Raw genomic sequence first — 72,089 nt, 5'->3', positions numbered from 1 at the left:
CTCCAGTCCCCCAACATCAAACACAATGCTGATGCGTCCCTCAATGAAATCAAGTTTGACACCCGTTTTAGAGGATTGCAAGTGACTCAGAACTCAACCCCAGATGTGTAGCCAACCTTTAGATCTGTTTGAGATCTTCAACAAGGAAGAGCCATTAAGTCTAAGTAATTCCAACTTTTTTTTTTCCACCACAGGAAAATTTTTGTGGTTGAATGGCTACATGAGGAGACTCCTCATTGTTATAGGCCCCCATCCCACATTATGTATAAGCAGCAAGTTGATTTTATAATTAAAAAGATGTTGACACACTCTAGAAAGAATGCAACAAAAATGATTGGGTAATGGAGGCTAAAACATGAAGAACGGTTGCAGGAATTAGGTATGTCTAGTTAAATGGAAAAAAAAGAAAAGAAATTGGAGTCCTATGATTACAATGTTATAATATCTAAGTGGCTGCCACAAAGAAGAATGAATCAGCATATTCTCCAAAGAAACTGAAGGCAGGACAAGAAGCAATGGATGGAACTTATCAAGGAAATAACCAATCTAAAACTAAGGAGAAATTTCCTGACAGTTAGAACAATTAATCGTTGGAATAACTTGTCTCCAGAACTTATGGGTGTTCCAACACAGTTTTTTTTTAAAAAAAAATAGAGCAACCATTAATCTAAAATAGTATGAAGTTTCGAGTTTGAGCAGGGAGTTAGCTTATAAGACCACCCAAGGTCTCCTCCAACTCTGTTATTCTATTATTTCTAATCTAGTTATATAATTATACTTGACTTATTTTTGGAACTGGGAGTTAAATTCATAATCAGCCTACATTTATAAAGACAGTCAAAGTTAAATCAGTCAGAGTCATAATTTTCAACATATTTTAATGCAAAGCACCTAGACTACTTTTCTAAGATATTCTTAATTATTGTAATTGCATATTCTGAGAATATGCTAAGCCCATGACCACGTCCAGTATAGTGAAAGGGGGGAAAGTCCCGATACATCCCATGAAGCTGACATGATGATGTGAGTTTGACACCCCTGTTTTAGATACTATCTTACAGACCAAATGCAGTGATAGACAATTCAGGGTGGAGAAAATAAATGCCCTAATTAATGTCACTTTGTATTATTTTGTTACAATGGGGGGGGGAAGGCTGCACTGAATCAAGAGAAAATTGAACTTCATATTCAGGGTTATTTTTTTCTTAACTGTTCCTTTGTATTCAAATCAGGTCTCATAATAATGATATAGCATTTGGGGGAAAAGATGCAGCCCAGTAATCCAGCTGCTGAAGCTAAAATAGAGAAGATCTCCACAGCCACCATGTATTTCCCCTTGGTACTCAAATAGGTTGGAACAAATGATATCCAGACACTACAAAAGACCAACATGCTGAAAGTGATAAATTTGGCTTCATTAAAGCTATCTGGTAACTTCCTAGCTAGGAAGGCTACTGTGAAACTGACAGAGGTCAAGAGGCCCAGAAAACTAAGGACAATATAAAACATTGTGGTTGAACCTTCATTACATTCTAGGACAATTTCTTCAGCTACAGAGTGCATGTCAGAATCTGGGAAAGGGGGAGAAATTGTCAGCCACATTGTGCAAATGGTAAATTGTGCCAGGGAGCAAAATAGCACAATAGAAAAAGCCAGCCTATTCCCCACCCATTTCCTCATTTTGGAACCTGGCCTGGTGGCCATGAAAGCAAGAACAACAATGATTGTTTTCCCTAATATGCAAGAAAGGGCTACAGAAAATATAATGCCAAAAGCAGCTTGTCGCATGAAACATTTTCCTTGGTCAGGTTTCCCAATGAAGAGCAAACTGCATAGGAATGAGAGCAGGAGAACAATGAGAAGAATGTAGGTGAGGCTCCTGTTGTTGGCTTTGACAATGGGAGTGTCCCGTTGTTTAATGAAGATCCCCAGCACCAAAGCTGTTATGAAAGAAAGGAATAGACTAACACTGGCCAAGATGATTCCCAGTGGCTCATTGTAAGACAGGAAGGTTGTTGTTTTTAAAATACAAAGATTTTGAGCCTTGTTTGGATATTGGTCTTCTGAACATTGAAAGCAGTCAGCTGCATCTAGAAAAACAAAGCATCATGGTCAATTTCTAGAAAATGCTCAGGTAGCAGGAGTGATAGTTAATTATTGGGTTTATTTTTTCCCTAATTAAGTAATGCCTATTTTAGTGGGTAAAATGCTGAGCTTGTCGATCAGAAAGCTCGGCAGTTCAGCAGTTTGAATCCCTAGCACTGTGTAACAGAGTGAGCTGCCATTATTTGTCCCAGCTTCTGCCAACCTACCAGTTCAAAATCATGTAAAAATGTAAGTAGAAAAATAGGGACCACCTTTGGTGGGAAGGTTAACAGCCTTCTGTGTGCCTTTGGAATTTAGGCATGCCAGCCACATGACCACAGAGAAGACTTCAGACAGTGCTGTGTCTTCGGCTTTGAAACAGAGATGAGCACCACCCTCTGGAGGCAGAAATGACTACCACATATGTCCAAGCAGAACCTTTACCTTTTATTTATATTTTGTGTGATTCTATAAATATGCAGATCTTCTGATACTTAGATATTGTTTGTGGTAGCTCTTCCTTTTTTAGTATTTATAAAGCTATTGTCAACCCGGAAGCCATTTTGGAGCATCTTCAGAGCTGCCACAGTGAGGCTGGTTGAAGCTGTGGGAATGGGGCAGTGGTGGGTTCCTGCCGGTTCGCACTGGTTCGGGTGAACCTGTTGGTCAATGAACCCGGAAGTAAGTTCCTGCCCCGCCCCTATCACTCACTCGCTCGCCCCTGCCCGTCCAGAAGCCACTCCATTGCTCGCTCCCCTGCTTTCCTCCTCTCAGCGATCTTTTGGGAAGGGAAAGAGCTGAGAGGGGGGAAAACCTCCCATTGAAAACAGCGCTGAGTGGGGTGGTTCCTCCCGTTCCTCCTCTCAGCCATCTTTTGGGAAGGGAAAGAGCTGAGAGGGGGGGAAAGCCTTCCATTAAAAACAGTGCTGAGTGGGGTGGGGAATCCTCCCGTTCCTCCTCTCAGTGATCTTTTGGGAAGGGAAAGAGCTGAGAGGGGGAAAAGCCTCCCATTGAAAACAGCGCTGAGTGGCGTGGGGAATCCTCCCCTTCCTCCTCTCAGCGATCTTTTGCTAAGGGAGGCTTCTCAAAATGGGATGTCCCCATCTCTTTGCACCCTTCAATCCGTCTCTCTCTCTCCCTCTGACCTCCCCCAATGGCTCAGCGTGAAAAACTGGGGGGAACTTCAGAGGAAAAGGAGGAGGAAGGAAAGGGGAGAGAGAAATTGGGGGGGGGGAAGAAAGAGAGAGAAAGAGTGACACTCACAGGGGGGAAGTTGGGAGACCTCCCTCTAAATACTGACACCCTCTGCTTTTGGGGGGAAAGGAGAGGAGGGTCCTCGGTGAACCTCTACCCCCTATTCCCCCTATCCCAATTAAGCCAGCTGGGTTTGGGACCCAGCCTTTCTAACTTCATTTGGGATCTTCTAACATCCCACTCCCACCGGGTCACATGGCCAGCAAGCCACTCCCACCTGGTCACATTGCTGGCAAGCCACTCCCACCCAGTCACATGGCTGGCAAGCCACTCCTACCCGGTCACATGGCCGGCAAGCCACTCCCACAAAGCAGGCCACACCCACAGAGTAGGTTCCAAAAAATTTTGAAACCCACCACTGGAATGCGGGGGGTAGAGATAGCTGGGGACTTGTAGCTAAAATAAAATTCTTTCTCCTAGGAATCAAGGATGCTCCTTGATGGACTGAGGTGCTGGGGAGGCATTGACTGAAACCAACAGGAGTTGGGATGTGACCTGGTTGGACCATGTGATGGACATATGGACTCAGAGAAGTCAGGTTTTCACCAGATGTGCCAATACAACATGCCTAATAAATTTGGACTTTGAGAAGCACCTTGACCTCAGAGTTTTGATTGCGCCGGGTCTATTGTTTGGAACCCTGACAGCTATATCATTGGTTCAATCACCACATTAGAAGTCAGTTGTAGAAGGTTTGGAAATAGGCATTTTTAATCACAGTTAAGAAGACTGAATAGTTTTGCACAACACAGCTCTTACCCATCTGGTTTGAAATTTTCCCTTTTGCACATGGAAGGCAATCATAACAGCAAAATGGCTTCCCTTCTATTTTCATCTTCCGGGACCCAGAATAGCAATTGTCATTGCATAAAGAAAGAGGTAGAACCTATCAAGAAGTGAAACCAGGATTTATTAAAACTCAAAAGTTTCAGAACATTCTATTTGAATGTCTTTCAGGAGTTGATTTATTTATTTATTTATTTATTTATTTATTTATTTATTTATTTATTTATTATTCATATTTATAGACCGCCCCCTCTCCCGAAAGGGACTCGGGGCGGTGTACAGTCACTAAAATGCGTTATAAAATGATGGGAAAACTAACAAAGAACAACAATTTCACCATTCTTTCTGTCTTTTTGGACATAAAGAGAGAATTGGCAGAATCCCCATCCATTATCCTCCTCCTCTTCCTCCTCCTTCTCCTTCTCCTTCTCCTCCTCCTCCTCCTCCTCCTCCTCCTCCTCCTCCTCATCATCATCATCATCATCATCATCATGCATATGTGAAGCCGCTGGGCGAGATCATCCGTGGTTTTGGGGTTGAATACCATCTGTACGCTGATGATACTCAGCTGTACATTTCAACCCCAAACCACCCCAACGAGGCTGTCGCAGTGATGTCCCGGTGTTTGGAAGCCGTTGGGGTCTGGATGGGGGACAACAGACTCAAACTCAACCCCTCCAAGACTGAGTGGCTGTGGCTTCCAGCACCTCGGTTCAGCCAGCTGACCCCATCGCTGGCCATAGGGGATGAGCTACTGCCCCCTGTGGAATGGGAGTGCAATTTGGACGTCCTCCTAGATGCCCGGCTGTCAATGGATGACCATGTGGCAGCCGTGGCAAGGGGGGCGTTCCACCAGGTTCGCCTGGTGCGCCAATTGCGCCCCCTACTGGACCGGGATGCCCTACGCACAGTCACTCATGCGCTGGTGACGTCTCGCCTAGACTACTGTAATGCTTTCTACATGGGGCTTCCCTTGGGACGCGCCCGGAGACTGCAGCTAGTCCAGAACGCGGCCGCGCGGGTTATCATGGGGAGGTCTAGATTCTCCCACGTAACACAGCTCCTGCGCGAGCTGCACTGGCTACCTGTGGTTTTTCGGGTGCGTTTCAAGGTCTTGATTACTATCTTTAAAGCGCTCCATGGCTCAGGACCTAGTTACTTGCGGGATCGCATCCTCCCACATACATCCCTGCGGCCAATCCGCTCTCACAGGGAGGGCCTCCTCCAGGTGCCATCCACTAGGCAATGCCAGCGGGTGGCGCCGAGGAGTAGAGCCTTCTCTGTGATGGGCCCAACCCTCTGGAATGACCTCCCCCCCGACATTAGAACCACCTTGGACTTCCGCTCCTTCCGACAAAAATTGAAGACTCACCTGTTCCGATTAGCTGGCCTGGCATAATTATAAATGTTACAACTATGAACTCCTGGTAGTATACTCTCATCTGGTTATTTTAAGGGTAATGTTTTAATTTTTAATCGTTTTTAGGGCTTTTAGACCCATATTTATTCTTCTGTACAGTACTCTTAATTTTAACCTCCTCCACATATATATATATATATATATATATATATATATATATATATATATATATATGTATGTATGTATGTATGTATGTATGTATGTATGTATATGTATATGTATATGTATATGTATATGTATATGTATATGTATATTTATATTTATATTTATATTTATATTTGTATTTTATCTGTTATTTGTTGTGTGGACTGTACACCGCCCAGAGTCCCTTTTTGGGAGAGGGGGCGATTTAGAAATGCGAAGAATAAATAAAAATAAAAAAATCATCAGAGTTGGAAGGGATCTTAAAAGCACAAGGTGTAAAAGTACATCTTGTGTACTTTTATGGGTAGAGGAAGAAAATGTGTTTTAAACATTATTCGAGAGCAAACATAATAACAGTGTTGAAAGGGACTTTGGAGGTCTTCTAGTCCAACCCATGCTTAAACAGCAGACCATTCAGAGAAATGGATGTCCAGTCTCTTCTTAAAAGCCTCCAGTGAGGAAGCACATAAGCCCTGAAGAGGCTTGATGATTGTTCTCATTCAGAAAATTTCTCCTTGGTTCTACATTGCTTCAGTCCTTGGTTAGTTTCCAGCCATTGTTTCCAGTTATTGTTTCTTGTCCTACCTTCTGATATTTTGGGGAATAGTTTGACTCCCTCTTCTTTGTGGCAGCCCCTCAAATATTGGAACAGTGTTATCCTGTCATTCCTTGTCCTTCTTTTCTAAATCCATACACTATCTGCAATATTTATTTCTGTTTCCTGCATTTCACTGCTGATTATTTTTTAAAACATTTCACCACTCCACTACTGAATGCCACCCAAATAAATAAGAAAAACAACAACAATCATCATCATCCAGGCAGCCTAGATCAGGCATGTCCAAAGTGCGGCCCGGGGGCCAAATGTGGCCCTTTTTCAAATTTCAAGCGGCCCGCAGCCTCTTCTCCCCACTGGAGTTATTTGTTTAGTCTTTCATAAAATACTGTATTTTTCAAAGTATAAAGATGCATCTTTTTCCCCTCAAATCTGGGTGCATCTTATACACTCAATACAGCATTTTTTGCCTCCCAAAACTCTGCCCCCTTCACCAAAATGGCTGTGCATAGCCTTTAGGAGGTTTTCAGAGTGCTCCTGAGGGCTGTGGAGGGCATAAATGAGCAAAAAACGGGCCATTTTTTGCTCAACTTTGCCCCCCCCCCCCAGCCCCCAGGAGCACTCTAGAAGCCTCTTAAAGGCTATTCATGCCCTTTAAAAGATAGGCCCATTTTCGTGGGAGAGTGCAAAAACTTTTTTTTTAATTTGCCTCTTCAAAATCTTGGTGCGTCTTATACTCCGAAAAATACGGTAGTTAATTCGCATTTAATGTTAAGGGTTCAAAGAATGTCAGGCTGAATGATCGGCCCCACACATTTTCACCTCACCAAATCTGGCCCTCCTCGCAAAAAGTTTGGACACCCCTGGCCTAGATGAAGGACAATTGAAGAGCAGAGTTTGAGGATGGTATTATTTTCAGTGTACCCAAAATGATAATTGACCCTTCCTGTTGCTGAAGGAAAGAAAAATAATGGTTCTTGCCTTTCCTGGGAAACAGATGTGGTTCCATGGAGCTTAGGGGGTCCTTGATTGCTTGCGACTTTGCAATGATTCAAAGCTAATTCCCTACTTGTTTCCTTCTTTCTCCCTGGCTGTACATTTTCAAGTCAGGATAATCAATCACTTGATCAAATAGAGGCTGACTGCTCCACAGATACAATATTTAGTAAATAGAAACTTGAAAATCTGGAAAAGCCATTTAAGAAAAGAGAAGACTAAGGGGAAAATGCTATTTTTTGTGGGGAAAATCAACTTTCAGATTAAAGGGACTGTTTAATAAGACAAAGTGAAATATTTCTTAGGTCTTCTTATTAATTTGTGAATTATATGATAAATAGCTTTAATTTAATTTAATTCACTGAAGCAGTCGGTGTGAGCTTAAATGGACTCCGGAGAATGGTAGAGGACAGGAAGGGCTGGAGGAACAATGTTCAAGGGATAGCGATGGGTTAGACATGTCTCCACAACTAACAAGCTTTAATTACTTTAAAAACTTTCAAATATATACTGTATTTAAACTAGACAAGGTTAAAATGCCAGCAGGAATAGATAGCTGCTATTGGATTCTGCTAAAACCATTAAGGTTTAATAAAGATATATCAGTAAATTATTTTGCTATACAGAGATTTAAGGCTTTTTTATTTCAAAATCTCTGGTCGTTATTTCTTCATCTTTGCAGTTTTTGGCCTGACAACTTTAAGGGTAAGATCCATTCGAATCAATAATTCTGGAAACAAGAAAGGAAGGGGAAGGATACATAGTTTGACATCTGAGCAGAAATACCTGGTTAAACATGGTGGGCCAGATGATGTCTTGTGCTGAAATGGTGAATAGCTTATCTGGAGAAGCTGCTGGGTCGATCTTTCCAACTTTGACTTTAACAAAGGTCCCATTTGGGAATGTGACCCAGTTGATAATGTCAAATCCAGTGGCTAAATCCCCATTTTCATTAAAGGAAATTTTATCTCCCGCAGTGTTATTAAATGAGATGGCTCTCAAATAGTGATGGAACTAAAATGAAACAAAGGTTGGTAATTAAAAACAAGGGTCGGGAAGGGGAGGAAGGGAGAAGATAGAAGGAAGGGAAAGAGAGAGGGAGATCCATTTCAATGGTATTAAGTGATGGATATTGATTTACTACAACTGAGTTCATTAATAGAATTAGTTCTTCAACCCCTCATCCATGTTTATCTCTGTCACAGGTTTTGAAACTGTTCCAAACAGGTAGATTTTGCTGCATCTTAATCATTTCCTCCACATTGTTGTATCATTGTTGTAGCCTTGTTACCTATTCACAGTTACAAAGGTTTCTCTAGGTCCCAAAAAGGATATGGAAAATGGAGTAACAGAAGACTTAAAATCAACATTCCAGTGTATCCATAATAGTAGGACAGAGCACTACATTAGAGACAAGAGCAATGGGAAATGTTCATTCAATCGCTTATTACCTGCCATGCTTTTTGAATCAAAAACATTTCTCCCCCAACTTTTGCTCTTGTTCTGTGTTTGGGGAAAAACATGGCTTGTAAAGCGTGTGCCACAGCATAGACTGCATTGTAGATGCTGTAACTCTGGCCAGTCATGGTGGTGTCAAACACAGACATAGGTAGATTGTCCAACTTCTCTTCTCCAGTGCACAGCATTCCAGCGTTTTCATCTAACTTATCGTTAGGAAAAGAACAATCAAAAGCCTGTTCCCAGAACAATCTCATTAAATGGTCTTCCACTACTGACATTGGGTTTCTCATCTGAAGGAATTTATCAAATCCAGAAATCTCCTTGGAAGAAACCTCAAAAGTTAAAACACCATGGAAAATGTCCATGCCCCTAATTTTTTGAAAGGAAAGGGATGTAAACTCCATTTGCGCGGGCATTATCCAAATTTTATCTTTTCTCTCGATGGGTATCTCTTCAAATTCTGTAAAGTAGGGCAACATTCTAAAAATGACAGTGACTTGGTTTTCACAATATAGGATAATGACATTGGTAGTGCTCTTCATGATAAGAATGTACATTTTACTAAAATCTTTAAATGCTCCTGCAATATCATTAGAAAATGTTTCCTTGGCCATTTCTCCCATGAACTCAAAGCAGATACCTTTTTGGGAAAACAACGGGACAGCATTTTGAATGAATCTGTCTCCACTCTCATTACGTTGGAGAATCAGTCCAATCCATGTCCAACTAAACTGCAACAGCAACTGGAGAATACCCAGAATCTGTTGGTCACCATCTGGGAAAAAACGATGGAAGAAAGCAGCTTGTATCTTGTCATCTATCATAGGAGAAGATCCATATATCAGCTAAATGTAGAAAAAAAGGTGGGGACATGATTTTCCAAAATTAAGTATTTACTGTTTTTGAAAAATCAGTTCCAAATTCATGGTCTTTGTTGTAAACATTGGTGTAAACATTAATAGAAATCTAATCTTGTTCATAAAAACCTGATGTTTAAAAGTAGTATAATTGCAAAGTTAAAGACAGAAATGCATTAATTTGTGACCAAGAGAGCATCTGAATTTACACTTAAAATGCGGGGGGGGGGGGTGAGACTTAGATGTTAGGTTTGATGATTTGATTGACTTTGTTTTTATAGAAATGGTTTGAATTAACGGCAAGGAAGTAACAGGCAACAGAGAGAAAGCAGAGCTGCTTAACTCATCACTTGAGACTTTCAAAAAGAGTTTGGACTGCCATTTGTCAGAAATGATGTAGGGTCTTGAGCAGAGGGTTGGACTAGATGACCTATAAGGTCCCTTCCAACTCTGTTGATCTGTTAACTGGAAATGTAAACAAAGGGTTGAGATTATAGCTTTTTTGTACATCCTACTACAATTTAAAAAGTCAAAAATCAATGGGTTCTATTTTTCTTTCTGTGCCTTCTTTTCTTTATCTTTCTTGATTTTTGTTTCTATTCGTATTTTATCATATAATAAACTTTAATAAAAAATTAAAAGAATGTTTTAACCATCTCATTCAGGAAATGTTATAACCATCTCAGAAATGACTCTCCCTAGTTCCTTGCAGTGTAAAAACAGCTGAGGGGAGAAGCACTTTTTTGCAAATCTGAAAGCATTTCCTCCTTCTCTGTGTCATCTGCAAAGTTATATTTAAAAAAAACACCAATCATCAACATGATGAATAATCTACTGGTGATGTGACATAGATATGACATAGATATATTTAGATAGATATGTTTACCAGATTTACTACTAAATCTGAATCCAAACTAATTAATATACTATGATTCCTTAACTTATAAATACACTTAATAGGAATGTTAATATGTTTTCATCAATACATTTTCTCACCATTATTATAATAACAACATTAAATATTCATGGATTTGATTAAGCAATTTAATGTATTAGTATTTGGGAATAATTATCTTGATCTTTATATTACATCATGACCCTTCCTTCCTTCCTTCCTTCCTTCCTTCCTTCCTCCCTTCCTTCCTTCCTTCCTTCCCTCCTTCCTTCCCTCCTTCCTTCCTGGAGTCAATTCTGAGATGCTTTCTCAAATTGGTTTGGGCTCAGATTTTTTTTTTTTTTACCAGATCATTGTCTAGGCTACAGTTCTTCCTCCTGTCTCTCAAAGTTTTTGTCACATCTCACGATAGGTATTTCAAGAGCAAATCTTACCTGGGTCATCTTGTAGATATTCAAAATGTTTGCCATGAAGGGACAGATGTGAGAGTTAGATCCTGCAATAACAGATACTGCCCAGTCCTTGGCATCACACTTATAATTGGGGATAAATCTGCTCCGTGTTGAGAGAAGCTCCATTGAAGCCAAGTAAGTCCATCTCGCCATGAAATAACTGTTAGAGAGGTGCACACCCAGAGTCATGTTGAATAAAATGTGATGGTATTCATTGATCTCCTTTACAGCAAAAACTAAGGCCAGGATATGTTGGTAGTTCTGTAGAAAAAATCTGCACAGATACATTACAAATCATATTTCTCCTCTTAAAGAATGTAGCATTACATGTATTTCATTTACGATTCTACTAAATTCTATACAGAAAAAAAAACAGATTGCATAGTACCATGCAAGAAGAAATCATGTAAATTCATTAGCACTTTAAAAATTTTCTCATTCCCACAGATGGATTGAATTGTAGGTAGAGTCAGAGAAAGACAGTCAGACAGACAGAGATTTGTGAGATTTTTCAATGAAAGGTAAAATGGTCTCAGACAAAACATTAATTCTTTAAGCAAGCTGCTGTGATTCCTAAAAATTATTTACTAGGAAACTGATGGATTGCTTGAAGCAACACTAATAATAACATTGTGATCTACCTATAACTTTCAGACCTACTTTTAAATCTTGTATCTTTAGCTCTTCAATCGTTACCTTGGGTACTTTTATGGGTAGAGGAAGAAAATGTGTTTTGAACCTTTCTTGAGAGCAAACAGAATAACAGAATTGAAAGGGACTTTGGGGGTCTTCTAGTCCAATCCTCTGCTCAAGCAGGAAACCCTTTCTCAAAATTTCACCTTAGTTCTAGGTTGGTTCTCTCCTTGATTAATTTCCATCCATTGCTTCTTGTCTTACTTTTGGGTGCTTTGGAGAATAGGCTGATCAAACATTGCAATCATGTCACCCCTAGTCCTTCTTTTCATTAAACTAGATATACCCAATTCCTGCAACAGTTTTTCATGTGTTCCATACAAATGATGCATGGAATTCTTTTTTTCTGAAATCCCTTATCCTAGTAAAAAAAAAAATGCAACTTTTTCATTGGGGCAGCTCTACCTTTGTACCCCATACATGTTAAACAAAGAAATTAAAAGTACTACATAATGCCATTGTTCCCTAATATTCAGAAGAAAATTTAAACTGTTAAAGGTTGACACTCAATTAGCTACAAATAGTGTTCCAATAGCTGAGCACTGAAGATTAATTCCACAGAATTCCAAGAAAATGAGAAAAGCCCAATATAGAATTTGAACAAAAGCACAGGGGTGAGATCTGCCTTAAACTTGTTCCTATGTATGTGTATTTCTTATTTATTTACCAGGTAAGAAATGTCAGTGGGAATCCATTTCTATTAGCTTAAGAATGAAGGAACTAACCAGCAAGAAACCAGGAGAAATAATTTGTGATGCAAGCAATACCATTAACTAACTCAGTCCAGACATCTTCTTAGAGAAAGATATCTGGTTTGAGACGTGCTACAGCTAAAAAGAGAAAGTCTTTACATGATCTCATCAACCAGTTCTTCAGATGGATGTCTTGTGAAACCCACTGGATCAGATATCATGTAGAACTGAGAGAGTATCCCAGCTATCGTGAAATCTCCTGGCAGAAAATACTTGTGCTTAATAAATTGAGGTTTCCCCACATTGCATGCTTTAGTACGAGAAATAAGGCATGTAACCCCTGGCAATAGGACTGCTATTACTGCCATGAAAAATACCATCTTTTTCAAGAAGACTTTCATTACCAAATATGAACCAGTTCCATCTGCGACAATGAAACATTTAAAAAAATGAGTAGTTCTCATTATTTAGAAAAGTCGGCATACATATATTCTTTCTCAGATTGTGGCATTTCTAGCCCTTTGGTTCCACAAATAATAGCACCTTTCAGTCTTTACCTGAAGACTTCCCTTGGATATCCCTAAGGATTTGAGAAGAAGTTGCATTACCAAGACTCTGCTGTTAATTATAAGAGAAATTGATGGATGTTCATTGAAGCTCCTTAGAGACTTTGAGTAAGAAATAGCATGATGATAACCAAAGGGCCCATAACTGATATTATATTGGAGCTAGAAGGGGGGGAAAACAATTCCAATAAAAAAATATCATTTAAAAATATTTTTCTAATTCTGTTGCTATAAAGATAACATTATCTGGAATAATAAAATTATTATCCAACGTATACTCCCATTCTGGTGGATTCTTGGGTGTGTATTAAAAGATGACTGATCCAAAAAGCCAAAGACAAGTGGATCCATCCTATGGTAGACCTCTACCCGCCATTTATTCTATCGGGGGGGGGTCTTTAAATATATGCCATTTGGTTTAACTGTCCTAATGGAAGTAGGTCTGTACGCTTCTGCAAGATCCTTGAGATTGGAGCAGTGTGTAATGCTTCATAACTAAGCAAATAACAAAGAAATATCGTTGGAGATAAGTTGTTTATTGGGCTACATTTACAAGGTGAATAAATTTCAGTTTATTCAGTTTAAAGTTCTAAAATTTCAAAGAGCCACATTTTTAACATAGTCGCAAAATAAATAAATAAACTGCTTGGATCTTTTAAGCCAAGTTTCAATGTCATTCAGAAGATTATAGAATCTGCTTTATTTTATCATGCACTTTCTCTAAATCAAATGTATTATTTTGTTAAGTCATAATTTCTAGCAATTGTTCAGAATTAATAAAATGAATGGTAGCTACCAAATCAGTCATATAAGCCATATCATTTAACCATATTTGGGGCAAATATATTTTTACATTTGCAAAGTTTTAAGGTAAGGAAGAGAAAAAGAGAACACTTAAAATATAGAGCAGAAAAGTTTAAAGGAAGAAAAGCATTTTCATAGTTCCACATCTCTGTAGGGATTTGGAAACATATTTTTTATCAGATATAATTCGTCTTCTTCCATCTTTCCACCCCAAAAGTATTTAGAAGCATAGAATGGTTTCTGCCAATTTTGTGTGTGACAGTTTTGCGGTAAACAACAGCGACTTGAATACACACATATTCCTAATAAATCTAATCTAAAAAATGAATGAAATAATGTGTAGTGGGGGGGGTGCCTTGAGCCCTGGAGCTTCAGGTGAGGGCGAAAGAGGTGGAGAAAGGAGAGAAGAGGATTCTGTCAGGTTTTGGCGGGAAGACTTTTGAGGGGAGAGTTGGCTGCAATCCAGAAACTTGAAGGGAGACATTTTATCTCAGGCAAGGTTAGAAATTGAGAAGTTAAACTTTTTCAGTTTAATCCTGAAGCTTCAGCTGAGAGAGGAAGAGGGAAAAGAGAGAAGAGGGTTCTGTCAGGTTTTGGCGGGAAGACTTTTGAGGGGAGAGTTGGCTGCAATCCAGAAACTTGAAGGGAGACATTTTATCTCAGGCAAGGTTAGAAATTGAGAAGTTAAACTTTTTCAGTTTAATCCTGAAGCTTCAGCTAAGGGAGGAAGAGGGAAAGGAGAGAAGAAGGTTCTGTCAGGTTTTGGCAGGAAGACTTTTGGGGGAGATAATTGGCTGAAATCCTGTGAAGTGAGGGGGGGGGCATTTTATATCAGGCAAGGTTAGAAATTGAGAAGTTAAATTTTTTAGTTTAATCCTGAAGGTTTGGCCGAGTGAGGAAAAGACAGGGAAAGAGGGCAAAATGCCCTCTCGGTGACCCTGTAGTAAATCTGGTTAGGAACCCACCACTGGTGACAAATATATGAAATATATATACCCAATAAATGTATTCCTAGTAAATCAAATCTAATAATTAGATCTAAGGTTAATTTATGACCTGTGTATTCCTAATAAATATAAAAAATACTATACTATACTATACTATACTATACTATACTATACTATACTATACTATACTATACTATACTATACAGTGGTGGGTTGCATGCGGTATGCCCTGTACGGGCATACCAGAGCCTTCCCGGAGCACCGGGTACCATTCCAGTATGGTGTTCCGGAGGACCACTTGCCCGGCCGTGCTCCTCACCTGTCTTTAAACCCTTTGGCGCTTCCGCGCATGTGCATGGTGCATACAGCGCCTGTGTGATGCTCCGCCGAGAAGCTGGAGCATCGCGGAGGCATCCCCGGAAGTAACACACATGCACGCACTGTGTGCATGTGCACGTGCACCACGGGCATTCATGTGGAGGATGCCGGGCCCTGTTGCAACCGTATTGGTTGCAACGAGATCCAGAACCCACCACTGATACTATACTGTACTATACTATACTATACTATACTATACTATACTATACTATACTATACTATACTATTATGTATATGTATATTATATTCCTAATGAATCTAATCTGTAGCCCTCCTTTTGTTCAGGAGCTCTAGTACTTTCTACAAAACAATCATTATTAGATACAAAGCAGTGATGGAGGAGGAGGAAGGGGGGTTACCTCTGAGAATTTTGCTGACTTCAGTGTTTTGGAAAAAGTGACTGCATACCTTATGATTATCTAAGGTGATTATCATTATTCTCAAAGCGGGGGAAAATATTTTTCCACTCTAATTGCATACAGGTATATAACTCCTGAACTGATCAAAGGGAGGGTTAGTTTGTATGTATGTATGTATGTATGTATGTATGTATGTATGTATGTATGTATGTATCCTTCTGTCCATCTATGGATTCAGCAGACCAGTGTGCATGCAATTAGTGGTAGGATCCACAATCAGAATGACCATGGCATCCTAAAACAGCTGGAGGATGACAATCAAAGTAGAAGTAGATCTTAAATTAAGGGACAACCATTTTGCCTGCTGCATGAGAGGGTACCTCTTGTCTCTGAGGCTTCTTGTGTGTTTGCTGCTGATGCCACCAACAGATTGTGTGATATCTTCTGCAGTGTGTACTATTCGTGAGTCTCTGAAAGTGCAATACCAATATTTTCAGCCAGGTGATGTGATAATTGGTGGGATAATTTCACAGCTTTTCTCCTTTTCTGAAGGAGCAGACTTCAAGTCACACCCTACACCCAAGTGTGATGTTGAACCTGTGTAAGGAAAACCTCATTGATTTCTGTAATACTTGGCTATTTCCTAGCAGCACCACTCATATGCTTTTAGCAACTCTGCATAGATTCTAATAGTCAAATATTTTTATTCCTACATCCATTTATTCTGCTCTTTTGGTAATAGAAAGTAGGAGGTTGATATGGTGGCCAGATCCAAAATACACATGTTGTTTTTCACCGCAGCAACTGCTATCTTATTGCTCTTGAGTTTAACCCAACCATTTGGCTTAAAATAAAGTTCCAGCACTGAGCAAGCAGTTGAATATTATGGCTTAAACTTCTCTTTTGGCTCTATGGTTCTATGTCTTGGTTCAATCTCCTGTTGCTTAAAGTTCTTGTCATTATGCATAGCATTACTTATTCCCTTAGACATCCTACTGAAAATATCATTGGGGAAAAATCTCTCCAAGAAGGTCCATATTTCTCTGATCCATCATTGGAAAGTTTTATTACATACTTTAATGAAGTGATATTTAGCTTTTTCTGCAGTGTAAAATATTTATTTATTTTTAGTTTGCCGAACATGTACAAGATAACAGGTATAAGTAGAAACATGGACATGAACAAGGAAATGAGTACAAATAAATGGGGGCAGTATGACGGTGATGGTAGGCACGCTGGTGTGCTTATGCACACCCTCTTTATGGACCTCTTAGGAATGGGGTGAGATCCACAGTAGAAAATTTAAGATTGAAGCTATGGGGGTTAGAGAATGTAGCAATAAAGACAGGTAGAGCATTCCAGGCATTGACCACTCTGTTGCTGAAGTCGTATTTTCTGCAATCAAGTTTGGAGTGGTTGAGTTTGTACCTATTGTTTGCTGGTGTATTATTGTGGTTGATGCTGAAATAGTCGTTGACAGGTAGGACATTGTAGCAGATAATTTTGGGTACTATGGTTAGGTCAGATCATAGGTGGCGTAGTTCCAGGTTGTCCAAGCCTAAGATTTCAAGCCTGGTGGGGTAAGGGATTCTATTGTGGGCAGAGGAGTAGAGTAGTCTCTTGTATTTATTTCTGAGCATATTTTTTCTGAAAATAGACTTCTCCCTTAGAGGGATTAGAGAAGGTTAGATCCATTACAAGCAAATCAAGCTATTCTTCTAGTTAAGTTTCTCGTTGTCCAAAGTTCTCCACCACAAAATATAGGATATTCTAAGCCAGAGTGACTCTTTGCAGGAATGGTATAGGAACGTTCACAATATTGAACTTCATGGCTTACTCAAGATGTGTCTTTTACTTTAGAGTAATGCTGAAAAAATATCAGCACACCCTAGCCTTGGTGTTTGCGGTGAATGAAATCAATGGAAACAGCATGATCTTACCCAATAGGACGCTGGGATTTCATATCTATGATAGCCACTTTGATGCCCAGATAACTTATCAGAATACGCTGAACTTGCTCTTTAATCAAAAGCCAACTCTTCCCAACTACAACTGCAGCAAGAAGATACCAGCAGCTGTCATTGGGGGTACTGACTCAGAAACTTCCCTTCACATAGCTACTATCTTAGGGATCTACAAGATTCCACAGGTAAGGTGGATCATACATCTATTATAATAGAGCATATTATCTATTAATAGATAATGGAACATATTATCTATTACAGTCTCATTCTTGAAAATTTTAAAATGAATGGACTTCGATTTCCAGAAGTTGATATATTATTTAAAAAATTACTAAGAAAAGTAATATCTGCATTTATTAAGGAAGTCTTTGCATTGATTAAGAAACTTAATACAATACAATAGCAGAGTTAGAAGGGACCTTGGAGGTCTTCTAGTCCAACCTCCTGCCTAAGCAGGAAACCCTATACTATTTCAGACAAATGGCTATCCAACATCTTCTTAAAGACTTCCGGTGTTGGGGCATTCACAACTTCTGGAGGCAACTTCTGTTCCACTGATTAATTGTTCTAACTGTCAGGAAATTTCTCCTCAGTTCTAAGTTGCTTCTCTTCTTGATTAGTTTCCACCCATTGCTTCTTGCTCGACCCTCAGGTGCTTTTGACTCCCTCTTCTTTGTGGCAACCTTTGAGATATTGGAACACTGCTATCAAGTCTCCCCTAGTCCTTCTTTTTATTAAACTAGACATACTCGGTTCCTGCAACCATTTTAGTCTCCAGTCCCCTAATCATCTTTGTTGCTCTTCTTTGCACTCTTTCTAGAGTCTCCACATCTTTTCTACATTGTGGCAACCAAAACTGAATGCAGTATTCCAAGTGTGGCCTTACCAAAGCATTATAAAGTGATATTAACACTTCACGTGATTAAAACTTATTATCTTCATCTTATTATTTACATTTTCTATATAGTGGTGTAGTTTTATTTGAACGAGAATAACATGACTTCTTCTAAATTTAATTTCAGAATACAAAGAGATTTAAAATCACATTGCCAGCACCACAAAATATGTGTGTATCTCACTTTTTTTCCTTCTGGTAGTGCAATATTTAATTTGTCTTCTCTGGTAATATGATATTTTAGGCAGGAAGAGAGTTATTGCATTAGTTCTCTCATTTGGGATGAGGTAAATGCGTTTATAAGAGTGAATAGCTTAAAACTTGGTTTTAACTATACCAGTTATGGTTAGATGATATGGATATAAGTGGTTGGAAGGACAAATCTTTCTCAACAGGATTTATGATTTAGTTCTCACAATGCCAACCTTTCTCTTTAATATGGTGATTATCTTCTTGCCCATTTGTCTATTTATCCTTGCCTTAACTATTCTCTATTTTTTCTTTTCTTTCTCTCCGTTCCTTTTTCCCTTTACATTCGTTGCTTTCAATGTCATTAAATCACACAAGGGGATCAAAAGAAATCTGGGTGGTATACATGATAAACCACTCATGCATTTTAAAAGTCTTTTTTTTTTAAGTCTAAACTTAAAAGAGTTTTTATTTATCTTAAACTAAGATTTAAAAGATAAACATGAACATGTTTATAGGAACATGAACATAGGAAGGCTTCATATTAATTATGATGTAGGCAGCCAGCATTTATTTGACACTGGCTGATCTTAGATTGTAAGCAGGGAAAATAACAGGAATAATTGTGAATTAAGTATAACTAGTGAAAAATAAGAGCAAGTATAGAAATGTTTATACTCCATGGATTGTTAACTAGAGATGGGGAAATGGATGGAAAAAGAAGGTGTGTAAATGCAGATTAAAGATGTCATGGTAATATGCAATCTGTTGTGAGGAATACATAGTGTATTTTGTGGGGGAGAAGTGGAGCAGTTTGATTTAACCCATGGTTAACCCATCTTCCCACCAGAGGAGGCTGTAATTCAAAAAAAAATTGACTGTGCCGAAATGGTTAAATTAACCTTTAAAATTAAAGATCAAGAAGATACAGAATATTATATGATTTGGAATAAATTCTATGAATGGATAGAAGCAAGAGGTAGGAATTAGAGAAAAGCAGGATCATAAATGTTAGTACTGAAAATTAAGAAGGTAAATAATTATACTTTAATGTAAGAAGAAATTTAGCTAAAAGTTTTTTGGTTATATTATTACTATTGTTACTATATCATTATTGTTGTTGTTAGCTTGTAAGTCAAGCTAATAACTCTTCCTTTTTGGTCTTTTTTATTTGTACATGGCAAATAATATTTGCCCTGACAATGCACTGTTTTCCAAAGAAGTGTTAATGAATAAAATCTATTTTTTTAAAGGGAGAAACCTATAAGCTAAATAGAGTCAGTTCATGATTAGAACAGACTGTAAGAGCTGTAAACTAATTAAATGTCTCTTTTTTTAAAAAAATAAAAAGTGCTATGTTCTTGACATCTTGTTATGGAAAGGAAAAGTCAGTTGAATGCAGTTAGAATTGAATACTTAAGAATTATGTGTTATAATAACATGAGAGAGTCCAGAAAGGAGGAATACATTTGGAATTATTTGACAAATAGCACATTTTGAACTGTATACCATGGTCAAACATCAGCACCTGACCACAGGAAATGTTTTCTGATACTTTAGTTTACATCATAAAATGTTTTGTGATCATTTTTATGTCATACAACATTTTATAAAACTTGCCAAATATTAAAACCACCAGACTCTTAGATTTCTGGATGCATTCTGCAGGTTACCTCATTTGAGGCACCTTGATTCAAACGTTTTGCCCTATGATGCACTGTTTCACTCAGACTACAGACACAAACGCTTTAGTAGTATCTAGTATATAGATAGCAATGATGTAAACTAGGGTTAGCTGTTTTTCCTTTCATTTATTTTTTCTTCTTATTTCATATCTTTAACTTCCTTGACTTACTGTTTGTTCCTTTTCTGTTCTCTGTGTAACATAGATTCACCACAAAGGAAATAGTATAATATATGGATTGGGCCAGGTTGGCACTTACATAGGAGGCAATCTAATATTGTAATGTAAGCTAATGTAGGCTATAGATTAGACTAAAAAGTTGAAAACAATATACCAGGAGAAAGTATTCCTAAATTGCTTCCATATTGTGAATTAGAAAACAAGTCATGTTTGTGAAGTCAGCAAGTTTGAGAGCATCTTTATCTTAAGCTTCTTTTCATTCACAATTAATTGTCAACATCAGCTTCTCTGTTCACTCAGGATTTCACTTAACTTGTGCGATCAGTAGTACAGTCCCATTTTTGCTGTTTTGATCTGATTTCATGGCTATAAATGTTGTCATTCTAAGCTATAGAATGACAATTGTTTTAGATGGTTTTGGTCTTTTGATATTCATTAGTTTCTTTTTTTTTGTTGTGTGGAAAGCAGACTAAATTTAACTGTAACTAAATACCAATGGAAAAAATAAATTTGTTGGAGATGATAAAAACAACAAAATTTAATTTCCCCATGTTCTCACTTAACAGAGAATAGTATAAGATAGGATAGGATAGGATAGGATAGAATTCTTTATTGGCCAAGTGTAATTGGACACACAAGGAATTTGTCTTTGGTGCATATACTCTCAGTATAAATAAAGGAAATGTCTATTCTAAAACAGAATACATTCATCAAGAATCATAAGATACAACACTTAGTGATAGTCATAGGTTACTAATAAGCAATCAAATTATACTAGGAAACAAATGAAACAATATAAAATTTAAAGATACAAGCAACATGGAAATAGAGAGGAGGGGAGATTGATATCTCTGGCTTCTAAATAAATTATTCCAGCTTCTCTTATCCAATTTTTAAAAATAGTTATGTGGTAGATTAATTGTGATTTTATACTAAGTGAAATACTGAAATATTTCACTTGATAATTAAGACAAAATTTAGTTCAGCATGAAAACTTAAGTAGGTGTGACATGTGTGTGAGATAAGGAAGCAACTACATTTCTCCACGTGGTTTAAAACACTCTAAATTCACATTTAATATTTTAAATAACACTAAAATTGCTATATCAAAAATAAACTAGTGGGGATATATATAACTTAAAAACAAGGCATCAGACAATTAGTATATTAAGACATGCTTGGGGAAAGAAAAAAAGCATGTTTGCTTCCTGCATGAAAGAAGAAAAGTAGATCCAGATATCCATCACTATAGAAAACTAGGGATCTGCCATGGAGGTGACTCACTTCTTTAGATATTACACCAAGATCTCTGAGGATGAATTTAGACCATAGAAGGGAATTTGAAGATTCACTTGTTCATTAATTATTGATTGATTTACTAAATTCAGATGCTGCCCCTCTCACCATCACAGCAACTCTTCATATCTCCATAACCTCTTGTTCATATCTGTGATCCTAAGATGTAAAGATGATGAAGTGAAATATAAAATGACTGATATATTACAAAATATCCTAAATAGAATATATCTATTTGGATCTTACTTTAATGTTTATTCCAAAGCAAAGAGAAGACAGGGAAGACAATAGGTTGCAAATAAATAAAAAAAAGCAAGATCTGAGTCAGACATGAAATATTTTGACTGAGCTTCAACATGGGATAACTGCAAACTTTTTTAAAAATTTTGCTACACTTTTGTGAAGTTAAAGTGGAGAGGAAAAGACGATTTTAGACTGTAAAAGTGAGGAAAAAGAACTAGCATTATAGAAAAGTGCTTGATCTTGTAGATATTTTTATATTTCCCTATTATGAATGTAATTATGTTCTCCTTTAGGTCTCCTATTGTTTGTATAGTCCACCGGTGAATGATATAAGCCATCCGTCTTTCTTATATCGCATGGTACCTAATGAAGCACATCAGTATACAGGAATAGTCCAACTATTGCTTCATTTTCAATGGAAGTGGATTGGGATCATGGCCATGGATGACGATAAAGGAGAAAAATTTGTACAGATCTTGGAGAAAAGCTTTTCTGAGAATGGAATCTGCCTTGGCTTCTCTGAACGAATGCCGCTCCAAAGCAACATTGTTGACGTTATTAATTTCAATGACATGTTTAGGGAAATGGCCCAGTTGCTGAGTAAACCAAGTGTCAATATCTGTGTTATAAGTGCTGATGCTCATATGATGTTAGATTTGCAAATAGTGCTCAATCTTGCCGAATCAGACATGATGCTGTCTGTGCAGAAGGTATGGGTGATGACAGCGCATTGGGATTTTTCAGTGGAGCCCTTTTTAAATGATTTAAACATGCAGATCTTCCACGGTGCCTTGTCCTTTGCAAGTCACACCTCAGAGTTGTCAACGTTTCAGAATTTCCTTCTCTTCCAGGACCCCTGTTCTCGTACTGATCATTTTATCAGGGTCTTTTGGGAACAAGCGTTCAAATGCTCATTTCCAGCTTCTGCAACAGAAAAAGGAAGCTGTACTGGCAATGAGAGACTAGAAAGCCTTCCGCATGCTCATTTTGAAATGAGCATGACCAGTCAAAGCTACAGTGTTTATAATGCTGTCTACACTTTGGCGCACGCTTTGCATGCCTTTTATTCATCCAGAAGTAAATATGGAACGGTGCTGATGAAAGATCACCCGAGGACTTCTAAATCACAGTATTTTCAGGTAATATGTCACCTAGAAGGCAGATTAATTTTGATGCATCAATGTTGTTGTTAATATTTTCATTTGTATAAGAAGGATTCTAATTCTGTATACAATAGGCAGTATAACCAGTAGAAGAGCTTGCCTTCGGAAGTTGTGGGTGCTTTATCACTGGAGGTTTTTAAGAAGCGATTGGACAGTCACTTGTCTGAAAGGGTATAGGGCAGTGATGGTTAATCTTTTCAGGTTCCATCATGCACATGCATGCTGGACAGCTGATCCAATGCATAGTCACACCAGCCAGCTGCTCTCTTCCGGGCTCTGGTGCTCCAGCATGCACACACATGCGCACAAGCTCCAGTTTCAGCAATCGGTGTCAAAAAGGTTAACCATCGCTGAAACCAGCACCTGAACCTGGAAGAGAGCAGCTGGCTAGTGCGCATGGATGCTGGACCAGCTGTCTGACATGCATGCACATCATGGAGCCCAGAAGAGCAGCTGGCGATGGACATGTGCCCACAGAGAGGGCTCTGTGTGCCACCTCTGGCATTCATGCCATAGGTTTGCCACCTCGAGTATAGGGTATCCTACTTGGGCAGGGGGCTGGACTAGAAGACCTCCAAGGTCCCTTCCAGTTCTTTTCTGTGTGATAATGTATTACTGCACATTCTCAAAGGAGATGCAGAGAGGAAGTGAATCACTGCAGTTGTTAAGTCAATTACATGACTATTAAGTAAATCCAGCTTCTCCCATTTACTTTGTTATAAGAAGCTGTCTGGGAAAGTCAAAAATGGTAATCACATGAGCCCCAGGACACTGCAGCTGTTGTAACTACATACCAGGTGCCCAAATTCTTTTTTTTTATATTGCAAAAATTTTATTGATTTTAAAATATATAGGGAAGGGTAAAAGGATGTACAAAAAATTTTTTGCAGCTTCCACACTGGTGGCAAAAATCCCTCCAAGAAACTCACAAACTTAACAATCTTAAAAATAAAATATAAAAGAAAGCATCAGAACAAATTTAACCAATATTATCAAACATGTGCTCTACTATTTTTTCTTTGTTACTTTCTGTAATATCAACAATTACAATTATTCCAAATACATTCATTTTTGTGATCTAAGCCTTTTTGATATTGCTTCTTCTTCCCTGCCCCCCGGAGGGGCCTCAACGCTCCCCCTCCTTATCTTGTGTCTTGCTGTCCTTTTCTCTACTCCCACTAAATTCCTCCTCTGGGGGGGGAAAGATTCTTTTTGATAAAGGCTTCGCCTCCTGAATTGTATTAATTCTGATCCTATTTCCCTCCCAGAAGACCATCATTCCCTCTGGTAACAGCCATCTAAACAGACCCCCATGTTGTATAATTTTTTTGATAAGGAGGAATATTTCCCCCTTCTCTCTCTTATTTTTTGGAGGATCTGTTTGAGAATGGTGATCTGCTCCTCTTTGTATTATAATGGTCTCTCCTTTTGGGTCGCAAGCACCTCATCCCTTGTGGATCTCCTGACAAATTTAGCATGTACCTCTCTTGGAACGTTATAACTTCTGGCATATGCTGAGTTTATCCTATATGCTAGATCCATATTCCACCATAATTGTTTCTTATCTCCCTTAATATAATCTGCTAAAATTGTACTCATAATCTCTTTAAGATCTTTGTTTTCTTCCTTTGGCAGGTTCTGAAATCTAAGAAAAAAAGGACATTCTTTCAAATTCTATTTTTGTCAGAAAATTTTCTACATCTGCGTTTCCCTTGCGTATTGCTTTAACCTCCTCCCCCAGCTCCGCCGCTCCCTCCTCCAACACCATAATTCTCTGTTTATTTCCAGCAATATGTTCTTTAACCTCTCTGAGCTCTTCTTTAACCTCTGCCATTTCTTTTCTCATTTCATTCTGCCCCCTCATAAGTTCTTTAAACATCTCCGTAACAGATAATTCTTTTGTGTCCTCTCCAGCCCCTCCTTTCTGCAACAATGAGGTGATCTTGGACTGTTGCATTGTGGGGCTGGGGGCAGCAGATGAGGGAGCTGAGGGAGCCTTGCCCGTCGGTGTTTTCCTTGAAGCCATTTACTAAGTTCAGAGATGCAAATCCTTTCCAGGGAAAATGGTGTCCGGGGATTCCACAGCCCAGCTGGCCTCAAAAGGCAAACAAAAGCAGGGAAACCCTTTACAGTTCCAAGAGAGAGATACTCCAAGAAATAATTCCAATAATCAAAGTTCAGAAGAGCCACATACAGAAAGAGGTCCCAGCTTCCCTTTGAGAGAGTGCAACAAACAATACACTTTTCTTTGCTTTCTCTTTGGGAGCAGTTTCAAAGGACAAGTTTCATTCATATGTAGACAAAGGAAGGAGTGCAGGCGCCATCTTGGCCCTCCCTTCCGCAGGGAGAGAAGTCACAAAAAGTTTTTCTTTCCCTTTTTTTTAAAGGCGAAAGTCAGCTTTAAAATCATTTCTGGCAATTGTAAAAAGCCATTCTCATTCACTGTCCGAGTAACTAATCAGTCATTATTCTCTCTCTGCGAGAGAGTCCCTTTAAATGCCACTTATTCTGAGGGGGGGGGGGGTAATAGAAGAACCACCCCCCTCTAATTTCCATTTCAAGAGCCAGAGCACACCAACTCACGCACATCTGTAGCTTTCTTTCAAAATAAACAAAGAGCACCAGGTGGGATCTGCACCTCCAGCCTTCAGCCACACTTCTCCTTTGACCTGAAACCTCCCAGGGTCATCAGGCAAAGAGGCAACGTCACTCGTCCCCCCACTGCTCCCCAGCGCCTAGGCAAAGCTGAGAAAAACACCTCCACCGGCTGCCGCCATTGCAGGGGGACCCAGCAAGCCGCCTTTTGGCAGGAGACCCTTCACTCGAGTCTCCTGTGCTCCTTTCGGAGCCCGCCAAGGGAGCGATTGACGGACTACACGTCCGTCGCCATTCGGTCCCGGAAGCGGAAGTATCCAAGTGCCCAAATTCTGATCACTTGACTGTGTGGATGCTGCAACAATCTTAAATCCCGAGGAGGACCTAAGAACATAAGGAGAAATTTTCTGACAGTGAGAAAAATCAACCAATGGAACAGTTTGTCTTCAGAAGTTGTGGGAGCTTCATCACTGGAGGCTTTCAAGAAGAGATTAGGTTGTCATTTGTCAGAAATAGTGTAGGGTCTCCTGCTTGGGCAGGGGTCGGACTAGATGACTCACAAGGTCCCTTCCGACTCTGTTAATATATCAAAAAGAATCTGTCCAGAGTCACTGGGAGAAAGTCAGCATATAAATTTAATTCAGTATTAGTACTTGAATTTCCATCAGTGACACGGGTATACCAGGATCTTTCTGTGCCAAAATGAATTTTAATATGTTCATTTAAAATACATTATCTGATAGTTCTTAGTATCCTTTTAAAAATGGAGCTGAACTGAAATATTTGATTGGGAAATGAAATAATGGGACCACTGATAATGAAAATAGCTTCAGAGTATAGGAAAACTCTACATACCAAGCTAAACAATTTTCTCTGTATCCACCACTTTCGTTATACTTGTCAAAACTTCATTTATTCCAGCTTTACCATTTCCTAAGCCGAATCTCCTTTAACAACAGTGCTGGAGACAAGGTGTCTTTTGACAAAAAACGTGAACTGCTAGCTGGATTTGACATTATCAACTGGGTTACTTTCCCTAACAAATCCTTCATGAAAGTGAAAGTGGGACAGTTGGATCCCGAAGCCCCATCAGGCAGAAAGTTCACCATCAACGAAAAAAAAATCACATGGCAGGCCCATTTTAACCAGGTGTGATGAAAACAAACATAGTTGGCCTTCTTTTCAACAATTATTCATTTATTTATCTTGTGTTTGTGTGTGTATATATACACATACAGTATAGGAAATAAAGGGACTCATTGGCTAAGTGGCTAAAGACACCGAGCTTGTTGATCAGAAAGCTCGGCAGTTCGGGGGTTCAAATCCCTAGCACCGTGTAACGGAATAAGCTACTGTTATTTGTCCCAGCTTCTGCTAACCTAGCAGTTCGAAAGCATGTAAAAATGCAACTAGAAAAATAGAAACCATCTTTGGTGGGAAGATAACAGCATTCTGTGCACCTTCAGTGTTTAGTCATGCCAGACAGCGCTGGCTCTTCAGCTTAGAAATGGAGATGAGCACCGCCCCCTAGAATGGGAATGGGGATGACTAGCATGCATGGGTGGGAAAACATTTACTTTTATCTTTATAGGAGATAAAATATTAAATTGAGATGAAACTATAATATCACCGTAATATGAAGACATAGAATTGCAACGGAATAGATGTCATAATTTAATATCTAAGAAAACTAACCATTTAACTGCTTCTGGTATTGCCTATAATGAGATCATCCCATGTTTTTTCCTGAGGAGACATTCTTGAACTATATGTATTATAGTTTGTTCTGGTGCACCACAGACCCTCTGCCATTCCCCATTTAAAGAGCTTTGCCTTAGTTCTGGCAGGGCCTGTCCTGATTGTATTCAGGTGGCTGCATATTTTTTTCGGAGAAACTGTATTTCTGGAACTGGTTTTCTTGGATCTGTGTCTTCTGTTTGATTGTGGTTATTAAAAGTTGCCCATCTTCATCTAAGTTGTCAGACTGTGGTGTGTTATTCCCAATTGGTTTCCTAAACTTAAGCCTGGCGAGAGGTAGAGAGACTAATATTTTATGTATCGAAAGATCTCTTTTCAGCAATTAATGATCTTGAGTAGTTTTATATTAAGTGTCTGGAAGAGAACAAACTTGAAGTTGTTATTTTTTGGATTTGCAAAGCTAGTTTACAAGGGGATGGAGGACTGAAAAAAATGATGGCTTCCATTCTCTTTTTGACCTTTCAAACTAAGGAAAAACCTTGTCCCAAGGTTCTGCTGTGTATCTTAATACCTCTGATTGAGGAGATGCACTTTTATTACCTGTCTAGCTTTTAGGCCATTCTTCTAGCCTCACCATGGTAATCCTTTCAAGCACATAAGGAAGGACTCTGTCAAGGTGACTTCTTAATATATAAGTTTCCAAGTACTTTATGTCCATTTGAAGGCAAATATAGTTGGTGTGTCAGCTCCAAGGTATAATCGATGTCTCCCTGGTTTTCTATAATTAGTTTTTTGTGGGAGAGGGGGTTATTGTGTATTCTCTACAAACATACAGCCCCTCCCCCCAATTATCTATATTCTTCCAGTGCTTTAATTAAGGTACTCAGGAGCTTCTTCAATGGCAGTGGAGAAAGGGACAGAGTGATGCAAGCAATGAAATTTCTTTTTTTTCCCCTCCCTTTTCTACTTCTCTTGCGATATTGAATGGACATCTAAAAGAGTTGAAGTTTGCAGTGTGAAGCCACCTGTCAGACCTTGGAGATAGTTCAGGCAGAAACCAATTTCATTAGTACTAAACACTATATTTACTGTAAGATTACAGGAATATGTATATATTCACTTTATGATGGTATAGATTGTGGACCCCTGAAGTCAAATACAAATAACTCAGAATAATGACAAGAGACTAATCATATACAGTACAGTATGGTGACATATTAGTGATAAAAAAATATTCAAAGTGAGTGAAAGGTTCATCAATAATACATGGTTTTTTTTTGGATTAGTTCTTTCTTATATGTGTATATATCTGCACACACAAACACACACAAACTAATGAATATTTCTCAGAACTTTATGATGCATGTACTGTTTTCTAAGAATGGTTGGTTTCAAGGGAATAAAATATATTTCTCTCTCTCTCTCTTTAATGAATAGACTATACCTCTTGCTCTGTGCAATGATCATTGCCCACCAGGTTCCAGAAAGAAAAGGAAGGAAGGGGAGCCATTTTGTTGCTATGATTGCAATACTTGTCCATCAAGAAAATTTTCAAATGAAAAAGGTAGGAAATATGGTATTACAATGTTTATGTGTGTGCAAATTAGTGTATCCTTAAAGACATGCATAGACATATCACACTGAGACAGCTATCTCACACACATACAGGTCACTCTCATTATTCACGAGAATTCTATTCTAGTTGAGCTTTCAAATAGCAACATTTAATAGAGATCTCTTTAAAGGAGGTGTGAATAGGTGTTTTAATGTTGCTGGATTACATTTTTTTGTATGCCTTTGGCTAAGAGAACAAAAGCAATAAATGATGAGAATTGTTGCACATTCAGTCCCCAAAACTATAGTTGCCCACTGTTGCTGTATGACATAAGATGTTTTCAATTAATAAATACTTCACAGTAGACTATGAATTCTGAAATATATATTTTCACAGATATGGATGACTGCCTAGACTGTCCAGAAGAAAAATATCCAAACAAGGAAAAAAACTTGTGCATTCCCAAGGATCTAAATTTCTTGTCTTACAATGAAACTTTGGGCATCACTTTGGCTGCTCTGGCCCTATCATTTTCTGTGACCACAGTGGTGGTACTTGGAATTTTCATAAAACATCGGAATACTCCCATTGTCAAAGCTAACAACCGGAATCTCACTTATCTTCTCCTTGTCTCCCTCTTCCTCTGCTTCCTCTGTTCCTTGCTATTCATTGGTCAGCCCCAATTGCTGACCTGCCTTCTTCGTCAAATTGCTTTTGGGATCATCTTCTCAGTTGCTGTTTCTTCAGTTTTGGCCAAAACCATGACAGTGGTTCTAGCTTTTATGGCTACTAAGCCAGGATCAAACTTGAGAAAATGGGTAGGGAAAAGATTTTCCAACTCTCTGATTCTCTGTTGTTCCTGCATTCAAGCAAGTATTTGCATATTGTGGCTGTGCACTGGCCCTCCTTTCCCAAATTTGGACATGCATTCTCTTCCAGAAGAGATTGTAGTCGAATGCAATGAAGGATCAGGCAACATGTTCTATTATATTTTAGGATATATGGGACTTCTTGCTCTCGTCAGCTACATTGTGGCTTTCTTTGCTCGAAAACTGCCAGACTCTTTTAATGAAGCCAAATTTATTGCTTTCAGCATGCTGGTGTTTTGTAGTGTATGGGTGACTTTTGTCCCAACTTATCTGAGCACCAAAGGAAAATACATGGTAGCTGTGGAGATCTTCTCCATCTTGGCTTCCAGTATAGGAATATTGGGATCTATCTTTTTCCCTAAATGCTACATAATTGTAGTGAGACCAGAACTCAACACAAAGGACCATCTAAAAACAAAAAACTAACAATTCCAGATATTCGTTGATTTTGAAGAATCTACCCCAGTTTTGAAAAGAAAATTGGAGAATAAAATGGTAATTAGTCATGAGGAAGTAGAATGTCCCAATTTGATGCTCTTAAAATGGGGAAAGTGGATTTTTTGGACTAGATTTCAACTCTCTGTTACTATAACCTATAATAATAAAGTAGTATTCCTGGAATTCCTGCACCAACAGTTTCATGGCCTGGCCTACTTCAAAAGGATGATACATCATTAGGAATTAACATTTTTGATTACAATATTTCTGGTTCAAATATTAAACCAATACATCTTGTCAGTTGAACAAAGACAAGATACTATATTTATCTTCCTGTATAAATTATATATATATAGGTTCACTTTTATAGCAATAGCAATAACACTTAGGCTTACATACCACTCCTTAGTCATATACAGTACTCTCTGAGAAGTTTACAAGATCAGAATATTTCCCCCAACAATCTACTCTTCATTTTACCGACCTTGGAAGGATGAAAGGTTAAGTCAACCTCAAACAGTCAGGACCAAACACTCTGCGGGCAGACTTAGCCTACAATATTGCATTTAACCACTGTGTCCCCATGACTCATACTGCCTATGACTGCCACCTTCTCTTCAACCAAGTGCCGAGAATCTGGGGGAATCCCAGTTTACATCTGGGATCTGTTGGGCAGCACAACGTCATCCAGCATCATAGACCTAGAATTGACAGGTCCCAAATTCCAAAGTCACTCAGTGTTACACCCTGTTGAACACTGTCTTCCCCCATACTGATGCTCACAGTTTTCAAGCATTAGGATAAGACAATCATGGCATCACTTAATTCATCTGGGGCATGGATATTTAATCACAAATTTGCTGGCAAACAGTGGTAAGAATATACAGACAATGACAATTACTGATAAATAATAACAATGAAAAAATGGCAAACAAAAATACCATCAATAATAATTTGCCTAACCACTCAATCTCCTTGCCTGAGAAAAGTACCTTCCTAACAATCAGCAAGAGTCAACTTTATCTTGGGAAATGTTCCAAAGGGAGATTCAGTTACATAAAAGTACTAAGGTACTATTAGACAACACTCCTTAATAAATAGTAGCTAGAGAATGCCATTCCTGCTGGAACTGATGGGGCAGACAGAGACAATTGGAGAAAATTGATCCCATAAATATCCTGCTCCCATGCCATGTAGGACTATGTAGATGGTGTGAGTTACATCAACAAACAATTAATATTTATTGATAAATACATTAAGCAATCAGAGAGATTACTACTTACCAAGTTTTGAACTGTTCCCAAAATGTCCAATAAATTCTCAGATATGTTTTCCTTCTGTCATATCAATGTATCTTGGTGCATTCAGCAGCCAAGTTTCAATGTCATATTCAAGCGGAACCTTCCACCATTCAGGCTGAAATAGTTCATCGCGCACTTTCTCGAAATCATACTATTTTGTTGTATCGATGTTTCTAGCAATTACTCTTAGTCAATTTAATTATTCAATAAAATGAACAGTTGCTACAAAACCAATCATATCATTTACTCACATTTGCAGCAAATATATTTTTACACATTTACAAAATTTTCATGTAAGGAAGGAGAAAATATGTGGAGTAAAAGACACAAAATGTGGAGGAAGAAAAGCGTATTCATGGTTTCAAATGTCTGTAGGAATTTGGAAACGTCTTTTATCAGATATACTTTATTATTTTCCATCCTTCAACTGCAAAAGTATTAATAAACATAGCATATTTTCTGCAGAATTATTATTCTAGTTAACATTGACTTGAAGATGCACATGTAATCGCAGATATTCCTAATAAATCCAATCTAAGAAATCTAATAAAAAAATAGATGTAACAACAATTTATTAGATTATATCCCTAATAAATCCATTCCCACTAAATCAAATCTAATAATTAGATCTAAGGATAATGTATGACATGTGTATTCCTAAAAAAATATTCCCAATAAATATAATTAATTAATACATTTAATATACATTTATTTATTAGATTATATTCCTAATGAATCTAATCTGTAGCTCTCCTTTTGCTCAAGAGCTCTGGTACTTTATCATCTGTAAAACAATCATTATTGGGCCCAAACCAACAATGGAGATAAGAGAGGAAGAGGAGGAAGAAAAGTAACCTCTGGGAATTTTGCAGTGTTTTGGAAAATGTGACTATATACCTTATGATTATCTAAGATGATAATTATAAAATCATCATTACTCTGAAGGCAGAAAAAATATTTTTCCACTCTAATTGCATACAGGTATATAACTCCTGAACTGATCAAAGGGAGGGTTAGTGTATGTATGTATGTATGCATGTATGTATGTATGTATGTATATATGTATGTATGTACGTACATACGTACGTACATCTACATGTATCTATCCATCCATGAATTCAGCAGATCAGTGTGTATGCATTTAGTGGTAGGATCCACAATCATAAAGACCATGGCATACTAAACAGCTGGATGATGATGATCAAAGAAGGAGTAGGAGATCTTAAATTAAGGGACAACCATTTTGCCTGCTGCATGAGAGGGTCCTTCTTGTCCCTGAGACTTCTTGTGTGTTTGCTGCTGCTGCCACCAACAGATTGTGTGATATCTTCTGCAGTGTGTACCATTCGTGAGTCTCTGAAAGTGCAATACCAATATTTTCAGCCAGGTGATGTGATAATTGGTGGGATAATTTCACAGCTTTTCTCCTTTTCTGAAGGAGCAGACTTCAGGTCACACCCTACACCCAAGTGTGATGTTGAACCTGTGTAAGGAAAACCTCATTGATTTCTGTAATACTTGACAATGCCACTGATATGCTTTCAGCAACTTGACGTAGATTCTAGATATCATGTAATTTTTACTCCTTCGTCCATTCATTCTGGTCTTCTGGTAATAGAAAACAGGAGATTTTGAAATGGTGGCCAGACCCACACATGGCGATCATGCTATTTTTCATCTCTGCAACTTCTATCTTACCACTCTTGGGTTTAACCCAATGGTTAGGTTTAATGTTAAAGCGCCAGCATTGAGCAAATAGTTGGATATTATGATCTAAACTTCTCTTCCAGCTCTATGATTCTATGATATTTGCCAGATCTCTTTATATGCTCTGTGTTTATTCTGATCTTTAACATCTGAGAGGATCAAATCAGTCAGCAAAACATGCTAGATTTGATTGTGTGAAGTAGGAAAGCCTGCCATAGTTTGGATCAATCTTCTTTTGCTTAAATCCTTGGTATTATGTACATAGCATTATTTATATCCATAAACCTCCTACTCAGAAATCATTGGGGGGGGGGGATCTCTCCATATTTCTCTGACCTTGTGAGAGGCTGGAAGGACATGATTAATTTGTGATAAGTATGCTGGGCTGCATGTAATTTGGTTTGATCTAGAAGAAAAGCAATCCACCGTTGAAAAGTTTCACTGCACAAGTCAATGAAGCAATATTTAGGGCAATATCATCTGCAGTGTAAGAAATTGCATTTCTTTCTAAGCACACATTAGGACAGTTGAAATATTGGAGAAGGGCAGATCCATTACAAGCACACAAGCTTTTCTTCTAATAAAAGGTAAGTAAAAATAAAGGTAAAAGGTTCCCCTCACACATATGTACTAGTCATTCCTGACTCTAGAGGGCGGTGCACATCTCCGTTTCAAAGCTACGCTGTCCAAAGATGTCTCCGTGGTCATGTGGCTGGCATGACTAAATGACAAAGGTGCACAAAACATTGTTGGTCCCTATTTTCTACTTGCATTTTTACAAACTTTCAAACTGCTAGGTTGGCAGAAGCTGGGACAAGTAACATTATGCGGCACTAGAGATTCGAACCACTGAACTACCAACCTTTCTGATTGACAAGCTCAGTGTCTTAGCCACTGAGCCACCGTGTCCCTTTTTAGTTAAAAGTAACTTAATTCTAATGTCACGTTTCTTATTCTCCAATGTTTTCCACTAGTAAATATAAGGTACCACTTGCAGGAGTATTATGCAAATATTCACAAAACTGAACTTCATGGCTTACTCAAGGTGTGTCTTTTACTTTAGAGTAATGCTGAAAAAATATCAGCACACCCTAGCCTTGGTGTTTGCGGTGAATGAAATCAATGGAAACAGCATGATCTTACCCAATAGGACGCTGGGATTTCATATCTATGATAGCCACTTTGATGCCCAGATAACTTATCAGAATACGTTGAACTTGCTCTTTAATCAAAAGCCAACTCTTCCCAACTACAACTGCAGCAAGAAGATACCAGCAGCTGTCATTGGGGGTACTGACTCAGAAACCTCCCTTCACATAGCTACTATCTTAGGGATCTACAAGATTCCACAGGTAAGGTGTGTTACACATCTATTTGTTTAGGAGCTTATTATCTATTGCAGTGTGTCTCAATCTTGACAATATTAAGCTAGATCGATTTCAACTCCCAATTAATGTACTTTAAAAAGTTATTAGGAAATTTATTCTCTGCATATATTAAGAAAGTATTTGCATTTGTTAAGAAACTTATTATCTACATCTTATTGTTTAGATTTTCTCTATAGTGATGTACCGTCAGAATTTGTTGCAAAAATCAAATCCAGAAAGCACACACATATAACTGATACAGCAGGATTCATTAACTTCTTTATATACATAATAATACATGAATAAATGTGCAATATCTACCGCAGATTCTTCTAATGTGTTGGAGAGGAGAGATTGTAAGTAGTTTCAGTTCAGCAGACAGACTAGATTAGTTCTCTTTCACAGACTCAGAGCTTTATAGCTAAGCCACGCCCAGGCTCTGAGCTGTCTGGCATGGCTCTCAGCCACCAAATAGTTCCCATTGGCTGACTCAGTTGCTATGCCTATACATTGGCTGACCTTGTTACCATGTCCAAGCCAGCCTGCAAAGGCTGACCTGTTGCTATGTCCTATGAATATTCTGACATGTACCAACTCGATGGCAGTCACCATGCCCAGCCCTGTCTCCTGGCCACTCACCTCAAAGGCCTCAACAAGATACAATTTCCCCCTCTATTAATTTACTACTACAGAACATCAAAAATACATTCTTTAATCCTATGTATATATGCCATTTGTATACATGCATATTACACAGTACAGAGTGTGTATAGATACACAAAAAGATACATTATATACTATTTACCATATGTGTGTGTATACACATACATACACACACACAGCTCTTCTAAAACTATACACATTCAATCTCACTTACTGAGTTTGGAAAAACACACCAGGAGTCCACTTTCTGCTACATATTTAACTATAACTTCTGTACTTAGAGCATTACACACACTTTCAGATTTACTTCCCTAGCCTGCACATGACCATTAGAGCCAGGAGATGTCATGGGAATTGCCAGGGAACTCTGGACAATGAGGGGATGTCAGCCAGCGGTGGCAGTGGGCAACCAAAAGTGCATGGGTGGGGCCTACACAGCTGCCCTCCCCCTCACCTTAATGAAGCTAATGTCCTTGGTATACTGGCAGAAGCACTGATGACACATATTGAGGTCGTACTTGTCATCCATGGCAGTTGGAGGACCCACGATTGCAATAGGAAGAGAGGCGGGGTGAGCTAGATGCAGATGCTTCCTGGCTTCCCTTGTCCCAGAAGCACCAACCTCACACTCTCCCCTCTCTACTACTGGCCACTTCCTTCTCCCTCCTCACTTCCAGGTGATCCTGTGTTCCCTGCCACTGCCAGTCCAAGTTCCAGAGGAGGAGGGAGATGCTCAAAAGAGGGAGGGAGGCCCCCATCCAGCCCCTTTGTTAGACATGGAGACCTCACCAACCAACAGGTTCAGGCTAAGCTGGCTGGCTTGCAAAGTGGCAGGAGTGGCAAGGATCGACGCTCGGGGAATGCCTCTGGACATGGATATGTCAGGCTGCCCTCACCTGGGTGGCTTCAAAATTAAATGTGGAAAGCAGCATACGTGAGAAGGTAAGGCTGATGGTGGGAGGGAGAGATCTGCCTCAGGGGTGACATGGTGAGACTTGGCTGTCTTTCGGGCCCAGCTCTCAGCTTCTGCAGGGCCTCTGGGGGGCTGCCACCCAGTCATCTTCCCTTCTGCCTCCATCCCTGAATCCAGCCCATAATGGGAGGACACACCACTTCTGGGCAGTGGGCAAATGGGAGGCCCTCAGGAGAGAGCACTGCACTGGGGCTGAGGACACTGTTCCATCATGGTGTGGTGTGGTGAGGTATGGATGTGCTGTTTTAAGACATCTGCCGGCATTCTAGGAGTGCTGCAGCTGGCTACTGTCATTGTTGTGTTCTGAAGGGCAGGGCACATGGGCAGGCAGAGGTGCATGGAAACTCTGGAGCCCCTCAAGGTCTTTGGGATGGATCAGACCGTCCAAAACTTTGTTCCCCAGGAAGGGCTCCATCATGCAGGGCTGTATGCCCAGACCAGGTGATTTCTCTCAGGTCTTCTGTCTGGAGGCCCCATGGAAGCCGGGTCCAAAAAGCAGCCGAGCCTTCTTGTGTCGTCCCCCCCAGATGTCCCTTTAGCCAACCACAGCAGGCCCAGAGCAGGTCTCCTTCCTCCACCGTTCAGCCTTACCTTCTCAGGCCAGGTGGCTGGGAGGCCAGGCAAGGAGTAGCTGGGAGGGGAGGGGTGAGTATCTGGACATGGTGATCAGTGGTGGGATTCAGCCAGTTCACCAAACTTCACAAAAGGTTAGATACCGGTCCAGTTGAACTAGTGCGAACCAGCTGAATACCACCTCTGGTTAGGTGGTAGCACTTAGTTGGCACTGACTGCTCTTAGATCGTAACCAGAGAAATAAAAGGAATAATAATTAATCAAAAATAAATAATGCAAAATTAGAGCAAGTAGAGGAACATTTGTACTTCATGCATTGTTAGCTAGAGATGGGGAAATGGATGACAAAAGAAATAATATGTATAAATGCAGATAAAAGAAGTCATAACAATATGGAATCTGTTATGCAGAACAAATAGTGTATATTTTAATTTATTTGTTTGTTTATTTTGAGGTTGGGTCTGGTTTAGCTCACGTTAAGGATGGAGAAAATGAAATGCTACATAGAGTCAGTTTTTGATTGGACCATCCTTTGGGTATGCGTTAAATTAACTAAATGTTTTTTTAAAGTATTAAAGTATTCTATTCTAAAAAAAGAAAGCAAAACCTACTGTTCTTTTGTGCTTGACCCTGCAGATATTTTTATATTTCCCTATTATGAATGTAATTATATTGGCCTTTAGGTCTCCTATTGTTTATATACTCCACCAGTGAATGATATAAGCCATCCATCTTCCTTATATCGCATGGTACCTAATGAAGCACATCAGTATACAGGAATAGTCCAACTATTGCTTCATTTTCAATGGAAGTGGATTGGGATCATGGCCATGGATGACGATAAAGGAGAAAAATTTGTACAGATCTTGGAGAAAAGCTTTTCTGAGAATGGAATCTGCCTTGGCTTCTCTGAACGAATGCCGCTCCAAAGCAACATTGTTGACGTTATTAATTTCAATGACATGTTTAGGGAAATGGCCCAGTTGCTGAGTAAACCAAGTGTCAATATCTGTGTTATAAGTGCTGATGCTCATATGATGTTAGATTTGCAAATAGTGCTCAATCTTGCCGAATCAGACATGATGCTGTCTGTGCAGAAGGTATGGGTGATGACAGCGCATTGGGATTTTTCAGTGGAGCCCTTTTTAAACGATTTAAACATGCAGATCTTCCACGGTGCCTTGTCCTTTGCAAGTCACACCTCAGAGTTGTCAACGTTTCAGAATTTCCTTCTCTTCCAGGACCCCTGTTCTCGTACCGATCATTTTATCAGGGTCTTTTGGGAACAAGTGTTCAAATGCTCATTTCCAGCTTCTGCAACAGAAAAAGGAAGCTGTACTGGCAATGAGAGACTAGAAAGCCTTCCGCATGCTCATTTTGAAATGAGCATGACCAGTCAAAGCTACAGTGTTTATAATGCTGTCTACACTTTGGCGCACGCTTTGCATGCCTTTTATTCATCCAGAAGTAAATATGGAGCGGTGCTGATGAAAGATCACCCGAGGACTTCTAAATCACAGTATTTTCAGGTAATATCTCACCTAGAAGGCAGATTAATTTTGATGCATCAATGTTGTTGTCAATATTTTCATTTGTATAAGAAGGATTCTAATTCTGTATACAATAGGCAGTATAACCAGTAGAAGAGCTTGCCTTCGGAAGTTGTGGGTGCTTTATCACTGGAGGTTTTTAAGAAGCGATTGGACAGTCACTTGTCTGAAAGGGTATAGGGCAGTGATGGTTAATCTTTTCAGGTTCCATCATGCACATGCATGCTGGACAGCTGATCCAATGCATAGTCACACCAGCCAGCTGCTCTCTTCCGGGCTCTGGTGCTCCAGCATGCACACACATGCGCACAAGCTCCAGTTTCAGCAATCGGTGTCAAAAAGGTTAACCATCGCTGAAACCAGCACCTGAACCTGGAAGAGAGCAGCTGGCTAGTGCGCATGGATGCTGGACCAGCTGTCTGACATGCATGCACATCATGGAGCCCAGAAGAGCAGCTGGCGATGGACATGTGCCCACAGAGAGGGCTCTGTGTGCCACCTCTGGCATTCATGCCATAGGTTTGCCACCTCGAGTATAGGGTATCCTACTTGGGCAGGGGGCTGGACTAGAAGACCTCCAAGGTCCCTTCCAGTTCTTTTCTGTGTGATAATGTATTACTGCACATTCTCAAAGGAGATGCAGAGAGGAAGTGAATCACTGCAGTTGTTAAGTCAATTACATGACTATTAAGTAAATCCAGCTTCTCCCATTTACTTTGTTATAAGAAGCTGTCTGGGAAAGTCAAAAATGGTAATCACGTGAGCCCCAGGACACTGCAGCTGTTGTAACTACATACCAGGTGCCCAAATTCTTTTTTTTTATATTGCAAAAATTTTATTGATTTTAAAATATATAGGGAAGGGTAAAAGGGTGTACAAAAAATTTTTTGCAGCTTCCACACTGGTGGCAAAAATCCCTCCAAGAAACTCACAAACTTAACAATCTTAAAAATAAAATATAAAAGAAAGCATCAGAACAAATTTAACCAATATTATCAAACATGTGCTCTACTATTTTTTCTTTGTTACTTTCTGTAATATCAACAATTACAATTATTCCAAATACATTCATTTTTGTGATCTAAGCCTTTTTGATATTGCTTCTTCTTCCCTGCCCCCCGGAGGGGCCTCAACGCTCCCCCTCCTTATCTTGTGTCTTGCTGTCCTTTTCTCTACTCCCACTAAATTCCTCCTCTGGGGGGGGAAAGATTCTTTTTGATAAAGGCTTCGCCTCCTGAATTGTATTAATTCTGATCCTATTTCCCTCCCAGAAGACCATCATTCCCTCTGGTAACAGCCATCTAAACAGACCCCCATGTTGTATAATTTTTTTGATAAGGAGGAATATTTTCCCCTTCTCTCTCTTATTTTTTGGAGGATCTGTTTGAGAATGGTGATCTGCTCCTCTTTGTATTATAATGGTCTCTCCTTTTGGGTCGCAAGCACCTCATCCCTTGTGGATCTCCTGACAAATTTAACATGTACCTCTCTTGGAACGTTATAACTTCTGGCATATGCTGAGTTTATCCTATATGCTAGATCCATATTCCACCATAATTGTTTCTTATCTCCCTTAATATAATCTGCTAAAATTGTACTCATAATCTCTTTAAGATCTTTGTTTTCTTCCTCTGGCAGGTTCTGAAATCTAACAAAAAAAGGACATTCTTTCAAATTCTATTTTTGTCAGAAAATTTTCTACATCTGCGTTTCCCTTGCGTATTGCTTTAACCTCCTCCCCCAGCTCCGCCGCTCCCTCCTCCAACACCATAATTCTCTGTTTATTTCCAGCAATATGTTCTTTAACCTCTCTGAGCTCTTCTTTAACCTCTGCCATTTCTTTTCTCATTTCATTCTGCCCCCTCATAAGTTCTTTAAACATCTCCGTAACAGATAATTCTTTTGTGTCCTCTCCAGCCCCTCCTTTCTGCAACAATGAGGTGATCTTGGACTGTTGCATTGTGGGGCTGGGGGCAGCAGATGAGGGAGCTGAGGGAGCCTTGCCCATCGGTGTTTTCCTTGAAGCCATTTACTAAGTTCAGAGATGCAAATCCTTTCCAGGGAAAATGGTGTCCGGGGATTCCACAGCCCAGCTGTCCTCAAAAGGCAAACAAAAGCAGGGAAACCCTTTACAGTTCCAAGAGAGAGATACTCCAAGAAATAATTCCAATAATCAAAGTTCAGAAGAGCCACATACAGAAAGAGGTCCCAGCTTCCCTTTGAGAGAGTGCAACAAACAATACACTTTTCTTTGCTTTCTCTTTGGGAGCAGTTTCAAAGGACAAGTTTCATTCATATGTAGACAAAGGAAGGAGTGCAGGCGCCATCTTGGCCCTCCCTTCCGCAGGGAGAGAAGTCACAAAAAGTTTTTCTTTCCCTTTTTTTTAAAGGCGAAAGTCAGCTTTAAAATCATTTCTGGCAATTGTAAAAAGCCATTCTCATTCACTGTCCGAGTAACTAATCAGTCATTATTCTCTCTCTGCGAGAGAGTCCCTTTAAATGCCACTTATTCTGAGGGGGGGGGGTAATAGAAGAACCACGCCCCTCTAATTTCCATTTCAAGAGCCAGAGCACACCAACTCACGCACATCTGTAGCTTTCTTTCAAAATAAACAAAGAGCACCAGGTGGGATCTGCACCTCCAGCCTTCAGCCACACTTCTCCTTTGACCTGAAACCTCCCAGGGTCATCAGGCAAAGAGGCAACGTCACTCGTCCCCCCACTGCTCCCCAGCGCCTAGGCAAAGCTGAGAAAAACACCTCCACCGGCTGCCGCCATTGCAGAGGGACCCAGCAAGCCGCCTTTCGGCAGGAGACCCTTCACTCGAGTCTCCTGTGCTCCTTTCGGAGCCGGCCAAGGGAGTGATTGACGGACTACACGTCCGTCGCCATTCGGTCCCGGAAGCGGAAGTATCCAAGTGCCCAAATTCTGATCACTTGACTGTGTGGATGCTGCAACAATCTTAAATCCCGAGGAGGACCTAAGAACATAAGGAGAAATTTTCTGACAGTGAGAAAAATCAACCAATGGAACAGTTTGTCTTCAGAAGTTGTGGGAGCTTCATCACTGGAGGCTTTCAAGAAGAGATTAGGTTGTCATTTGTCAGAAATAGTGTAGGGTCTCCTGCTTGGGCAGGGGTCGGACTAGATGACTTACAAGGTCCCTTCCGACTCTGTTAATATATCAAAAAGAATCTGTCCAGAGTCACTGGGAGAAAGTCAGCATATAAATTTAATTCAGTATTAGTACTTGAATTTCCATAAGTGACACGGGTATACCAGGATCTTTCTGTGCCAAAATGAATTTTAATATGTTCATTTAAAATACATTATCTGATAGTTCTTAGTATCCTTTTAAAAATGGAGCTGAACTGAAATATTTGATTGGGAAATGAAATAATGGGACCACTGATAATGAAAATAGCTTCAGAGTATAGGAAAACTCTACATACCAAGCTAAACAATTTTCTCTGTATCCACCACTTTCGTTATACTTGTCAAAACTTCATTTATTCCAGCTTTACCATTTCCTAAGCCGAATCTCCTTTAACAACAGTGCTGGAGACAAGGTGTCTTTTGACAAAAAACGTGAACTGCTAGCTGGATTTGACATTATCAACTGGGTTACTTTCCCTAACAAATCCTTCATGAAAATGAAAGTGGGACAGTTGGATCCCGAAGCCCCATCAGGCAGAAAGTTCACCATCAACGAAAAAAAAATCACATGGCAGGCCCATTTTAACCAGGTGTGATGAAAACAAACATAGTTGGCCTTCTTTTCAACAATTATTCATTTATTTATCTTGTGTTTGTGTGTGTATATATACACATACAGTATAGGAAATAAAGGGACTCATTGGCTAAGTGGCTAAAGACACCGAGCTTGTTGATCAGAAAGCTCGGCAGTTCGGGGGTTCGAATCCCTAGCACCGTGTAACGGAATAAGCTACTGTTATTTGTCCCAGATTCTGCTAACCTAGCAGTTCGAAAGCATGTAAAAATGCAACTAGAAAAATAGAAACCATCTTTGTTGGGAAGATAACAGCATTCTGTGCACCTTCAGTGTTTAGTCATGCCAGACAGCGCTGGCTCTTCAGCTTAGAAATGGAGATGAGCACCGCCCCCTAGAATGGGAATGGGGATGACTAGCATGCATGGGTGGGAAAACATTTACTTTTATCTTTATAGGAGATAAAATATTAAATTGAGATGAAACTATAATATCACCGTAATATGAAGACATAGAATTGCAACGGAATAGATGTCATAATTTAATATCTAAGAAAACTAACCATTTAACTGCTTCTGGTATTGCCTATAATGAGATCATCCCATGTTTTTTCCTGAGGAGACATTCTTGAACTATATGTATTATAGTTTGTTCTGGTGCACCACAGACCCTCTGCCATTCCCCATTTAAAGAGCTTTGCCTTAGTTCTGGCAGGGCCTGTCCTGATTGTATTCAGGTGGCTGCATATTTTTTTCGGAGAAACTGTATTTCTGGAACTGGTTTTCTTGGATCTGTGTCTTCTGTTTGATTGTGGTTATTAAAAGTTGCCCATCTTCATCTAAGTTGTCAGACTGTGGTGTGTTATTCCCAATTGGTTTCCTAAACTTAAGCCTGGCGAGAGGTAGAGAGACTAATATTTTATGTATCGAAAGATCTCTTTTCAGCAATTAATGATCTTGAGTAGTTTTATATTAAGTGTCTGGAAGAGAACAAACTTGAAGTTGTTATTTTTTGGATTTGCAAAGCTAGTTTACAAGGGGATGGAGGACTGAAAAAAATGATGGCTTCCATTCTCTTTTTGACCTTTCAAACTAAGGAAAAACCTTGTCCCAAGGTTCTGCTTTGTATCTTAATACCTCTGATTGAGGAGATGCACTTTTATTACCTGTCTAGCTTTTAGGCCATTCTTCTAGCCTCACCATGGTAATCCTTTCAAGCACATAAGGAAGGACTCTGTCAAGGTGACTTCTTAATATATAAGTTTCCAAGTACTTTATGTCCATTTGAAGGCAAATATAGTTGGTGTGTCAGCTCCAAGGTATAATCGATGTCTCCCTAGGTTTTCTATAATTAGTTTTTTGTGGGAGAGGGGGTTATTGTGTATTCTCTACAAACATACAGCCCCTCCCCCCAATTATCTATATTCTTCCAGTGCTTTAATTAAGGTACTCAGGAGCTTCTTCAATGGCAGTGGAGAAAGGGACAGAGTGATGCAAGCAATTAAATTTCTTTTTTTTTCCCTCCCTTTTCTACTTCTCTTGCGATATTGAATGGACATCTAAAAGAGTTGAAGTTTGCAGTGTGAAGCCACCTGTCAGACCTTGGAGATAGTTCAGGCAGAAACCAATTTCATTAGTACTAAACACTATATTTACTGTAAGATTACAGGAATATGTATATATTCACTTTATGATGGTATAGATTGTGGACCCCTGAAGTCAAATACAAATAACTCAGAATAATGACAAGAGACTAATCATATACAGTACAGTATGGTGACATATTAGTGATAAAAAAATATTCAAAGTGAGTGAAAGGTTCATCAATAATACATGGGTTTTTTTGGATTAGTTCTTTCTTATATGTGTATATATCTGCACACACAAACACACACAAACTAATGAATATTTCTCAGAACTTTATGATGCATGTACTGTTTTCTAAGAATGGTTGGTTTCAAGGGAATAAAATATATTTCTCTCTCTCTCTCTCTTTAATGAATAGACTATACCTCTTGCTCTGTGCAATGATCATTGCCCACCAGGTTCCAGAAAGAAAAGGAAGGAAGGGGAGCCATTTTGTTGCTATGATTGCAATACTTGTCCATCAAGAAAATTTTCAAATGAAAAAGGTAGGAAATATGGTATTACAATGTTTATGTGTGTGCAAATTAGTGTATCCTTAAAGACATGCATAGACATATCACACTGAGACAGCTATCTCACACACATACAGGTCACTCTCATTATTCATGAGAATTCTATTCTAGTTGAGCTTTCAAATAGCAACATTTAATAGAGATCTCTTTAAAGGAGGTGTGAATAGGTGTTTTAATGTTGCTGGATTACATTTTTTGTATGCCTTTGGCTAAGAGAACAAAAGCAATAAATGATGAGAATTGTTGCACATTCAGTCCCCAAAACTATAGTTGCCCACTGTTGCTGTATGACATAAGATGTTTTCAATTAATAAATACTTCACAGTAGACTATGAATTCTGAAATATATATTTTCACAGATATGGATGACTGCCTAGACTGTCCAGAAGAAAAATATCCAAACAAGGAAAAAAACTTGTGCATTCCCAAGGATCTAAATTTCTTGTCTTACAATGAAACTTTGGGCATCACTTTGGCTGCTCTGGCCCTATCATTTTCTGTGACCACAGTGGTGGTACTTGGAATTTTCATAAAACATCGGAATACTCCCATTGTCAAAGCTAACAACCGGAATCTCACTTATCTTCTCCTTGTCTCCCTCTTCCTCTGCTTCCTCTGTTCCTTGCTATTCATTGGTCAGCCCCGATTGCTGACCTGTCTTCTTCGTCAAATGGCTTTTGGGATCATCTTCTCAGTTGCTGTTTCTTCAGTTTTGGCCAAAACCATGACAGTGGTTCTAGCTTTTATGGCTACTAAGCCAGGATCAAACTTGAGAAAATGGGTAGGGAAAAGATTTTCCAACTCTCTGATTCTCTGTTGTTCCTGCATTCAAGCAAGTATTTGCATATTGTGGCTGTGCACTGGCCCTCCTTTCCCAAATTTGGACATGCATTCTCTTCCAGAAGAGATTGTAGTCGAATGCAATGAAGGATCAGGCAACATGTTCTATTATATTTTAGGATATATGGGACTTCTTGCTCTCGTCAGCTACATTGTGGCTTTCTTTGCTCGAAAACTGCCAGACTCTTTTAATGAAGCCAAATTTATTGCTTTCAGCATGCTGGTGTTTTGTAGTGTATGGGTGACTTTTGTCCCAACTTATCTGAGCACCAAAGGAAAATACATGGTAGCTGTGGAGATCTTCTCCATCTTGGCTTCCAGTATAGGAATATTGGGATCTATCTTTTTCCCTAAATGCTACATAATTGTAGTGAGACCAGAACTCAACACAAAGGACCATCTAAAAACAAAAAACTAACAATTCCAGATATTCATTGATTTTGAAGAATCTACCCCAGTTTTGAAAAGAAAGTTGGAGAATAAAATGGTAATTAGTCATGAGGAAGTAGAATGTCCCAATTTGATGCTCTTAAAATGGGGAAAGTGGATTTTTTGGACTAGATTTCAACTCTCTGTTACTATAACCTATAATAATAAAGTAGTATTCCTGGAATTCCTGCACCAACAGTTTCATGGCCTGGCCTACTTCAAAAGGATGATACATCATTAGGAATTAACATTTTTGATTACAATATTTCTGGTTCAAATATTAAACCAATACATCTTGTCAGTTGAACAAAGACAAGATACTATATTTATCTTCCTGTATAAATTATATATATATATAGGTTCACTTTTATAGCAATAGCAATAACACTTAGGCTTACATACCACTCCTTAGTCATATACAGTACTCTCTGAGAAGTTTACAAGATCAGAATATTTCCCCAACAATCTACTCTTCATTTTACCGACCTTGGAAGGATGAAAGGTTAAGTCAACCTCAAACAGTCAGGACCAAACACTCTGCGGGCAGACTTAGCCTACAATATTGCATTTAACCACTGTGTCCCCATGACTCATACTGCCTATGACTGCCACCTTCTCTTCAACCAAGTGCCGAGAATCTGGGGGAATCCCAGTTTACATCTGGGATCTGTTGGGCAGCACAACGTCATCCAGCATCATAGACCTAGAATTGACAGGTCCCAAATTCCAAAGTCACTCAGTGTTACACCCTGTTGAACACTGTCTTCCCCCATACTGATGCTCACAGTTTTCAAGCATTAGGATAAGACAATCATGGCATCACTTAATTCATCTGGGGCATGGATATTTAATCACAAATTTGCTGGCAAACAGTGGTAAGAATATACAAACAATGACAATTACTGATAAATAATAACAATGAAAAAATAGCAAACAAAAATACCATCAATAATAATTTGCCTAACCACTCAATCTCCTTGCCTGAGAAAAGTACCTTCCTAACAATCAGCAAGAGTCAACTTTATCTTGGGAAATGTTCCAAAGGGAGATTCAGTTACATAAAAGTACTAAGGTACTATTAGACAACACTCCTTAATAAATAGTAGCTAGAGAATGCCATTCCTGCTGGAACTGATGGGGCAGACAGAGACAATTGGAGAAAATTGATCCCATAAATATCCTGCTCCCATGCCATGTAGGACTATGTAGATGGTGTGAGTTACATCAGCAAACAATTAATATTTATTGATAAATACATTAAGCAATCAGAGAGATTACTATTTACCAAGTTTTGAACTGTTCCCAAAATGTCCAATAAATTCTCAGATATGTTTTACTTCTGTCATATCAATGTATCTTGGTGCATTCAGCAGCCAAGTTTCAATGTCATATTCAAGCGGAACCTTCCACCATTCAGGCTGAAATAGTTTATCGCGCACTTTCTCGAAATCATACTATTTTGTTGTATCGATGTTTCTAGCAATTACTCTTAGTCAATTTAATTATTCAATAAAATGAACAGTTGCTACAAAACCAATCATATCATTTACTCACATTTGCAGCAAATATATTTTTACACATTTACAAAATTTTCATGTAAGGAAGGAGAAAATATGTGGAGTAAAAGACACAAAATGTGGAGGAAGAAAAGCGTATTCATGGTTTCAAATGTCTGTAGGAATTTGGAAACGTCTTTTATCAGATATACTTTATTATTTTCCATCCTTCAACTGCAAAAGTATTAATAAACATAGCATATTTTCTGCAGAATTATTATTCTAGTTAACATTGACTTGAAGATGCACATGTAATCGCAGATATTCCTAATAAATCCAATCTAAGAAATCTAATAAAAAATAGATGTAACAACAATTTATTAGATTATATCCCTAATAAATCCATTCCCACTAAATCAAATCTAATAATTAGATCTAAGGATAATGTATGACATGTGTATTCCTAAAAAATATTCCCAATAAATATAATTAATTAATACATTTAATATACATTTATTTATTAGATTATATTCCTAATGAATCTAATCTGTAGCTCTCCTTTTGCTCAAGAGCTCTGGTACTTTATCATCTGTAAAACAATCATTATTGGGCCCAAACCAACAATGGAGACAAGAGAGGAAGAGGAGGAAGAAAAGTAACCTCTGGGAATTTTGCAGTGTTTTGGAAAATGTGACTGTATACCTTATGATTATCTAAGATGATAATTATAAAATCATCATTACTCTGAAGGCAGGAAAAAATATTTTTCCACTCTAATTGCATACAGGTATATAACTCCTGAACTGATCAAAGGGAGGGTTAGTGTATGTATGTATATATGTATGTATGTACGTACGTACGTACATCTACATGTATCTATCCATCCATGAATTCAGCAGATCAGTGTGTATGCATTTAGTGGTAGGATCCACAATCATAAAGACCATGGCATACTAAACAGCTGGAAGATGATGATCAAAGAAGGAGTAGGAGATCTTAAATTAAGGGACAACCATTTTGCCTGCTGCATGAGAGGGTCCTTCTTGTCCCTGAGACTTCTTCTGTGTTTGCTGCTGCTGCCACCAACAGATTGTGTGATATCTTCTGCAGTGTGTACCATTCGTGAGTCTCTGAAAGTGCAATACCAATATTTTCAGCCAGGTGATGTGATAATTGGTGGGATAATTTCACAGCTTTTCTCCTTTTCTGAAGGAGCAGACTTCAGGTCACACCCTACACCCAAGTGTGATGTTGAACCTGTGTAAGGAAAACCTCATTGATTTCTGTAATACTTGACAATGCCACTGATATGCTTTCAGCAACTTGACGTAGATTCTAGATATCATGTAATTTTTACTCCTTCGTCCATTCATTCTGGTCTTCTGGTAATAGAAAACAGGAGATTTTGAAATGGTGGCCAGACCCACACATGGCGATCATGCTATTTTTCATCTCTGCAACTTCTATCTTACCACTCTTGGGTTTAACCCAATGGTTAGGTTTAATGTTAAAGCTCCAGCATTGAGCAAATAGTTGGATATTATGATCTAAACTTCTCTTCCAGCTCTATGATTCTATGAAATTTGCCAGATCTCTTTATATGCTCTGTGTTTATTCTGATCTTTAACATCTGATAGGATCAAATCAGTCAGCAAAACATGCTAGATTTGATTGTGTGAAGTGGGAAAGCCTGCCATAGTTTGGATCAATCTTCTTTTGCTTAAATCCTTGGTATTGTGTACATAGCATTATTTATATCCATAAACCTCCTACTCAGAAATCATTGGGGGGGATCTCTCCATATTTCTCTGACCTTGTGAGAGGCTGGAAGGACATGATTAATTTGTGATAAGTATGCTGGGTTGCATGTAATTTGGTTTGATCTAGAAGAAAAGCAATCCACCGTTGAAAAGTTTCACTGCACAAGTCAATGAAGCAATATTTAGGGCAATATCATCTGCAGTGTAAGAAATTGCATTTCTTTCTAAGCACACATTAGGACAGTTGAAATATTGGGGAAGGGCAGATCCATTACGAGCACACAAGCTTTTCTTCTAATAAAAGGTAAGTAAAAGTAAAGATAAAAGGTTCCCCTCACACATATGTGCTAGTCGTTCCTGACTCTAGGGGTCGGTGCTCATCTCCGTTTCAAAGCTGCGCTGTCCAAAGATGTCTCGGTGGTCATGTGGCTGGCATGACTAAATGGCGAAGGTGCACAAAACACTGTTGGTCCCTATTTTCTACTTGCATTTTTACAAACTTTCAAACTGCTAGGTTGGCAGAAGCTGGGACAAGTAACATTATGTGGCACTAGAGATTCGAGCCACTGAACTACCGACCTTTCTGATTGACAAGCTCAGTGTCTTAGCCACTGAGCCACCGTGTCCCTTTTTAGTTAAAAGTAACTTAATTCTAATGTCACATTTCTTATTCTCCAATGTTTTCCACTAGTAAATATAAGGTACCACTTGCAGGAGTATTATGCAAATATTCACAAAACTGAACTTCATGGCTTACTCAAGGTGTGTCTTTTACTTTAGTGTAATGCTGAAAAAATATCAGCACACCCTAGCCTTGGTGTTTGCGGTGAATGAAATCAATGGAAACAGCATGATCTTACCCAATAGGACGCTGGGATTTCATATCTATGATAGCCACTTTGATGCCCAGATAACTTATCAGAATACGCTGAACTTGCTCTTTAATCAAAAGCCAACTCTTCCCAACTACAACTGCAGCAAGAAGATACCAGCAGCTGTCATTGGGGGTACTGACTCAGAAACTTCCCTTCACATAGCTACTATCTTAGGGATCTACAAGATTCCACAGGTAAGGTGTGTTACACATCTATTTGTTTAGGAGCTTATTATCTGTTGCAGTGTGTCTCAATCTTGACAATATTAAGCTAGATGGATTTCCACTCCCAATTAATGTACTTTAAAAAGTTATTAGGAAATTTATTATCGGCATATATTAAGAAAGTATTTGCATTTGTTAAAAAACTTATTATCTACATCTTATTGTTTAGATTTTCTCTATAGTGATGTACCGTCAGAATTTGTTGCAAAAATCAAATCCAGAAAGCACAAACATATAACTGATACAGCAGGATTCATTAACTTCTTTATATACATAATAATACATAAATAAATGTGCAATATCTACCACAGATTCTTCTAATGTGTTAGAGAGGAGAGATTGTAAGTAGTTTCAGTTCAGCAGACAGACTAGATTAGTTCTCTTTTACAGACTCAGAGCTTTATAGCTAAGCCACGCCCAGGCTCTGAGCTGTCTGGCATGGCTCTCAGCCACCAAATAGTTCCCATTGGCTGACTCAGTTGCTATGCCTATACATTGGCTGACCTTGTTACCATGTCCAAGCCAGCCTGCAAATGCTGACCTGTTGCTATGTCCTATGAATATTCTGACATGTACCAACTCGATGGCAGTCACCATGCCCAGCCCTGTCTCCTGGCCACTCACCTCAAAGGCCTCAACAAGATACAATTTCCCCCTCTATTAATTTACTACTACAGAACATCAAAAATACATTCTTTAATCCTATGTATATATGCCATTTGTATACATGCATATTACACAGTACAGAGTGTGTATAGATACACAAAAAGATACATTATATACTATTTACCATATGTGTGTGTATACACATACATACACACACACAGCTCTTCTAAAACTATACACATTCAATCTCACTTACTGAGTTTGGAAAAACACACCAGGAGTCCACTTTCTGCTACATATTTAACTATAACTTCTGTACTTAGAGCATTACACACACTTTCCGATTTACTTCCCTAGCCTGCACATGACCATTAGAGCCAGGAGATGTCATGGGAATTGCCAGGAACTCTGGACAATGAGGGGATGTCAGCCAGCGGTGGCAGTGGGCAACCAAAAGTGCATGGGTGGGGCCTACACAGCTGCCCTCCCCCTCACCTTAATGAAGCTAATGTCCTTGGTATACTGGCAGAAGCACTGATGACACATATTGAGGTCGTACTTGTCATCCATGGCAGTTGGAGGACCCACGATTGCAATAGGAAGAGAGGTGGGGTGAGCTAGATGCAGATGCTTCCTGGCTTCCCTTGTCCCAGAAGCACCAACCTCACACTCTCCCCTCTCTACTACTGGCCACTTCCTTCTCCCTCCTCACTTCCAGGTGATCCTGTGTTCCCTGCCACTGCCAGTCCAAGTTCCAGAGGAGGAGGGAGCTGCTCAAAAGAGGGAGGGAGGCCCCCATCCAGCCCCTTTGTTAGACATGGAGACCTCACCAACCAACAGGTTCAGGCTAAGCTGGCTGGCTTGCAAAGTGGCAGGAGTGGCAAGGATCGACGCTCGGGGAATGCCTCTGGACATGGATATGTCGGGCTGCCCTCACCTGGGTGGCTTCAAAATTAAATGTGGAAAGCAGCATACGTGAGAAGGTAAGGCTGATGGTGGGAGGGAGAGATCTGCCTCAGGGGTGACGTGGTGAGACTTGGCTGTCTTTCGGGCCCAGCTCTCAGCTTCTGCAGGGCCTCTGGGGGGCTGCCACCCAGTCATCTTCCCTTCTGCCTCCATCCCTGAATCCAGCCCATAATGGGAGGACACACCACTTCTGGGCAGTGGGCAAATGGGAGGCCCTCAGGAGAGAGCACTGCACTGGGGCTGAGGACACTGTTCCATCATGGTGTGGTGTGGTGAGGTATGGATGTGCTGTTTTAAGACATCTGCCGGCATTCTAGGAGTGCTGCAGCTGGCTACTGTCATTGTTGTGTTCTGAAGGGCAGGGCACATGGGCAGGCAGAGGTGCATGGAAACTCTGGAGCCCCTCAAGGTCTTTGGGATGGATCAGACCGTCCAAAACTTTGTTCCCCAGGAAGGGCTCCATCATGCAGGGCTGTATGCCCAGACCAGGTGATTTCTCTCAGGTCTTCTGTCTAGAGGCCCCATGGAAGCCAAGCCCAAAAGGCAGCCAAGCCTTGTTGTGTCGTCGTCCCCAGATGTCCCTTCAGCCAAGCGCAGCAGGCCCAGAGCAGGTCTCCTTCCTCCACCGTTCAGCCTTACCTTCTCAGGCCAGGTGGCAGGGGAGGGGAGGGGTGAGTGTCTGGACATGGTGATCAGTGGTGGGATTCAGCCAGTTCACCAAACTGCACAAAAGGTTAGATACCGGTCCAGTTGAACTAGTGCGAACCAGCTGAATCCCACCTCTGGTTAGGTGGTGGCACTTAGTTGGCACTGACTGCTCTTAGATCGTAACCAGAGAAATAAAAGGAATAATAATTAATCAAAAATAAATAATGCAAAATTAGAGCAAGTAGAGGAACATTTGTACTTCATGCATTGTTAGCTAGAGATGGGGAAATGGATGACAAAAGAAATAATATGTATAAATGCAGATAAAAGAAGTCATAACAATATGGAATCTGTTATGCAGAACAAATAGTGTATATTTTAATTTATTTGTTTGTTTATTTTGAGGTTTGGTTTGGTTTAGCTCACAATAAGGATGGAGAAAACGAAATGCTACATAGAGTCAGTTTTTGATTGGACCATCCTTTGGGTATGTGTTAAATTAACTAAATATATTTTTTAAAAAGAAAGCAAAACCTACTGTTCTTTTGTGCTTGACCCTCCAGATATTTTTATATTTCCCTATTATGAATGTAATCATGTTGGCCTTTAGGTCTCCTATTGTTTATATACTCCACCAGTGAATGATATAAGCCATCCGTCTTTCTTATACCGCATGGTACCTAATGAAGCACATCAGTATGCAGGAATAGTCCAGCTATTGCTACAGTTTCAATGGAAATGGGTTGGGATCATGGCCATGGATGATGAAAAAGGAGAAATGTTTGTGCAGACCTTGGAGAAAAGCTTTTCTGAGAATGGAATCTGCCTTGCCTTCTCGGAACGAATGCCGCTCCAAAGCCATATTATAGACATGGTTCTTAATTTCAATGACATGTTTTGGGAAATGGCCCAGTTGCTGAGTAAACCAAGCGTCAATGTATGTGTTATAAGTGCTGATGCTCATATGATGTTAGATTTGCAGATAGTGCTCAATCTTGCCGAATCAGACACGATGCTGTCTGTGCAAAAGGTATGGGTGATGACAGCCCATTGGGACTTTTCAGTGGAGCCCTTTTTAAACAATTTAAACATGCAGATCTTCCATGGAGCCTTGTCCTTTGCAAGTCACACCTCGGAGATGTCAACGTTTCAGAACTTCCTTCTCTTCCAGGACCCCTGTTCTCATACCGATCACTTTATCAGGGTCTTTTGGGAACAAGCGTTTAAATGCTCATTTCCAGCTTCTGCAACAGGCAAAGGAAGCTGTACTGGCAATGAGAGACTAGAAAGCCTTCCCCATGCTCATTTTGAAATGAGCATGACCAGTCAAAGCTACAGTGTTTATAATGCTGTCTACACTTTGGCGCATGCTTTGCATGCCTTTTATTCATCCAGAAGTAAATATGGAACGGTGCTGATGAAAGATCACCCGAGGACTTCTAAATCACAGTATTTTCAGGTAATATCTCATCCAGAAGGCAGATTAATTTTGATGCATCAATGTTGTTGTTAATATTTTCATTTGTATAAGAAGGATTCTAATTCTGTATACAATGCCTAACTGAGCATTCCCAGAGGAGATACACAGAAGGCAAGACAGTGAGTATACGGATAATCCTTGATTTATGACCACAATTGGGACCAACATTTCAATTCCTAAGCAAGTCAGTTGTTAATTAAGTCCTGCCCAATTTTTTGTCATGATTGTTAAGTGAGTCATTGTAGTTGTTGAGTGAATTACATGGTCATTAAGTGAATCCAGCTTCTCCCATTGATTTTGCTGTCAAAAGCTGGATGGGAAGATTACAAATGGTTACAAGATTACAAGACCCCAGGATACTGCAACTATTATAACTACATAGCAGGTGCCAAGTGCTCAAATTTGATCACATGACTATAAGGATGCAGCAATAGTTATAAGTGCAAGGACTAGTTATAAGTTATTCTTTCAGTGCCATTATAACCTTTAATGACCACTAAATGGGTGGTTGTAAATTTAGGACTATCTGCAAACAATGGAGATAAACATATGTAAATAGACTCCATAATGGCAATAAAAGGACCAAAGGTTTTCTGAAATTATCATTGCTGTAAGTTATAAAAGAAATGAGAGGTGTATTCTTCCAGATGCAGGATGCTACAAAATCTAGAATTTATACCTAGGTCATTAGAACATTTGCAAAACATTCTAATTTAAGAAATAATGAAAATTGCACCATAAGTTATAGCAGAAAATACATAAATACAGTAATTAATAACCACTTGGAAACTGCCCAGAATCACAGGAAAGTTGGCAACATATAAATTTAATTCAATACAAATAGTGGTAGTAGAGGTAGTAGAGGTAGTAGTAGTATTCCCTTGGCAAATAGTAAACTTTAATTTTGAAATACTTGAATTCCCATCAGTCACATAGGTATAGCAATATATTTCTATGCCCAAAATATTAGTCTGTTTATTTGAGATACATTATCTGATAGTTCTTAGTATCGTTTTAAAACTGAGCTTAACTGAAATATTTGATTGGGGAAGGAATAATGGGACTATCAATAACAGAGTGATAAGATAATTAAATAGCTGCAGAGGATACCAAAACTTTTTCCAAATAAAATATTTTTCACTCTTTCCACCACTTTGGTAATATTTGCCAAAACTTCATTTATTTCAGCTTTACCATTTCCTAAGTCAAGTCTCCTATAACAACAGTGCCGGGGATAAGATATCTTTCGACAAGAAGGGTGAATTACTAGCTGGATTTGACATTATTAACTGGGTTACTTTCCCTAACAAATCCTTCATGAAAATGAAAGTGGGAGAAATGGATCCTGAAGCCCCATCAGGCAGAGAGTTCTCCATCAATGAAAGAAAAATCACATGGCCAGCCCATTTTAACCAGGTAGAACCAAAATGAAGTTTCCATTTTCAAAATAAAAATAGATGGCCTTCTTTTCAGCTATTAACGATTCCCAGTATTGTTATAATAAGTGCCTGGAAGAGGACAAACTTGACATTTCTTATCCTGTTTGTGAAATTTTAGCAAAGCTAATGTTTGCAAGAGGGAGGAGGACTTAAAGTAATTGATGGCTTCCATTCTCTTTTTCCACAAGGAAATGAGAAAATGCTCAGGTGCCCTGGGAAGGTTCTACTGGTTATCTTTAATGCCTCTGATTGAGGAGGTGCATTTTTATTATTGAGTCTCCTCTGTCTAGCATTTAGCCATCCTTATCACCTCACCCATGCTAAACTTTCAAGTCACATTAGCCCCAGGCTACAGGGTGATAGTTGTTTTTCCATGCCCTTTATATAATTAGTTTTGGGGGATTATTGTAGATTTCCTACAAGAGCAGCATGGTGGCCTTGTGGTAAAGACTGTCACCTCCTACTCAAAAGGTTGAGAGTTCAATCCTAAGTAGCAGCAGATATCTCTTTCAGGGCACAAAGAAAAAAAATATCTGCTGTGAACACCATGTGGCATCAGGAAAAAAAAATATCCAGTCAGTAAACACTCATTCTTGGGGAGGAATTTAGATTCCACATAGGTCCCCATAACTGCAATGGTCCCTGACTTTCAGTAATAATATAATGTATATATTGACTTCTGATTTTATATGATGCTATACATTGAGCGTCCCTGAAGTCAAATACAAGCAACTCAGAATGAGCATAAGAGACTAGTCACATATGGTGGGCTATTTCAACATATTGAACAATATCTCAGGGGTTGTCACAAAGAAGAGGGAGTCAAACTATTCTCCAAGGCACATGAGAGTAGAACAAGAAGCAATGGGTGGAAACTAATCAAGGAGAGAAGCAAACTTAGAACTGAGGAGAAACTTCCTGACATTGAGAACAATTAATCAGTGGAACAGCTTGCCTCCAGAAGTTGTGAATGCCCCAACACTGGAAGTCTTTAAGAAGATGTTGGATAGCCATTTCTCTGAAATGGTATAGGGTTTCCTGCCTAGGCAGGGGGTTGGACTAGAAGACCTCCAAGTTCCCTTCCAACTCTACTATTGTATTGTATTGTATATTAGTGATGAAAAGAGCCTACTCAGAGAGAGGGTAAGTTTCATCAGTAATACATGATATTTTTGATCAGTTCTTCCTTATTTGTGTACATATTTGCACAAACACACACAAAGCTAATGAATATTCTCAGAAGTATACAACACATAGAGTGATTTCTAAGAATGGTTGGATTCAAAGGAATAAAATATATTTCTCTCATTAATGAATAGACTATACCTATTGCTCTGTGCAGTGATCATTGCCCACCAGGTTCCAGAAAGAAAGGGAAGGAAGGAGAGCCTTTTTGTTGCTATGATTGTAATACTTGTCCATCAAGAAAATTTTCAAATGAAAGAGGTAGGAAATATTGTATTGTTGTGTTTATGTATGTGCAATTACTGTATTTTTTGGCGTATAAGACGCACCAGAGTAAAAGACGCACCAAAGTTTTAAAGAGGCATTTAAAAAAAAAGTTTTTGTACTCTGCAAACCTCCCAAAAACGGTCCATTTTTTTGCAAAAACAAGCCCATTTTTTTCAAACAAAAGGGCATGAATAGCCCTTAGGAGTCTTGTAGAGTGCTCCTGGAGGGGTGGGGGCCCAAAATCAAGCAAAACACGGCCCATTTTTTGCAAAAACAGGCCTGTTTTTTTCTCCCAAAAAGGCCATGGATAGCCTTTAGGAAGCTTATAGAGTGCTCCTGGGCGCTTGGGGGGCAAAAGTGAGCAAAAAATGGCCCATTGTTAGCTCATTTCTGCCCTCCCCAGCCCCCAAGAGCTCTCTGAAAGCCTCCTACAAGCTATGAATGGCCATTTTGGTGAAGGGGGCAGTTTCAGGAGGCAAAAAATGCTGTATTCAGTGTATAAGACGCAGCCAGATTTTTCAGGCTCTTTTTTGAGGGAAAAAGATGTGTTTTATACTCCGAAAAATACGGTATGTATATCCATAAAAGCAACACAGAGATATCACCCAGAGATATCACACACATAGCAATAGCATTTAGACTTATATACTGCTTCACAGTGCTTTACAGCCCTCTCTAAATGGTTTATAGAGTCAGCATATTGCCTCCAACAATCTGGATACTAATTTTACCGACCTCAGAAGGATTGAAAGATGAATCAAATTTGAGCCTGGTGAGATTCGAACTGCCAAATTGCAGGTATCCGGCAGTCAGCAGAAGGAGTCTGTAGCACTGTATTCTAACTACTGCTCTTCAAGTCATCCTCATTATTCATAAGAGTTCCATTCTAGTTGAGCTCTCCAATATCAAGTTTTTAAAAATATTTATTTAACAGAGATGTGAATAGGTGTTTTAATGTTGCTGGACTACATCTGCCAGCACATCTGGCCAGGAGGACTGAAGGCAATGAATGATGAGAATTGTTGCACACTTCAGTTCCAAAAACCATAGTTGTGCACTCATGTTTTATGACATAGAATGTTTTCAATTAGTAAATACTTCTCAGTAAACAAAAGTATGCAAATTTGAAATATTGCTATCAATTCTGAAATTCATATTTTCACAGATATGGATGACTGCTTAGACTGTCCAGAAGAACAATATCCAAACAAGGAAAAAAACTTGTGCATTCCCAAGGATCTAAATTTCTTGTCTTACAATGAAACTTTGGGCATCACTTTGGCTGCTCTGGCCCTATCATTTTCTGTGACCACAGTGGTGGTACTTGGAATTTTCATAAAACATCGGAATACTCCCATTGTCAAAGCTAACAACCGGAATCTCACTTATCTTCTCCTTGTCTCCCTCTTCCTCTGCTTCCTCTGTTCCTTGCTATTCATTGGTCAGCCCCAATTGCTGACCTGCCTTCTTCGTCAAATTGCTTTTGGGATCATCTTCTCAGTTGCTGTTTCTTCAGTTTTGGCCAAAACCATGACAGTGGTTCTAGCTTTTATGGCTACTAAGCCAGGATCAAACTTGAGAAAATGGGTAGGGAAAAGATTTTCCAACTCTCTGATTCTCTGTTGTTCCTGCATTCAAGCAAGTATTTGCATATTGTGGCTGTGCACTGGCCCTCCTTTCCCAAATTTGGACATGCATTCTCTTCCAGAAGAGATTGTAGTCGAATGCAATGAAGGATCAGGCAACATGTTCTATTATATTTTAGGATATATGGGACTTCTTGCTCTCGTCAGCTACATTGTGGCTTTCTTTGCTCGAAAACTGCCAGACTCTTTTAATGAAGCCAAATTTATTGCTTTCAGCATGCTGGTGTTTTGTAGTGTATGGGTAACTTTTGTCCCAACTTATCTGAGCACCAAAGGAAAATACATGGTAGCTGTGGAGATCTTCTCCATCTTGGCTTCCAGTATAGGAATATTGGGATCTATCTTTTTCCCTAAATGCTACATAATTGTACTGAGACCAGACCTCAACACAAAGGAACATCTAAAAACAAAAAATTAACAATTCCAGATATTCGTTGATTTTGAAGAATTTAGCCCTGGCTTTGAGAAGAAAGTTGGAGAGATAAAATGTTGCTCAGTTGTGAGAAGAAAGAAATGTAAGAAAAAGAATAGTTCCAACTTGACCTCTTTGCTCTTCGTATGGGTAAAATTGATCATTTGGACCAGCTATCAGATGTCTGTAAATATAACGTATTAACAATAAAGTAATATTCCTGCAGCATTAGTTTCGTGGCCTGGCCTACGTGAAAACATTGATACATCATTTGGAAGTAAACATACTTGATTATAATTTTTCTTTTTCAGATCTTAAACCAGTGTTTCTCAAACTTGGCGACTTTAAGTCCTGTGGACTTCAACTCCCAGAATCCCCCAGCCAGCATAGCTGGCTGGGGAATTCTGGGAGTTGAAGTCCACAGGACTTAAAGTCGCCAAGTTTGAGAAACACTGTCTTAAACTAATGCATCTTGTCAGCTGAATAAAGACAAGACACAGTATTTATCTCACTGTATAAACCATATGTTTAGGTTCACTTTCATATTTATTTCATATTATATATCCTCTCATTAAAAATGTATGACTGCTGTATGATTGGTATAGTAAAAGGCAGATAGCTAATCAAAGTTAAAATTCATAATATGTGAAAATATAATGTATAATGGGCAAAGAACGCTCCTTCTCAGAGTCTGCAGAGGTTTCTAGGTGAGAAGAAAAATGATTGGCTGGCTAGAGTCCAATGGCTGGGGAATTCTGGGAGTTGAAGGCTACACATCATAAAATTGCTGAGGTCGAGAAACACTGGGCTCAAAATTTTCAGTCAACTCCTTCACATGAAGCCACAGCAAGCTAACCCTGATTTCTTGGCTAACCTGCTTCACAAAAGTGATAATGGCTAATTTATTTATACCTAAAATGGAAACTATTTGCAACTGGGGACCCCATGTCTGCCCTCCCATCCATGTATTCTTAGGTACTTCAAAGATAATTTTATGGTTCTTTTGGGTTATAAGAATGCAGTATGATATATTTAATGGATAAAGTCAAAGGACTATGCACTCCATCATTTTATTTCCTGAACGGATCAAAGTGATGCCTGCAGGAAGCTTAAACATAGATATGATCATGCCCTTAACCTATTTCTTGTCCTGGAGGTATGAGACCAACTTATGCCTAGTAAAGGTAAAGGTTCCCCTCGCACATATGACCTAGTCATTCCCGACTCTAGGGGGCAGTGCTCATCTCCATTTCAAAGCCGAAGAGCCAGCACTGTCCGGAGAGGTCTCTGTGGTCATGTGGCCAGCATGACTAAACACCTGAGGCACACAGAATGTTGTTACCTTCCCACCAAAGGTAGTTCCTTTGTTGTTACCTTCCCACCAAAGGTGGTTATCAGCGTTCCAAATATCATGCAGAATTAAATCAGAGTCCAAGGCGGAAACAAAAGATGAACCTGGCTCCTAGAAAGGAATGACAACAACACATTCCACAACTCTATTCCAATCCCCCCTCCCAATTACTACACTAAGAGTCAAGCACTCTGATGCTCTAATGCTCTGTGGCCAAGTTGGCAGCAACGGTGGCATTTTATTGGCCCCCACGAGGAAAGGAACCTAGTTACATCTGGCTTGGAGGAGTTATGGGCCAACCCCTCCCTCCCCCCCACCAGCCATTGTTGGTTGAACTGCAACCTGTAAAATATTTTGAGCATTAAGTCCTATTGAAACAAGAGCTTCTTCCAGGTGACAGTGGTCCTATTACCTCCCCACCAAAGGTGGTTCCTATTTTTCTACTTGCATTTTTACATTCTTTTGAGCTGCTAGGTTGGCAGAAGCTGGGACAAGTAACAGGAGCTTACTCCATTATGCGGCGCTAGGGATTCAAACTGCCTAACTGCTGACCTTTCTGATTGACAACTCAGCATCTTAGCCACTGAGCCACCATGTCCCTTACTACTACTATGTCTAGTAGCCACTGGTAAACTTATCTTCAGTGCTCTGCAATACTTTCTAAGGTACTGGACATCACAAGATCATATGGAAGCAAATTCTTTAGCTGGATATGTTATTTAGTAGCACATTCCTTAGGCAGAATTCTCTTTAACAGACCTTCTTACTTCAGTTTGTTTAAATGTTGGTTCCAAAGAGCCAGGTAAAACATATATTTACTGTAAAATTATATGTCCTCTTAGCATATTGGAAAATAAATTTTTCTAGCTATATCTTATAGTTATTCCTTGTCATTCCAGCACCCATCATCTTAAATCCCTTCCACATAACCTTTTATTAATGTGCTTTGATACAGCACTTTGGGAACATCCAACTTCTTTTGCAATTATCTTTTGAGGCTTTCCCTCCTTATGGAGGGTGTCAATGATGGTTTTCTACACAATTGTCAGGTGAGCAGTCTTTCCCATGATTGTGATTCCTACTGAACCATTTAAAGGCTCAGGAACCCTTTAATTAATTAATTAATTAATTAAATTTCTAGACCGCCCCCTCTCCCCGGGGGGACTTGGGGCGGTGTACAGGAATAAATTTAAAAACATACAAACAATCATATACATAGCTAAAATCAAATTAAACAACCCCTGTACGAATTTATAAAAATTAAAAACATTAAAAACAGACCCTAAAAAAATTAGAAATAAAACTGAGGTGGGAAGATGGAATTAGGCCAAGCCGGCTAGCTGGAATAGGTGGGTTTTAAGTTTCTGACGGAAGGAGCGGAGATCCGTAGTCATTCTAATGTCGGGGGGAAGGTCATTCCAGAGGGTCGGGCCCATCACAGAGAAGGCCCTTCCCCTAGGCGTCGCCCGCTGGCACAGCCTAATGGACGGCACCCGGAGGAGTCCCTCTCTGTGTTAACATCTTTACAGGTGTTATGGCTTAATTAGCTGATTCGAGTGGGACATTTTGAGCCTAGAATATTGCAGCTTTTCACAATATTCTAATTTTCTGAGATTGTGGATTTTTCATTAGCTGTAAGGCATAATCATCACAATTATGACAAATCATGACTTGAACTATCTTGCTTTGCATGTAATGAGTCTATCTCATATATTAGTTTCACCTTTTAAGTTGCATTACTGAAATAAATGAACTTTTGCACGATATTCTAATTTTTCGAGTTTCACCTGTACTAGAAGACCAATTCTTCCATCTCTGCTATTCTATTATTCTGTTACACCATAACAAGATATGATAAACATGTTTTCTTCATCATTTCTGATGCCATCTGATGCCCTGGGGGTTACATTCCTTTTGAGATGTTAGTGCCTGTTATTATCACAAAGTGTTATGATTTATCTCCTATTCTGGAAAGACCGACTAAACTTTATAAGATTTTATGTATCTGCAATAGAAACTCCATTTTAGTCTGTTTCTTTTATGCTTCTTTGGAGACATCATTCAGAAGTCTGGAAAGCACTAAGTGTGACACTTAGTATGATGATGGGCACTAGACTGAGGTAAAGGATTTGTGGTTAAGAGAAGATACTTCTTCATCATTGCAGATGTCAAAGCTCTTCCTTTTGCTGCTACTCTTAGTGTTTCCACAAATCGAGGGGGAAACTGTTCCTAATTCATGTAGTGTGAATTATTCCCTTCCTATTCAGCATGAGTATTATCAGCCTGGAGACTTCATCATTGGTGCAATCTTTTCTCAGCTCTTCATGCCTGCCTTCAATCCATTATCCTTCACTGAGAATCCCTTGACAATGATTGAAGACATTTATACGTAAGGAAACTATTTCTTTTTGTCCTATCTGAGAAAATGTTTAAATAATCACCCTCAGTAGATATGAGAACAAAAGGATGTGGAGTTGTGTTTCTTAATGAAAGATAGACCTCATCTTGTTCATATCAACAAAACTACCAATGAATGGCCTATTTTTTTATTTTGTCAAGCATGAATTAGATAACAGATATAAGTATAGATATGATTATGAATACATGAAATGAATACAAATACAAGGGAATATTAGAACAGGGGCAGTAGGCATGCTGATGTGCTTATGCATGCATGCCCCTTAAAGATCTCTTAAGAATGGGGTGAGATCAACAATTTACAGTCTAAGGTTAAGGTTTTGGGGGGTTTGGAAAGAAACCACAGTGTCAGATAGTGTATTCCAGGCATTGACAACTCTGTTACTGAAGTTGTATTTTCTGTAATTAAGTTCAGTGCAGTTTACCATAGGTTTGTATCTATTGTGAGCTCGTATGTTGTTGTGGTGGAATCTGAAGTATTCGTTGACAGGTAGGACATTGTAGCAGATGATTGTATGTACTTCACTTAGGTTGCATCAAAGACAGCAAAATTCTAAATTGTCTAAGCCCAAAATGTCAAGTTTGGTGGCATAAGGTATTCTGTTGCAAGCAGAGGAGAGGAGGACTCTTCTCGTGAAATATCTCTGGACTTGTTCGATTGTATTAGAATGAAGTATTTTATTTGAATGAAGTATTTAAATGAAGTTTCTAAAAATGAGGGAAGGAAGGAAGGAAGTTTTGTTTAAAAATTAGTACAAATGCTTCAGAAAAGTTTGTTCTCAATTTTGCTCTCATTTGTGCATTGGCCCTGAGGAAATGCTACTATCCATGAGAAAATTTATTTTATAATAAGGTTGTTACTCCTTAGGCTACCAAAGAATTCTTCACTGTTAGGCAATTTCCAATAGGTTGAGACATAATTCCCTGACAGTTATCATCAGATTATATTTGAAAGACTAAGATTGTGGTTCTTTACAGTTTATAAAGAAAGTAGTCTGATCCTATCCAATGGATTATGCCCATTATTCCACTACAAATATAAGAAATTTGTTCAGAAAAAAAATGGTGCAGTTTTTTCTATTGGTGGATTGCTTGCTGCTTTCATTTCATTGAAATGAGGTTCCAACTTTGATCTCTGCTGCCACTCTTATAACAATTTCAGAGATAAGTTAGTTAAGGGGACAAAGTGTATCTTTCTCTGACTCCCTTCCCTTGACCTCTCAGTTTCTCAAAAGTCAGCTCTTAAATTAAACTGTTCATTTAAATTTCTTTTCAGAAGAATAATCACGTGTTCAGGGGCACCTATTAATTTAAATATGTTCCTTCCAGATGATGTAGATTTTGCCAGAATGTGGAACATAACAAGGATAATGTTGTTTGGCATTTCACTCTATATTTATATGATTCTATTTTTCTCTATCAGCTATTAAGCAAAACTGAACTCATAAAGAATGGGTGCAATGATTTGCTAATTTCTTTTTCTTTCATTGTGCTTTTTTCAATATATGCACTAACATTTTTCAAACCTCAGTGCCTTATAGTCTGATTTCCTATTTGTCAACCTAGGTTTTAGCCCTTCCCCACTTTTAATCTGTTCCTGGTATCTTCCTATTTGACAGACATAGCTGACTTTTTGTTCTTAAATGTATTATCTGCCTTGAAATGTTTCTATCATTATATAATCCCATTTACAGTGAGGTTGGTGTGGGTTTTTCTGAAATTTTTGCTCATTTACATCAATCAATTCTCTTCCAAGCATATGTCTCTGCATTTTAATTACCTGTAAATTATCCTATAATTTTCCTGATCCCTTTAATAAAATTTCTCATTTCCTTTTTTTCCTATTATATTTCCTAATCATAGATATTCATAGTTTAGATATACTGTATTTCTGCAATCTGCATTCAATTGTCATATATCTTTCCTGTTGTCTAAGGCTTTCATCTCCCATCTTCTCCTACTTCCATGAGCTAATCCTGAAAGTTTCCTTGAAAATTTGAAAATGTATTTATATCACTTCTGTTTTCATAATCATTATTTCTACCCATTGTTCCCCACTCTGCCTTTTATATAAATGAAGCCTACAAAATCAGTTCTGTATATTCATCTTATATTCTAAATTTACACCCTATAGGTTAAATCTTGCTGCTACACAGTACTTCTAACATATCCTAGCTGACTGGATAACATTCCTTCATTTAGTTAAACAACATTTAAAGAAGAATAGAATACAGTGCAGTAAAGGAATTCATTTGATCCTTAGCACATACTGTATTTCTTTCCTTCCTTCTTTCCTTCCTAGACAACCTCTAGCTGCAAAAATTTTGTTGTATGTTATCTCCCATTATGGGTGTTAAACAGAAGCATGATTCCAGCAAGTGTATAAGATGTTGTGTACATACATACAATGTTCTTCTTTTCTAGCACAGTGCCCAAGAATTACCAGCATGTCCTATCAATGGTATTTGCTGTGAATGAAATCAATGAGAACCTGAAACTTCTACCCAACATCACTTTGGGGTTCCAGATCTATGAAAGTTACTTCAGTGCCCGCATGGCTAATCAAAATACACTGAACCTTGTATCTCGCCATAAGAAGGCTGTCCCCAATTACAAGTGTGATGTTGAAAAGAATCTGATTGCAGCCATTGGGGGCCTTGATTCTGAAATCACTCTACACATGGCCTCCATTTTAACTCTTTACAAAATTTCCCAGGTAAGATGAGGTGAGATATTTTAGGGTTGTATCAGTAAAAGAAAATAACCAGTGTGAAAATTAAAAATTCCACTTGAAAGTAACCAGAGTGTAATAAATTGAAAATAATATTATTATGGAAATTCCATTTTATTTGTTTGTTTGTTTGACAGGGAGATTGGAGAGAGATTACAAAAGACAAAAGGTGTGAGTAGTTAGCTGAAGAATAAGACCTTTTAAACTGATGTTGCTGCAGGGAAAATGTTAACCCATTTTCTTTTGAAAAATTGCAAAATACAATACAATACAATTCAATAGCAGAGTTGGGAGGGATTTGGAGGTCTTCTAGTCCAACCCCCTGCTTAGGCAGGAAACCCTATACCATTTCAGACAAATGGCTATCCAACATCTTCTTAAAGACTTCCAGTGTTGGGGCATTCACAACTTCTGGAGGCAAGCTGTTCCACTGATTAATTGTTCTAACTGTCAGGAAATTTTTTCTCAGTTCTAAGTTGCTTCTCTCCTTGATTAGTTTCCACCCATTGTTTTTTGTTCTGCCCTCAGGTGCTTTGGAGAATAATTTGATTCCCTCTTTTTTGTGGCAACCCCTGAGATATTGGAACACTGCTATCATGTCTCCCCTAGTCCTTCTTTTCATTAAACTAGACATACTCAGTTCCTGCAACCGTTTTAGTCTCCAGTCCCCTAATCATCTTTGTTGCTCTTCTCTGCACTCTTTCTAGAGTCCCCACATCTTTTCTAGATCGTGGCGACCAAAACTGAAGCAGTATTCCAAGTGTGGCCTTACCAAGGCATTATAAAGTATATATTAACACTTCATGTGATCTTGATTCTATCCCTCTGTCTATGTAGCCTAGAACTGTGTTGGCTTTGTTGGCAGCTGCTTCACACTGCTAGCTCATATTTAAATGGTTGTCCACTAGGATTCCAAGATTCCTCTCACAGTTACTACTAATGAACAAGATACCACCTTGCTCAATAATTCTGATTATTGCAACAATCCAATTAGAAGTAGTGTGTCAACTAAAAAATAAAATCAATCACCCTCAGTGAATTCTGTTACCCCTCAAAAGCCAGAGTTGGACCTTGTGAAGACTTGAGTGGAAAATTTTCAAGCATGGAATGGCGGAAGGTTACATTGGGAAATTGTTTCCATCCAACTATCTCTTTATCGTACTCTCTTTCTACCTATCAAATGCTTGGAAAAAGACAATAGTGAAGATTTCTCCTGTCCATTCCTTTCCTTTCCTTCTTTATTTTTGGTAGTATCCAAAAGCGATAATCAGGACCATTTGAAAAATGTAATCTTCAGGGAGGATAATAAATGTTAATATGACAACAAATACCAGTGAAACAGTTCACTTCAGAAGTTGTGGGTGCTTCATCACTGGAAGTTTTTAAGAAGAGAATGGACAGACACTTGTTTGAAATGGAATAGGGTCTCCTACTTGCACAGGGGTTTGGACAAGAAAACCTCCAAGGTCCCTTCCAACTCTATTCTATTCCTTTTTTTCCAATAATGTTTGGTAGAGATGGGAGAAAACAATGCCTGATCTTAAGAGATATAGATATATATATAGATATAGATGTAGATGTAGATGTAGATCTAGGTGTAGGTGTAGGTGTAGGTGTAGGTGTAGGTGTAGGTATAGGTATAGGTATAGGTATAGGTATAGGTATAGATATAGATATAGATATAGATATAGATATAGATATAGATATAGATATAGATATAGATATAGATGATATAGATATAGATATAGATATAGGTATGTATGTGTGTTACAACCCCTGGTATGCCCAAATATGGGAGGGAGCTCACTACTCCCTCTTTCTATCCTTCGGCTCATTACAGAAAACCATCCAGGCAGAAAACCATATTTTTATTTTTAATGTTGCCTTTTTATATTTGTGTTGTATTTGTGCTGATTTATTTATTTATTTTCCTTTATTTATTTATCAGCACAAATACAACACAAATTTAAAAGGCAACATTAAAAATAAAAATATGGTTTTCTGCCTGGATGGTTTTCTGTAATGAGCCGAAGGAGAGAAAGAGGGAGTAGTGAGCTCCCTCCCATATTTGGGCATACCAGGGTTGTAACACAAATACATACCTATTTCCCTGGCTCAGCTGATAAGGAGGAGAGCCTGTGGCTTAGTGGCTAAGACTCCTGCCTAATATGTAATACAGCCCAGGTTCAAATCCCAGTAAGGGTATGGCTAGCTGATGAGAGCTAAATATCTTGAAATAGATCTATACTAGTCTCCCTTTATTTATTTATCAGCACAAATACCACACACACACACGCGCACACACACACACACACACACACACACACACACACACACACACACACACACACACACACACACACATATATATATATATATATATATATATATATATATATATATATATATATATATATATATTTGTTTTCGTACACGGGAAAAGACCCGAATACAACAAAACCAGCATATATATATATAGTATTTGTGCTGATAAATAAATAAAGGGAGACTAGTATAGATCTATTTCAAGCTATTTAGCTCTCATCAGCTAACCATACCCTTACTGGGATTTGAACCTGGGCTGTATTACATATTAGGCAGGAGTCTTAGCCACTAAGCCACAGGCCTTGTGGCCAAAATATCAGCATATTTGAAGGACCACTCAGATGACAAATACAAGCTGGACTGGAGAAGATGGATTGATTATATTCAAAACAAATATCAGACTAAAAAACTTCAATTAGCTTATGAATGAAGGCATAAGGAATATTACAATTTATTCAAAATTAGCTTGAGAAAGGGGGAGTTAAAGCACAAGAATGGTTGAATGTTAAATTTAGTTAGCTTATGTTAGCATATGATTGTTAAATGATTATACCCTGAACTTTGCTCTGGGAGGTCGGGGGGCGGGAGGGATGGATAAGGGGTAGGGTTGGGGGGAGAGGGAGGGGAGGGAGAAAACAACTGTAAAACTTATTAAAACTTTAATAAAAAAGAAAATAAGGAAAATAATCTTTAGCTACCAAACAAATGCATGAAATTCACTAACCAATAGATGGATATCTTTCTGATCTCCTCTAGGTCACCTATAGCTTCTTTTCACCAGCAGTAAGAGAAAAAAATCAATTTGCTTTCTTATACCAGATGACTCCTAGTGAAACTTATCAATTGAATGGACTTGTCCAGCTTCTCTTATATTTTCAATGGAAATGGGTTGGGATCATTGCCCTAGGAGATGAGAAAGGAGAAATATTTGTGCAGACCTTAACACATCTGCTTTTCAAGAGAGAAATCTGTATAGCCTTCACAGAGAGAACACCTAGTCATGAGTATTTTTTTCAGATTGATAAACTGATCGGTCAATTACAGAATATAGTTGTATCTCTCCAAAACTCAAATGCCAGTGTAGTTGTCGCAAAGGCAGATACGCATGCCATGTTGGATATTCATTGGTTGGAGTTTGTGGTTAACACTTCCGAATTGCAGCCTGTTGACAAAGTGTGGGTTGTCACTGCTCCTTGGGATTTCTCATCTGAAACATTTCACAGACAGATAAATATACAGATCTTCCACGGAGCCTTATCATTTGCAATTCATTCCAAGGAGGTGAAGGATTTCCAAAATTTCCTTCATAAACTGAATCCGCGTTCTGAAGCTGATAGTTTTATCAAGCTTTTCTGGGAACAGGCATTTGACTGTGTATTTGAAGATTTAGGTGGAGGGGAGAATCAATTGACATCCTGCACTGGAAATGAGCAGCTGGAGAACATCCCTGGACCTCTTTTTGAAATGCAGATGACAGGTCAAAGCTACAGCATCTACAATGCAATCTATGCTGTGGCTCATGCTTTCCATGCTATGTTACCAACCAGAACTAAACACAGATTGGGAATTTTTGAACACCCTGTTGAGTCTTCAAAGCTGCAACATTTTCAGGTAATGTTCTTCACATTAAGCAAGGCTATGTTTTTTTTTATGAATAGATAGCAATCTAGGGCTGCAGGATGTAGAATACATGCTACTCCTACCAAAGTAGCTGAGACAGTGTCAGAGTTCCAAGTAATTGATCTATTGCAAGCAAAAACTCCAAGGCAGCTGGATTCCTCAAAGAATAGCTTTATTGAAAATATCATATTGGCACATATCTGGTAAAACCAACTCTGAAGGGCCCCTAAATAAAATTAAAAGTTTTTCTCTCAATCACAAACAATTGGTCACATGGCCCAATCATGGCAGTATCTGTTAGGAATGTAAGCTAACAGTTGGGCTAGCAATATATAAACCAGGATGGTATTACTGTAGGTTTAAGTACTGCTGTAATGTTATTGGTTGCTGTTACCTCAAGCAGCCATAAGAGGGAGCCAGAATGACTGTTAGCTCTCTGTTTGTTAGACGCTGATCGGAGGATGTATCATGAGGTACTATGTTTTTGCTACTGTTAGCCTAAACTGATTAACTATACTGGACTGTGTTCGAAGGATCATTTCTTAACTGAGAACATTGATAACTGAATGACTGAACCGTGTATGACTTGGACTCTGAATACCTCTATATTTCCACATAGTAAACTACTATATTTTATACTATTTGGTGTCCCCATATGCTGGTTTGTGCATTTTCTTCCATACCACTCTCATTACGCTTCTCTGCACACTCACTCTCCTAACTGGGAGCTTACTTACTTAACAGTATCCACTGATCTAGTGACATCAGTTTTCCTTCCTCCATCCAGGTATGAGAACGTCCTTGGTTCCCAAGGGAAAGTATTTGATTTTGACTACACAACCCCAGCTACCTCAAATTCCTACCTCCCTTTCCCTCTCTCCAGTGTGTTAGCATTGAAAGTCCAAGATGGCTTCAGCCAGATCAGCTTCAGGGTTGAATGACAGGGCTGTTCAGAGTCCCTTGGACTTCAAGGAGATCAAATCAGTCCATCCTGAAGGAAATCAACTCTGACTGATCCTTGGGAGGACAGATACTGAAGCTGAAGCTCAAATACTTTGGCCACCAAATGAAAAGAGAGGGCTCATTAGAAAAGACTCTGATATTGGGCAAGATGGAAGGAAAGGGGAGAAGAGGATGGCAGAGGATGATTAGATAGTGTCATTGAATGAACACAATGACCTTGAATTTGGGCAAACTCCAGTGGAGACAGTGAAGGAGAGCAGGATCATGGACTATCATCCATGGGGTCATGAAGAGTTGATCCCAACTTAGTGACTTAACAACCAGCAAACACAGTGGGGAATGCATCTTGAATGCACTTGCAACAGCTGCTTAGGAGACTAAAAGAAGCCTTTGGGGGTGAAATTAATTAGGATCATGTCAACTTTAGATAGCAGTGCAAGCAGGCAGAGAGTAATAATTAATTAATCAAGGTCACAAGGCTTAGGACCTTTAAAGGAAGCACAGCTTGAACAGCAAAGAAAAACAGTTTAGGAAGTGGTTGTTTCCTCTGCAATGGAGGAAAATCTGGAGTTAAGCAATCAGGCACAGGACAGGTGTGTGCATTCTGGATTTGGGATGAAAGATAAATTTAGGATTCTCCTACTCTACCACTAACTTGCTGCTTAACAGTTTTCAGACTGAGGGGGCAGAGCTGGTTTTGGGGCTGTTGGAGAGACAACTAAACTTGTGTACCAGACTTCAATTGCCCATATTGCTAACTTTTAATTATCATTGCTACTTGTCTCCTTGTGTCATGCACTTCTTTTTTTTTTTTTGAAAAATTTATTTATGTAACAGACATATACAGGTTATCTTATTAGGAGTAACATTTTCTCCCTCCCCTCCCCCTCCCCCCACCCACCCACCCCATTTCCCCACCCTAACCCTCCCTAACCCAACCCCTGACTTCCCAGATAGAGTCAGAAGCATAGTTACGAGCAAATCTGAAAAACAAATATCCCAATAATAATATGCATATATCAGAATAAGAACAAGATAATACAAAAAAGACAAAAAAGGAGAAAAACCATCATAACCTCCTTTCCAAAACCATTACTACATATTTATGAAGCATTTCTCAACCAAATCCCATAGACACTTCCTTTGAACCGTACCTTAATTTTACAAAATCAATCCAGGGATATCACTCTATAGTATACTTATCGTAAGAGTGATCTTTTAGGTATGCAGAAAGTTTATCCATTTCGGCAAGATTTGCTACCTTAAGTATCCATTCTTCTATAGAGCAAAATTCTGCTTTCTTCCAATATTGTGCTATCAGCAGTCTAGCTGTTGTAATCATATACAATATTAATTTAGTTTCAGCAACAGTGCAGTCAGGTAGTAGTATAAATTGACCTATCTTGAGGGCTTGATATCAGCAATTTCTCTTTAATCTTAATCTCCTTCTCCAATTCTTTCAATTTAGCTTCTCTATCCCTTTTAATCTTATTATTCAAATAGATCAATATGCCCCTCATATAAGCCTTACTAGCGTCCCAAACCATCTCTGTTGAGGTGCCTTTATCCATGTTAAGCACAAAAAAATTCTTTCAATTGTTTCTTACACTCCAACACATTCACATCATATTTAAATAATCCCTCATTAAGCCTCCAAGATCTTCGTTGAGTCATCAAGTCCTGTATCTCCATCATCACCGGGCTGTGGTCTGAAATAATTCTCGGGAAAATCTTAACATCTTTAATCCTAGAAAGCAAATCGTTTGATATTAACATAAAATCAATTCTAGAAAAAGACTGATGTCTGTCCGAGAAAAACGTAAAGTCTCTTTCCTTCTCATTGCGGAGCCTCCAGACATCCATTAATTCCAATTCATCCTTCAGATCAAAAAAAAGCTGAAGGCAACCGCCCTCTACAAGTTGAGGTTGAGGCTCCAGATCTATCCATCTGTGTATCTATAACCCCATTCCAATATAAAAACAAATGATTTGTAGTCCAAGTCCGATATTCTCCTCTGCAAATCCTTAAAGTACTTCATCTGCTGTTGATTAGGGGCATAAATCCCAACAAGTAGTATTTTCTGATCCAGTACCATAAGTTCCACTAAAATATATCTCCCTTGCAGATCTGCTTCCAATAAATTAGCTGACAAGCTTTTATTAACATACAGCACCAAACCATTCTTTTTTTTCAGGAGCTGAGACTACAAAACATTGTCCCAGTTTCCAATTGTCCAAAAATTTTTGATCACTAGACTTAATATGCATCTCCT

General features: G+C 38.9%; 4 protein-coding genes across 4 annotated transcripts; 3 read left to right on the top strand and 1 right to left on the bottom strand.

Annotated features, from left to right (window-relative positions):
- Positions 1-1,194: 1,194 nt before the first annotated feature.
- LOC309401276 (vomeronasal type-2 receptor 26-like) lies at positions 1,195-11,032 on the bottom strand (the record flags this gene model as incomplete). Its single annotated transcript, XM_081970339.1, has 5 exons — positions 1,195-2,090; positions 4,099-4,225; positions 8,028-8,255; positions 8,693-9,547; positions 10,889-11,032. The coding sequence occupies 5 exons, from the start codon at positions 11,030-11,032 to the stop codon at positions 1,195-1,197; spliced, it is 2,250 nt and encodes a 749-aa protein (XP_081826465.1).
- Positions 11,033-15,656: 4,624 nt separating this feature from the next.
- LOC309401275 (vomeronasal type-2 receptor 26-like) lies at positions 15,657-30,102 on the top strand (the record flags this gene model as incomplete). The annotated part of the gene is made up of 6 exons (XM_081970338.1): positions 15,657-15,946; positions 17,206-17,494; positions 22,090-22,935; positions 26,476-26,703; positions 28,690-28,816; positions 29,204-30,102. The coding sequence occupies 6 exons, from the start codon at positions 15,657-15,659 to the stop codon at positions 30,100-30,102; spliced, it is 2,679 nt and encodes an 892-aa protein (XP_081826464.1).
- Positions 30,103-34,189: 4,087 nt separating this feature from the next.
- LOC309401274 (vomeronasal type-2 receptor 26-like) lies at positions 34,190-45,393 on the top strand (the record flags this gene model as incomplete). Its single annotated transcript, XM_081970337.1, has 5 exons — positions 34,190-34,474; positions 37,382-38,227; positions 41,766-41,993; positions 43,982-44,108; positions 44,495-45,393. The coding sequence occupies 5 exons, from the start codon at positions 34,190-34,192 to the stop codon at positions 45,391-45,393; spliced, it is 2,385 nt and encodes a 794-aa protein (XP_081826463.1).
- A 7,337-nt stretch (positions 45,394-52,730) lies between these two features.
- LOC309401273 (vomeronasal type-2 receptor 26-like) lies at positions 52,731-58,414 on the top strand (the record flags this gene model as incomplete). The annotated part of the gene is made up of 3 exons (XM_081970336.1): positions 52,731-53,009; positions 56,218-56,344; positions 57,516-58,414. 3 exons carry the CDS (start codon positions 52,731-52,733, stop codon positions 58,412-58,414), a joined length of 1,305 nt encoding a protein of 434 aa, XP_081826462.1.
- Between the last annotated feature and the right edge of the window lie 13,675 nt (positions 58,415-72,089).

This window comes from Natrix helvetica (assembly GCF_964273705.1).
Source record: "Natrix helvetica genome assembly, chromosome: Z".
Taxonomy (NCBI): Eukaryota; Metazoa; Chordata; class Lepidosauria; order Squamata; family Natricidae; genus Natrix; species Natrix helvetica.
The sequence above is the reverse complement of the archived record's forward strand: the minus strand, read 5'-3'. Positions and strand labels throughout refer to the sequence as shown.